The following is a 72,089-nucleotide window of genomic DNA, read 5'->3' as shown; positions in this document are numbered from 1 at the left end:
CATTCAGAGGCATTAAAGATATATATGCTCAATTAAGTGCTCTTTTCTAATCTGTGTAATTAAGTCTCGGCATTTATGTTAAATTAATAGTATCGCACTTGATTTAAGTAAATTAATACTTCTACCTAGGCATATGTAGTAATTACATATGAGGTTTAATTAGTAAATTAATGCTCATACTTCTAACTATATTCGTCTTTTTTTTCCGTAACTAAATTAATATTACTCGATAATTATTATTATATATATAGTCATTAATTTTAACTTAAATATTTATCTTCTTTTTCTTTGCAAACACGATAAATAACGCTATGCAAATTAAAGTAATCATCGATCTTGTAGCATATGCACTATATATATATATATACAAGAACATGGTGCAACCAGGCTTCCTGCAACAGAAATGGGTCACTGTATATTTTGACATAGTTGCATGTATAGAAAAGAGTTTCGATTATATATTAATTTTTTGTGTGATCTCCATTGAAACCATACGAGTTCTTTTCAGGCTTCATATGAATCTTGAATTGTACTACTACTGTACAGAAGTTAAGGAAGGAAAGATCATGGTTGACTCGTTGAGTATATATGAGCTCTATCATGTTCAAATTAATTCGTTACTGGTTTAAAAAACAAATGACGTATTGCCTATAATTAGTTCTAATCATAAGAATATTTTAATTTTTTACTTCAATATAGATGCATGGAAGATCCATGCATCATGGACGAAAGACTTCACCACAGCACCATTTATGCGAAATATGAAAAGGTGAAGGGAAGAAGGCGGCGTCCACCATTGATGTTTTTGAAGATCTAGCTAGTGTTCTTGCATCTGAGTCAAATACAATCTCCTTGGTTCATATGATGACGAAAGAATGTGGCCAGCAAATTTGGACAGAATAATTTAGGCCCACATTTTCTAATAAAGTGGCCAGGCTGATGTCTAGCTAGTTAGGTTAAAATGGAGTTTTAAATTTTCAAGTGGGTATCATGTATATTGAAGAAGAAGGTGGAAGCGACTTTAGCTAAGAACAGGTTAATTAGTTCTTAATATGTTGTATTAATTTAGTCAATGTCTTGTGATAGACAGTATAAATACAAAAAAAAAAAGATAGAAATATATTTAATTGAAGAAATAATGATGTATATAAAATAAATCTATTTCTAAAATAAAAAAAAATATAAGAAGATGATATATATATATATATATATATATATATATCCCTTGCTTTATCCATAACTAAACACTATTCGGATGAATTTATAGGATTAGCCATTAATTACATATAATTACTAGAAATTTAATAATTTAAACGATGATCATGTGGAAACCACTAAAAAATATATATTCAAAGTTGGTTAATTAATTATATATATGTTGTGTTCGAAATGTAATGCTAGAATAAAGCGGTATTAATTACCATGTCACTATGCAGGATTCCCTTTGACTATTGGGTCATAATATTTATTTTTTAATCATCATTCATGCTCTTAATTAATAATTAACTACAAGAACTCCACAAAATTATAGCTTTCTCTCGGAGGAAATTAAACTTTTTTTATTTTTTTCTTCATGGCTTGGAGTTGTAATTGGCTCTACATACATGGAATTGCATAAAATCTTCATCTCCATAGTGATGCCATTACTATATATTATATCAATAAATATACACATCAATTTTGGTGGTTGCGTCTAGTTTTCTGATTAATTATGCAATTGCAACTCGATTATGTATTTTATTGTTGAAAATGGAACAAAAATCCAAAATGACTTCCCAATAAATAAATAAAAAAATTCCACAATATCTTTATCATGTTGTTCTTGAAAGCATCACCATGCACCTAGAATCAAAAACTAAAGAAAGCATCTAGTAGAATATAGAGATGCCATGGATGTACACATAACCCACCAAAGGATTAAAAAAGCTTAGCATTTTGTTATATATATATATATATATATATATATATATATATATTAAAAAAAGTTACTCTCTCTTCTAAGATCATTGCACATCATAAAGAGGGAAACAAATGCTATGCTATTTTTTACACAACACAATTTCTTCAACTATCGTAGCAAAGACTTTTTGTACAATATTATACTTTGCAAAGTTTATTTTTTAAAAAAAAAATAGAGCATTTTAAATCATTCAAGGATTGAGTGTGCAATCGTTAAGATCCACTCTGTTATACTTTAGCCTATCCACCTTTCCATTTATATATATATATATATATATATATATATATATATATAAACATTTCAAAGACAATTCTTAAAAGATTTCCAAACCCAAAGCTACTTATGGTATGGTATATGATATTTTCTAAAAGTATTTTTTATTTAAAAATATATTAAAATAATTTTTATTGTTTTTATTTTTACTTTTTATATCATTACATCAAAATAGTAAATTAATTTGTTTTTAGGATAGGTAATTTTTTATTTATTTGCGAGAAAAATACTAAATTAATTATTTTAAAATTTAACTGTTTGTTTGTATCAAAGCTCACAGCTTTTTACTATTAAAAAAAAAACTAAAGCTTTAATTACAAATTATAATAATATAATTTCATAAAAAAAATTATAATGAGATGAATTACTGGGTTATTTAAACTTCAAGCATTTTACTATTGCTGTATCAAAGACAATTTTTCTTTTTAATTTAATAATCAAGAATATTTTTTAAAATTATGTTTTTCATATTCGGACTTGAGCTCTTCCTACCCGAGTCTTGGATGAGACATTTATTAGAAAATTATTTTTCTACAATATTTTCTAAATTCGAACTGAGACAATTCAATAGGATTAGATCCTAACCCTTCATTAGGTCAGGCCCATTAATGTGATGTAGCAACACTCCTAGCCCATACTTTGACAGGGATAAACCTTCTCTTAATGGGCCTACAAGTTAACTCTTGTAGCCCAAACAACAACAAAAAAAAAGTTGGGATAATTTCATTTGACCCCTTTAAGTATATGGGCCTTATCAGTTTCTTCCCAAAACTTTATTCTATGACAATTACGCCCTTGACATTTCATCCATTTATCAATAAGGTTCTTCTGTATATCTTCATTAAGGGGTCAATTGAATGAGTTTTCTTTCAAAATTAAATTATATATAAATTTCTTAAATGTTTGAATTTAATTTTTTAAAATATTTATTGATAAACTATGTATATATTTGAAAATAATTAAAATTAATAAAATAAAAAAGTAAAATTTTTGTTAATCCCTGGATGGAAGGACCTTACTAACAAATGATGAAACGTCAAGGGGTCAATTGAAGTGAACAAAGTTTTTAAAAGAAATGGTGCCATGAAATTGACCCTTAAAACTCCCCGTTTAATTTTAAACACATGCCCTTCACTGTGACATAAACAAAATTAAAAAACCCTAATGTCTCTCAAAAACCCCAAAAAATGGAGATTCACATGGGAAACCCAATCCCAATCACCAAATCTAAAGCTCTTTCTCTTCAATTCACAATCAAAACCTTCAGTTCACCACCTTCAAGCTCAATTAAACCTCTCAAAATCCCACCTTTTAGTTACCTTCACCGAGAATGAAGAAACCAGTGAAGTTTCAATTAGGGTTCCGATTGTTTACCGTTAGAAAAGCCGACGGAATCACAAACGGAATAGGTCCGTCGGTGAAGCCGTCGGAAAAAGTTAATATATCCCCTCTCTGCCGACCCTCTCCTCCCCAATTTCTCCTTCTTCTTCCCCATCTCAACTCTCCCCAACTGCAAACAACCAGCCCCCCCCAAAAAAAAATCTCTTTCTTCTCAGTACAACAAGTCATATTTCTTGAAGTCTTCTTGTCACAGCATCCGTGTTCTGATTTACCGACGGATTTTTATTAGTTTTTGTAAGTAATTCCATCTTTTTAAATTTTAACATTTAAATGTGAATTTTATTGTTTTTTTAGTATATGTATTTTGTTAGTACATGTACATGTTTTATTGTTATCTCTCAAACAAATTTGTAGTATATGAATGTATAATTTTATACTTGTTATGGTTTGTTTTAGATATTGTAAGATTGTATTTGTTTGTAAATTGTTGAAACTTTATTGAATTACCGAATTACATGTGTTGTTTTGAAATAATTAATAGCTTATTTAATGGGTTCGTTTTAATTTTTATCATCAATGGTATTGCGGAGTTGTAATTTCCCTAAATTGATATATATGTCTTAATTTGTATGGATGTTGATAATTGATAATGAATATTTAATATTTATGAGAAGTTGTAATTGGTTTGTTGGATAATCTCGAGGTAAACCAATATTTTTGCAAATTTATTTACCTAACATAGTTAATTAATACATGTCATCATAATTTTATAGAGGTTCGATAAAAGTAATGGATGATCGTTCATGGATGTATCAAGATTCACCCCAAGGATTGCGGAGGATGGATTATTGTAACGAGGTTCAGGGTTTTATTAATTTCGCAACATCTATTCCCAGAAATTTTACTGGAGGCGGTATTAGGTGTCCATGTAGGAAGTGTCAAAATAAAAAGTATCTGCATCCAGATGTTGTAACGATGCATCTTCTACACAAAGAGTTTATGGAGAATTACCAGTGTTGGTATGCACACAGAGAAGTATTTGTTAGTAAGAGGAGAATGGGAGAAAGGGTGGTTGGGTCAACTTCTAGTGCTAGCAACGTGCATGAAGCAGCAAATGACAACACTAATCCTTACAGAAATATGATTATGGATGCAATGAGAATGAATCAAGGTAATGTCAGTCAATGTTCAATTGTAGAAGAAGAACCTAATGCAGATGCAGCTAGGTTTTTTGATTTGTTGAAAGATTCGACGAACCATTATAGGATGGCTGCACGAACCACAGTAAATTATCGATCGTAGCACAGGTGTTCACCATCAAGTCAGATCACGGGTTGAGTGAGGTCGGGTATGAAAAGATTATAGAATGGATGAGAAGCATTTTACCTGAAGGGAACAGGCTGAAAGAGAACTTCTATGCTGCGAAGTCCATGATGAAACCCCTCGGTTTAGGATATAAAAAAATTGACATGTGCCCTAACTTCTGCATGTTATACTACCTTGAAAATGCTAAGATGACCGAGTGCATGACATGCGGGCATTCCCGTTACAAACCCAGAACTGATAGGGGAAAAACTCTAGTGGCATATAAAAAACTAAGATACTTCCCAATCACATCTAGACTGCAGAGGTTATTCATGTCACCAAGGACTGCTGAGCACATGACATGGCACCAATCACATGATGTGGTTGATGGAGTGATGGTGCATCCTTCTGACGGCGAAGCGTGGAAACACTTTAATAGTGTGCATCCTCACTTTTCAGCTGAACCAAGGAACATGCGTCTTGGGTTGTGTACAGATGGATTCAACCCATTCGGGTCATTTGCTACTCCTTATTCTTGTTGGCCGGTCATACTGACGGTTTATAAATTGCCACCAGGGATGTATATGAGACTGGAGTTCATGTTTTTATCTATGGTCATACCAGGTCCGAGCAGCCCGGTCTGAAATATAGATGTTTGACTTCAACCATTGATTGGTTGTGGTCCTCTAGAGCTTTGACTTATGATATATCGAGGAAACAAAATTTCCTTATGAGGGCGGCTTTGATGTGGACTATCAATGATTTTCTAGCTTATGGAATGCTTTCTCGTTGGAGCACGCATGGGAAACTAGCATGTCCATACTGCATGGAAAACAACAAGGCATTCACGCTAACAAACGAAGGTAAAGCTCTTTTTTTTACTGTCATTATTGTTTCTTGTCACATAATCACAGGTACAGAAAGAACAAAAAAGATTTCTTTGTTGGCAGAGTTGAAAAGGATGTTGCACCCCCGCGTCTTTCTAATGAAGAATTGCATGATGTTGTATCAGAGTACGGTGACATTGTGTTTGGTCTCCAATCAGGTAAGCAGAAGTTCCCTGGTTTTGGTTTGACCCATAATTGGGTAAAGCGAAGTATCTTTTGGGAGCTTTCTTATTGGAAGACCAATCTTTTCCGCCATAACCTTGACATGATGCACATTAAAAAGAACGTGTTTGAGAACATTTTCAACATCGTCATGGATGTGAAGGGGAAGACAAAGGACAACATCAAGGCTAGATTGGATGTAGCTTTGTTCTGTAACCGTCAAAATATGGAGTTGGTTTGTGATGAGCCACAGGTCGCAAAACCAAGAGCAAGCTTCGTGTTAGAGAAAAACGCACAACTACTAGTCTATAAATAGCTTAAGAGTCTGCGTTTTCCGGATGGACATGCCTCGAACGTATCAAGGCTGGTTAATATGGAGAAATACAGATTGTCTGGAATGAAGAGTCATGACTGCCACGTGTTTATGCAAACACTCATCCCATTAGCTTTTCATGATTTATTGCCAAAGGGGATATGAGATGCACTCACGGAGATCAGTTATTTCTTTAGAGATTTATGCTCCAACAAGTTGAATGTTGATCACATTGAGAGGCTTGAAACGAATATCATCGAGACACTATGCAAACTTGAGATGATATTCCCTCCATTATTTTTTGACTCAATGGAGCATCTCCTCATATATCTACCGTTTGACGCAAAAGTTGGAGGACCAATCCAGTATAGATGGATGTACCCATTCGAACGGTTAGATATTACAGTTGCAATATAATTCATATATAAAAGTATTTTCTTTGTTTTTCTTCATTGAAAATATTTGATTAATTCAATGCAGGTACTTGTTCAATCTCAAGAAAAAGGTTAAGAACAAGGCACATGTTAAGGCTTCGATATGTGAGGCCTATATTGTTGAGAAAATCTCAACATTTATCTTGTACTATTTCGAACCTCGTCTAAGAACGAGAATCAATCACGTTCCACAGCATGATGATGGCGGTGAAGTGTCTTCCAGTGGGAACTTGTCAATATCCTCCAATCCTGGATGACCCACACCTAAAAATACCGTAAGAGGAAGATATTTGTCAGAAATAGAGTTCAAACAAGCACACAATTATGTTCTATTTAACTGTGATGAGCTGAGACCTTTTATTCAGTAAGTGTATATATGTGTAATACTAATTAAACTTTGACAATAATATACTGTTAATTATATATTGTAATATAATACACTCATTACCACTTGCAGGGAACATCAACAATATTTGCTGTCTAATAACTCACAGCTGACCGAATCCCAGATCTTTCAATTACAAGATGAATAATTTGCCACATGGTTCAGAACACATGTAAGCACTATCACAAACTCATTCTCACTTGCAAAATTATTGTATGCATGTCATTACGTGATTCTCATTTACTGTTCATTGATGTACATTATATACAAGGTTTATCAAATGAGAAGAAGTGCTACTAAGTCATTGTCTTCACTAAGCCTAGGCCCTTAAAGAAAAGTTAAGTGCTACAACGGGTATTTTGTCAATGGATATGTTTTCCATACTGAAGAATACGGGCATGGAAGAAAGACATACAACAACGGTGTTTGTGTTAAGGGATCGACTAGTAGTGAGTTAGAAGTTGACTACTATGGTAGATTAGAAGAGGTCGTCGAACTGCAATATCATAGCGAGCATGATAGAGTGCTTTTATTCAAATGCTATTGATATGACACGACTGACAGAGGAATCAGAGTTGATCGGCACTATGGTCTGGTCGAAATCAATTCAAAAGCCAGACTCCGCAACGTAAACGATGTCTTTGTTTTCGCAAAGCAATGTCAACAAGTTTATTACACATACACCCCTTGTTTTAGAAAGGATCGATCAAGAATGGATTGGTTGTTCGTTTTAAAAACAAAACCCAGGGGTCGTGTCGAGCTTGTTCAGGATGAGAACGAAGACACAGGTGTGCGAGATGAAGTCTTTCAAGTTAGTGAGTTGGTTGAACCATATCGAGTTACTCCTTCGATTGACTTGGAAGAAAATTCAAATTTTTGTGTTTTCGATGATAGTCTTGTTGATGTTGACGCAGAGGAGTTGAATGTTGTTTTGAGCTCTAGCGGACAAGCAAATGTCGATGAATAAGATGATATCCATATTGAAGATTGTGATGAAGGTAATGACTATTCAATTGACAACGAAGAAGAAGAAAATTCGGACTAACTATCAAAGTGAAGCCCTGTGTAAAACATTTTTTTTTCATGTAATATATATTATGGATGATATATTTTGTAACATGAAATATTTATTTTATAAGTTTATGTATTGTTTAAGCACTGTTGTTATTGTTTTGTGCGATGAACAGTTTAACAATCAAAATAATTACTTGAAATGCCACTATCACCGATGGCCATACCGACAGACTCACTTCCGTCGGCATTTTATAGAGAGTTGAAAAATAATTACTTGAAATGCCACTGTCACCGACGACCATACCAACGGACAAACTTCCGTCGGCATTTCACAGAGAGTTGAAAAATAATTACCTGAAATGCCACTATCGCCGACGTCCATACCGACGGACAACGTCCGTCGGCATTTCACAGAGAGTTGAAAAATAATTACTTGAAATGCCACTATCATCGACGTCCATACCGACGGATTCCAGGCCGTCAATATGTTGTCGGCGAGTCACTATTACCAACAACATCACCGACGGACTGTGCGAATTCCAAAGAGCGGTGCATTAAATGCATCTCTGACCACGTCATGTTGCCGATGGAATTACCGACGGACGGCAAAAAATATGAAGGGTAATTAAAAATGTTGGTGTGAAATTCAAAATTTACCGACGGATTTTCGAAGCTTCACCGACGAAATAAATTAAAATAATAGTTTTTTTTATTTCCATCGGTGAATCTGTCGGTAAAACTGCCCTATAAATCCCAGCGACCGACCCTTCAGTTCATTTTTTCATCTCCTTCGTTCTTAAGTTCCCCTCTTCTTTGATTTTTTTCCTCTCATTTCCTTCAAGATTTCTGCAAAGGTTACTAGTTTTATTTTTGAATCTTCATCAAATTAAAAGGTATGGGTTTCCTCTATTTCATTTTACTTTAAGGATTTTTTTTTTATTTTAGATATTTTTATTTTTGTTATGTTTTTTGTTTTGGTGTATTTTTATAATGTAGATAAAGTCTTGAAATAAACACATTATTAAGGTAAGCATATTTCATTCCTAAAGTCTATAGTTTTTTTTTGAATTTTTTGAATATAATTTATCGTTGTATTGGCATAATTATTGAATAATTTGTTGAATTGTAATTGTTAATTTTGAATTTACTTTAGAATTAGTAATTGAATATGTTGGAATAGTTAGTAATTTTACTCTATTATTGCATGATTTGTGTTTAATTATTTCCATTGATTTTAATTGTTAGTCTATATTTTTTTTTTAATTTATTGAATATATTTTATTGTTGTATTGGCATAATAATTGAATAATTTGTTGAATTATAATTGTTAACGTTGAATTTACCTTAGAATAAGTAATTCAATATGTTGGAATAATTAGTAATTTTACTATATTATTGCATGATTTGTGTTTAATTATTTACATTAATTTTAATTGTTACTCTAGAGTTTATTTTTATTTATTGAATATTTTTTATTGTTTGTATTTATATAATGATTGAATAACTTGTTGAATTGTAATTGTTAATGTTGAATTTACCTTAGAATAAGTAATTGAATATGTTGGAATAATTAGTAATTTTACTACATTATTGCATGATTTGTGTTTAATTATTTGCATTAATTTTAATTGTTAGTCTAGCGTTTTTTTTTTAATTTATTGAATATTTTTTATTGTTTGTATTTATATAATGATTGAATATGTTGTTAATGTTGAATTTACCTTGTAATTAGTATGAATGTTATATGTATAGATGTTATGTTATATACAATATTAGTATAGATGGAGTCAATTGGTTGTGGTTTTTGTCAATATTTGCAGGTTTGTGGATTTGGGTAGTATCCAGTATAGGGGAGGTGCTGTCGAATTTTTTTTTAACATTCGAATTTAATTATATAATTATTCGTATACAATTGTGTAGATGCGTAGAACGAAAACCATAGCTCATTGCTCACGTATAGTCCTAGCTAGTTCTTCTAGCAGCGAGGATGACGTATCCTTAGGTGCTCCTTAAGAAGAGGCACCTACGCCACCTACGCTGTCAACCGATGCTGCCTCTTCCAGCGTGGGTTCACAGCGCAGAGGTGGCCTGCCTTTGCAGCGGAATCAATTCACCCCCAAGTACGAGGCATAGTGGAAGAATGACCTTTCAATGTAAGTTTGTTAAGGTTTTATTTATTGTTTTAAATTATAACATAATATATGAACAACTAATCATTATTTCATTAATTTAATTTATTTTCAGGTTCACAAACATTGAGGCCGCCCGAGTAATATCATCGGCGTTTAAATCGTCAATGGAGATTCCATTATTTCAATGGAGTCAGGTATCCAGACATCCTGAATGGATACCTCAAATCGATGCATGGTTTAACATATTTAAGGTTGGTGGTAATTTCTAATTTTCAGCTTATTTCTAATAATTTATTAATTTAATTGTAAATAAATTATCATTTTCATTTATCTAATTATTTATACACAACACAAATTCGCCTGGGACAGGGCGCATGACAAAATTGTGAGGAGGGTGTGGGAAAATCACGCGGCAACTAGGTAACATCGAAAACAATACAAGATTTTTTTAGAAAACAATTATGTTTCAACGTCTAATTTCTCGCTATAGAAGTAGGTTGCGTGATTTTTTGTATGAATCACAAAAAAAGGCCAAAAAAACCGCGAGAGATAGGGGTCTCCAAGGCTGGAACGACGTGGCGGTTTGGAGGGATTTCAAACCAATATACATCCCGGAAGATATATGGCCGCGCTAACTTGAGCACATGACGTCTGAGCGGTTCACACGACGCTCACAGTTCGGTGCTGGCAACCAGAATCGGCCAATTCATGGCTCGGTGACAACGCACACCGGCAACCCCATTCCGTTTGCTGTACATGCGAAACGGATAGTAAGATTAATTTAAATGAAATATATCGTTAAATTAATTTGTTGTTAATTAATCTTTTTTCATTATAGGCTACGTCTCTTGGACGTGAGCCGAGCCCAATGGAGCTGTTTGTGGAGACGTACGTGCGGAGTCAAGACCGCCAAAAGAGGGCGCAATAGTTCGTTGACAACCGTGCTCAACACTTCGTGGTATGTTTGTTCAACCATTTTATTTTGTAAGTTATTATTTTTATTGAATTGAATATGATGATTACTTTTTTTATTTTCAGGAGACCTATAATAGCCGGTTGAGGGAGAGATATGGGGACGATCTTTTGACCAATCCGGAATTCGATCCGGATTTGTGGATGGAGGTTAGATTGTCTGATGGACCCGATAAAAATCAGGTTTACGAGCTCTCCAACACTACAACCGAGAACTTGCAGGCGGCCCGTAGTGTTTCAATCGTTGGAAGCTCCCAATCAGTATTGAGCACCCAATCTAAGGAGTTCGTGGCCTTGCAGCAACACACAGCTCAGCTCACCGAAAAATACGACCACCTATTAGCGGATACGCACAACTCAAAGCGGAGCATGCACAACAAAAAGCAGAGTATGCACAACAAAAAACGGATCATGAACAGCTTCGCGAAATGGTCATGAACATGGCATCATAGGGTGGTGATACATATGTGCCTCATTCTTTTTGGCCATATAACCACCAGCCTCCTCCTCCTCCTCCAGCTCCACTTTTATATTAATTTGTAATAAATATTATTTACCTTTAATAGTTCATTTAATATTTTTTTTAAACACATTCAATTTGTAATGAATATTATTTAACTTTATTTTTTTTTGTTTTTGATGCTTAATAAAAATTTTATTTGCATAATTGGTTTTTATTACCATTAATTTATATAATTTTATATTATGTATTCTAAATAATTTTTTAAAAACATATTTAAAAATAATCACAGAGGGTTTTACCGACGGAATATATCCGTCGGCATTTGACAGTAGCTGCCATAGTCACTGACGACTTTACAGACGAATATATTGGGTTGGTATTTCACACTCACCGATAACTTTACCGATGGTATGTATCCGTCGGTATGTCACACTATCACCAATGGGATAAATTCGTCGGTATATTTCAAGCGGGAAACTTTTTTTTTGTGCGCAATTTCCGTCTGTAAAACCATCGGCAAATGGTTTTTTTGTTTTGCCGACCGATATAGCGATGGACGGTGGTATTACCGACGGACGTATTCCGTCGGTGAAGACGTCGGTAAATAAATTACCGACGAACTCTTAATCACATACCGACGGAATATTTCCATCGGTAAAATTGTGAAATCTTGTAGTGTATCCTTTTGGATTTTCAAAGGCTAACATAACGCATCCTTTAACCGGTGAGTTTATTGACATTGATCTTTCTACAAAAAACCATCAGGGGTGTGAAACTTGTGAGGAGAGAAGATTACTCTCTGGCGCTCCTGTTGTTTTTAAGCCTAATACTGACATGTTGAAAGTGTTTTCTCACTGTTAAAACCCACAGTCAATTTGGAACTCTTATTATGGACTTAAATACTTGTTTCTGTTTTGCATTGGGTTATTAAGCTATTTGTTTATCTTGTATTGTTTAGTGTTTCACACAAGGTGTTTTCCCATTTGTTTTACGGAGATGCATAGTTTGGCTTCTAGCTTACATGATGCTAAACATTCTAGTTGTTGATTGTTAGGTTTCTCAATAGGTTAAGATGTCTTAACTTTGTGTTTTCTACAGGGTTTAAAAGAGCTTGAACCCTAATATTTACCATATTGTTTAATAAGCTATATATATTTGAGGTTTGAGTTTGGGTAATGGGATTTCTATTAGTTTAAGAAGATGTTCAAGTTGTGTACTTGCTTAGAACTTAAACCTCAACCTATATGATATACTCTCTAACATGTTATATTGTTGTTTTGATGGACAGTTTGTATGATAGTATTTTTAATGCATTTTATCATTGCATATTATAACTCTTAACCCAATATTGATGTTGGAATGAACATGTCGGTGGGGTGCATATTTTGATGTTAGTGATTGTGGTTCAGGGATGGAAGTGAAAACTTGTAAAGATATTGTTTTCATTATGGTTTCACAGTTTTATCGACGAAAATATTCCATCGGTCTGTGATTCAGTGTTCGTCGATAATTTTGTTACCGATGACATCCCCGACAGAAAACGTCCGTCGACTTTCCCTTCATCGGTAATATCTAATTTCGTCGCTAAATCAGTTGGTAAAAAAAAATATTTGCCGTTGATTTTATAGACGGAAATTGCGAGCCAAAAAAAAGTTTCCCGCTTGAAATATACCGACAGATTTATTCCATCGGTGATTGTGTGAAATACCGACAGAATAAGCCGTCGGTAACGTTGTCGGTGAGTGCGTGAAATACCGACCGAAGATATCCGTCTGTATATTCGTCGGTAATTGTGGCAGCTACTGTGAAATGCCGACAGATTAATTTCGTCTGTAAATTCGTTGGTATGATTGACATTTCCCGCTCTCTATCAAATGCCAACGGATACAGTCCGTCGGTAAAACCCTCTGTGATTATTTTTAAATATGTTTTTAAAAACTTATTTAGAATACATAATATAAAATTATATAAATTAATGGTAATAAAAACCAATTATGCAAATAAAATTTTTATTAAACATTAAAAACAAAAAAATAAAGTTAAATAATATTCATTATAAATTGAATGTGTTTCAAAAAAAATATTAAATTAACTATTAAAGTTAAATAATATTCATTACAAATTAACATAATGGTGGAGCTGGAGGAGGAGGAGAAGGAGGAGGCTGGTTGTTATACGGCCAAAAAGAAGGAGGCGCATATGCATCACCACTATGTGATGCCATGTTCATGACCATTTGACGAAGCTGTTCATGATTCGCTTTGAGTTGTGTATACTCCGCCGATAGGTGGTCGTATTTTTCGGTGAGCTGAGTTATGTGTTGCTACAAGGCCACAAACTCCTTAGATTGGGTGCTTGATACTGATTGACAGCTCCCAACGGTTGAGACACTACAGGTCGCCCGCAAGTTCTCGGCCATAGTGATGGAGAGCCCGTACACCTGATTTTTACCGGGTCCACCGGACGATCCAACCTCCATCCATAAATCCGAATCGAAATCCGTATGGGTCAAAGGATCGTCCCCATATCTCTCCCTCAACCGGCTATTATAGGTCTCCTAAAAATTTTAAAAAAAAAGTAATCATCATATTCAATTCAATAAAAATAATAACTTACAAAATAAAATGGTTGAACAAACATACCACGAAGTGTTGAGCACGGTTGTCAACGAACTGTTGCGCCCCCTTTTAGCGGTCTTGACTCCACACATGCGTCTCAACAAACAACTCCATATTTTTACCGAGCAGATGAAAAAATGAACTGAAGGGGCAATCGCTGGGATTTATAGCGTAGTTTTACCGACGATAATAAAAAAAATATTATTTTAAATTATTCCGTAGGTGAAGTTTTGAAAATCCGTGAGTAAATTTTGAATTTTGCACCATCGTTTTTAATTACCCTCCATATTTTTTGCCGTCCGTCAGTAATTCCGTCGGCAACTTGACGGGGTCAGAAATACATTTAATGCACTGCCCTTTGGAATTCGCACAGGCTGTTGGTGATTTTGTCAGTAATATTGACCTGCCAACAACATACCGACGGACTGGAATCCGTTTACAAATTTTTACAGTAATTATTTTTCAACTCTCTATGAAATGCTGACGGACGGTAGTTCGTTTGCAAAGTCGTCGGTAATTGTGGCATTTCTAGTAATTATTTTCCAACTCTCTATGAAATGCCGACGGACCTTAGTCCGTCGATATGGACGTTGGTGATAGTGCATTGTACAAGAAAGATTATATTTGTATTTCCTATTTACCTTCCAGCAAACACTTAAATGATAAACTGTCCATCGCACAAAACAATAACAACAGTGCTTAAACAATACATAAACTTATAAAATAAATATTTCATGTTACAAAATATATTATCCATAATATATATTACATGAAAAAAATGTTTTACACAGGGCTTCATTCTGATAGTTAGTCAGAATTTTCTTCTTCGTCGTCGTCAATTGAATAGTAATCACCTTAATCATAATCTTCAATATGGATATCATCATCTCCATCGACATTTACTTACTCGCTAGAGCTCAAAACAACATTCAACTCCTCTGCGTCAACATTAACAAGACTATCATCGAAAACATGAAAATTTGAATTTTCTTCTAAGTCAATTGAAGGAGCAACTCAATATGGTTCAACCAACTCAATAACTTGAAGGACTTCATCTCGCACACTTGTGTTTTCTTTCTCATCCTGAACAAGCTCGACACGACCCCTGGGTTTTGTTTTTAAAATGGACAACCGATCATCTCTTGATCGATCATTTCTAAAGGAAGGGGTGTATGTGTAATAAACTTGTTGACATTGCTTTGCGAAAACAAAGACATCGTTTACGTTGTGGAGTCTAGCTTTTGAGTTGATTTCGACGAGACCATAACGGATCAACTCTGATTCCTCTGTCAGTCATGTCATACCAATAGCATTTGTTGCTTCATGCATGTTGCTAGCACTAAAAGTTGACCCAACCACCCTTTCTCTCATTCTCTTCTTACTAACAAATACTTCTCTGTGTGCATACCAACACTGGTAATTTTCCATAAACTCTTTGTGTAGAAGATGCATTATTACAACATCTGGATGCAAATACTTTTTATTTTGACACTTCCTGCATGGACACCTAATACCGCCTCCAGTAAAATTTCTAGGATAGATGTTGCGAAATTAATAAAACCCCGAACTCCGTTACAATAATCCATCCTCCGCAATCTTTGGGGTGAATCTCAATACATCCATGAACGATCATATATGACTTGTATCGAACTTCTATAAAATTATGATGACAACATGTATTAATAAACTATGTTAGGTAAATAAATTTGCAAAAATTTTGATTTACCTCGAGATTATCCAACAAACCAATTACAACTTTTCGTAAATATTAAATATTCATTATCAATTATCAACGTCCATATAAATTAATACATATAAATTTATGAAAATTACAACTCCGCAATACCATTGATAAAAATTAAAACGGACCCGTTAAACAAGCTATTAATTATTTCAAAACAACACATGTAATTCGGTAATTCAATAAAGTTTCAACAATTTACAAACAAATACAATTTTACAAAATCTAAAACAAACCATAACAAGTATAAAATTATACATTCATATCCTACAAGTTTGTTTGAGAAATAACAATAAAACATGTACATATACTAACAAAATGCATATACTAAAAAAACAATAAAATTGACATTTAAATGTTAAAATTTAAAAAGATAGAATTACTTACAAAAACTGATAAAATCCGTCGGTAAATCAGAATACGGATGCTGTGACCACAAAACTTTAAGAAATATGACTTGTTGTGCTGAGAAGAGAGAGATTTTTTTTTGAAGTAAGGGAGGAGAGAATCGGCAGAGTGGGCACATATTAACTTTTGCCGACGGATTCACTGACGAAATTATTCCATCTGTGAGTCCGTCGGCTATTCTGACGGTAAACAGGGCACATCACTGTACAAAGATTTCGATTTGAATCCCTCAGTGATTCTGTCGGCATTTCAAATGGTGAATTGATCACGTCACCGTACGGAGCTACCTTTTTGAATCTCTCAGTGATTCCGTCGGTAAAATCACCCGCAAAAACCTCCACGTCAGCGAACCACCTTTTTTTAATTTTGAATATTTCATCCGTCATTCTGTCAGTAAATACCGACCGAATGTGTTCGTCGGTATATATTGGCGGAATGACGAACGAAAAAAATTCCATCGGTAATTTTGACCTCAAATTACCGACAGAAGTATTCCGTCAGTAATGCCGTTGGTATTAAATGAATTTCTGGTAATGAATTATTTGTGTGTCTTTGATGTTAAAATAAAAATATAAGTGCATGTTTTTTTTTTTCTTTTATGTTTGTGACTTTGGAAGGTTTGAAAGTTTGGAAAGATAATGTTTTTGTTATGGTAGTTTTAGGATTCCTTGTTTTCTTCATTCCTTCTGTTTATAGAGTTAAAAACTCAAAACCAAAACAAGTTTTCTAAAAAAAATATGTCTATGTTTTGATCAAGGTCTTAGTTCTAACTTGTCAATGACTTTATATATTTTCAAAAGAAAATGTTTTTTTAAATCTATGCATATTGGCCAAAACTCACATGTTTGCATCTTAACCAAAAATATGTCATTCCATTTCATTATAATTTCCCTTTTATTATGTATTCAACATATTACCTTTTAAGTTAGATAATGAGAATTGTATCTTTATTTTTCCATACATGATTATGATAAGTCTTGTATTGTGGTTATAAGGTTCATCGCCCAAGAGATTCTACTCATACTAAAAGGCCTTGTTTAGCAAAGATAGACATTCAAACCCTTTTATAAACCTTTTGGTTTTTTGAAAAATCATCAAAATCTCCTTTTTAAACTATAAAATATCTTTGTTTTAATATATTATTTATCAATGGTATAAAAAAGTAAATCAACCATCATAAGTAATTCCTTTTGGTATCAATTTAGGGTAGCAATTTCGTCTTACTTTGATTTTTAATGTAAAATTTCTCATTTTGGATGCATGACTTATTTGATTCGTTATTTATCAATGATATCAAAAGTAATTGAGTGGTCATATGTCATTATTTTTGTATTGATTAGGAGTAACACTTCCATTTTATTTAGATTTCCAAAGATAAAAACTATGTTTCAAAATGCATGAGTTTTTTTGGTAAGTTATTCATCAACAACGTCGAAAGTAAAGAAATCATTATAGGCAACATTTGGTGTTTATAGGGGTAATAATTTAGTCAATCCATTTTTATGTAAATTTCTCTCTTTTTTTTTTTAATAATGATGATTAATAATAATGATAGTAATTTTTTACAAACAATGATTATGTATAGATAAGTCTTCATGGATCAATAATATGCATTGGTAATGACATGGGCAACATTATAAAAAGAAAATTAAAAAAAATATGGTTATTAATAGAATAATATAATCCATTGATCTATTTTTATTGTAAAAACAATTATTTAATATGAACTTCTCTCATCAAATGAAACCATTTGACATAAATATCAACTATTTTTGTGACCAAAATCAATTTAAGAGAGGAGAGAGAGGGTCACCAGACTCTAATGTTGAGAAAGAAAAATATTGTTGATGCCTTCAGCTAAAATAAATGCATTCACAAAAAAAAAATTGAAGATGAAATTAAAAAAAAAAATAATTGATCCATAATAAAATATGAGAGAATGAAGAATGAATTTATGCTACAGGAAATACATACGTGTTTTAGTATTTTTTACTTCATGTTAGTTTTAAAGAAAATAATATTAACTTGGGTTAGTCTAATGGTTAAAAAGGTTTGTTGTATTTTTTATTTTCTAAGTTCAAATATTGAAATCAATATTTAGAAGAATTTATTAATTTTTTAACACATATCTACTTAGAATCGTTGGAGAAGGGAATTAGTTTTATTGAATACACAAGTTGGTTCAATGATACAAAATAATACTAACTCGCATCTATGTAGTTACCAAGAACGAAGAAAATTAAATAAACCGCAAATGTCAAGAGTTCCACTATTTTCTGTATCATATATATATATATATATATATATTGAACAAATGAGCAACAATACAAGACTACAATGATGGGGTGAACTAAAATTAGAAACATTATCAGCAAAATGTTGGGCAAGACAAGCTGGCCAGGCCATCAGCTCCTGGCATTTTCTCTATTTAAAAAAAAAAAACAATTTTGTTTTTATTTTTTAAAATTAATGTTTTTTATATGTTTTGTTTTTTAAAATTATTTTTTATTTATATTTAGATTAATATCATTTTTCTCTTTGATTTTGTTTAGAAATACTCTTTTAAATGATAATTATTTTTTGTTATTTTGTATTTATTTGATTTTTGAAGATATTTTTCTGATTTATCTATAATTGTTTTTAATTTTTTGTATAAATGAATTTTATTTTTAAAATAAAAAATATTTATTTTCAAATAATATTTCTAATATATGTAGTTTTGCATAATTTGTTTTTCTTTTATTTGTTTTCAATCAATTTAATGTGTGTATCTGTTTCTATTATTATTTGATTGAATAAAAAATATTTTAATAAACAAATTTAGCAAACACAACAATGTAAATGTATCATCTTGCAAGATTAAATATCTTGATCTACACTTGTCTCTTAATTTTTCCAGTTTTATTTTTAGTTATTTATGCTTTTTTTCCATTTATTAACACACATGATTCTCGATTTATTTGATTACATGTATGCATAAAGTTATTGATTTTTGCTTAGATTTTTTTTAACTATGAAAACATGTTAAAAAACCTATGTATATAATTTTTTTATTAGAAAACAATATTTAATACATGGAGAAATATGGAGGCAAAGTTTTTTTAAAATGGCGCATGATGAATAGTTTAAACAAAAAGCTTGCATTAATCCAATATAGAAATATTTTTTTGATTCTACAATAACCTCATAGAAAATAAATCAAAATGAATTATCAAGTATAATTCTCAACCAACACAATATTTAAAGATAAAATTAAAAAAAAATTAATAAGTGGAGAAAAAACACTTCAAGGATTAACTAAAAGAAAAATCATCACTCCAATTCATAAAGATACATGAGAAAAGATCAGCAATGTTTTTGAAAACTTTATTTAAATCTCTTTGTAATTAACTCTTTATTTTGTCAATCAATCAATACATCAAGAAAAGCCATCCATAGGTAAGGCAATTCTAACCATAACCATAGTTATTAAATCCACAACAGCTTGATGGGTCAATTTGATGGCTGGACCGGTCTGGGTAAAGTAAAAGATTAGAATGGGCAAAATCCCAACAAAACCCGGTTGATTCGCCAAGTTGACCCAAGATCCGGTTGACCCGACAAAACCTAGTTGAGATCCCTTTTTTTTTTTTTTTACAAATGTGTTTTTTCTCCTAGCAAGAAATCCTCTTTTTCCATATTTTTTTAATTGGTTGTTAACTCTTTTCAAAATTCCCTATATAAATACTAGAAAAATATTTTATTTTTTTAATGTGAAATTTGAAACCCTATAATATATACACTCTATATTCACAAGAAAAAAATATTTTTTCAATGTGAAATTTGAAGTTTTTTAGTATATATATTCTATATTCACAAGAAAAAAATTATATTTTTTTATTGTCGGATAAAAAAATATTTTTAGTTTAGATACTTCAACTTAAAATGACATACTAACATAATATTTTTTCAATGTATGATAAAAAAATCTTTTGAAATAATCTTTTAATCTTTATTATTTATAATATGTATAGTCTATATACATATGGATTGTTTTTAAAATTTTTTATATAAAATATTAAAATTTTAAATTTTTTTTATTTTTCTGAATTAATTCAAAATAACTAAAGTTAATTTAAAAACCCAAAACCTAACTTCCTAGAAGCCTAATAATGCCAAATCCTTGGAAAGGGCCCTCACCAAATTCGTACTTTTCCTTTTTGTCCTTTTGTCTGCAAAGAATAATTATCAAACCAGGAAATAAACCGTTATATAAAAACTTTGGACCTCGGACCCGCTTGACTCTGCAATTAAAATCAAGATTTCAACAACTCTTTTTCTGTTTTAAGAATATTTTTTTAAAAATTTAAATTATTTATTTTAAATTAACTTTTTTAAGGTTTTTTATATGTTCGTATTAAAAATATTTTTTTAAAATAAAAAATATTTTAATACATTTTGAAATAAAAAAACATTTTAAAAAACAATATCATCACATTTTTGAGACCCTTTGAAAAAACAAATGGATGACATGTCCTTAATTTATTGTATGAATTTTAATTCGGTCCTTCTACTCCTAATCACACCAATACTATAACAGGATTGTTCGGGTCTCTCATCTATTTTCCGCAAGTCAATTTGATAGGTATTATTATTACATGCTTTTACTTCTATCATAAAGAAAAGGGATTTTAGCAAACTTTGATAAACTGATGAAATAGGTCTTATACTTTTTGATAACTTGGAAATTTAATACTCAATCTTTTATAACTAATTTGGTATGTTATACAGATAAATGGTATCATGGGAACATTTAAAAAAATAAAGGACCAAATTGAAATATACTCAATAGATAGAGAGTAAATTAGCAGTTTGCCCTTAAAATGAAGAAATAAGAATCCTAGAAAAGAAACAACGAACTAGCCGTTAGAAATCAAATTCAAAATGTAATGACCGCACAGCTTTTCATTTCATCATAAAGAAGGCAAACAAAGCAATCACTCTCTTTCTTGCAACCCTGCAAGAAATACCTCTCTTTCTCTCTCAAAAAAACCCCAGTTTTTCATCACCTCTTCGCTGGATCTCCTATCTCGGCTTGAGATTTATGTAAGTGTTCGTTTCATTTACTTTTTGTCCTCTTATTTTGCCTGTTTTGCTGTTTTTTCTCGATTATCTGTAGATTCCTAAGGTTTATTAAAGGTAAATATTAGAACTTAGAGCTTAAATTAGTTACCATTTGGAGGGTTTTGATTAACTGTCCTTGTATGATTTAGTTTACATTGATTATGAAAACTCATTTTAAAAATAGCAAGTTACCTTCTTTTTTTGTGATTGATCTGTGTTCATTTACAGGATAATGCATAAATTTGGAAAGGATGTTATTAGTTTTATTTAGGAAATTTTAAAATTTGACAGCGCAATCAAAGCATTTCATTTCATTTGATCAATCCATTTGGATCTTTTTTTTTCTTTGATGAACAATCAATTTTTTTCTAACAGAAAGTGAACAGATAATGGAAAAAAGTTGACACCTTTTTGTTTCCTTTTTCAATTTCTGCTGTTTCATTTTTAGAGAAAATTGATTTTCTGAAAAAAATTGACCAGGAGAAGAAGAAATGGGTCTTTTTCATGCAACCTCTGATCTTGTTTTCATATTGGATTTTGCAGCTACTTATTTGTATAAACAACTTTTGCATCCAAGAAAGAGTGGTCCCTCTTTTTTAGTCTCTCCAGTGAGAGAAGCTGAGGCTGGTGATTCCATTTTTGGGTCTCTTGTGAGTGGGATTCTAAAGAGAGAGTAGGTTTTGATCCAAAAAAAGAGATGACAATAAGAACCCCAGGAACACCAGCTTCTAAGATTGATAGGACACCAGCAACAACCCCAGGAGGGGCTAAAGCAAAAGAAGAGAAGATTGTAGTTACTGTAAGATTAAGGCCTTTAAACAAGAAGGAACAGTTAGCTAAGGACCAAGTTGCTTGGGACTGTGTTGATGACCATACTATTGTCTTTAAGCCACCCTCTCAAGAACGAGCAGCTCAACCGGCTTCTTTCGTGTTTGGTAATTTAATTGCAGCTTTCTTTCTTTGTGCTTTTGCTGTTTGAATTATAATAGCTGGTTGTGATTTCATGTCATAATTAAGTTGTTGAGGTTTTTCTTCTTTCAGATAAAGTTTTTGATCCTTCTAGTATAACTGAAGCTGTGTATGAAGATGGAGTGAAAAATGTTGCTTTGTCTGCTTTGATGGGCATAAACGGTGATATTATCTATTCCCTTATTGGTGAATCTGGCTATGTGTTCTGGTAGTGCATCTGAACTAAGTAAATAATTCTTTCATATTTACATTACAGCAACCATATTTGCATATGGGCAAACTAGCAGTGGGAAGACATACACGATGAGAGGGATAACTGAGAAAGCTGTTAATGACATATATAAGCATATAATCAATGTAAGCTTCATCAAAATCTGACCATATTCACTTCTTCTTTCTTTTCTTTTTTTAATTTTATTGATAGATTTTGAAAATGCAAAGTCGGATTCTGATTCCTGGTGTAGTTTATTGAGTTTATAGAAAAATATTCCTTACAAATTTGTCCTTATTTTTTGGATTAACTGCAGACTCCGGAAAGAGATTTTACAATTAGGATTTCTGGACTAGAAATCTATAATGAAAATGTCAGGGACCTATTAAATTCCGAATCTGGTCGCAATCTCAAGCTTCTAGATGACCCGGAGGTATTGCATTTATGATTTTCTTTCTACAGTAAAAAATGACTTCATATACTTTTCTGAATGATTCTCTCATTTACTGTATTTCCTGTGATTCCCAATTGCAGAAAGGTACTGTGGTTGAGAAGTTGGTAGAAGAGACAGCAAGTAATGATAAGCATTTAAGGCATTTAATCAGTATTTGTGAAGGTAATTTGGTGAAGCTTCTTCCTTTGCAAATACATTGCTGATTGGCAGTTGATTAACTCATTTCTGTTTGTGTTGTAGCGCAAAGGCAAGTTGGGGAAACTGCCCTTAATGATACTAGTTCACGGTCACACCAAATTATAAGGCTGGTAAGATTCATGAATCATATTATGTATTGATTCTTCAAGTTATAACAGTTTTTCTGTGAAAGCTAACATGGGAGTTGTTTTTGGTATTGGATGTAGTCAATAGAGAGTACACTTCGAGAAAATTCAGATTGTGTGAGATCTTTCGTTGCAAGCCTGGTAAAAATCAGAAACTCCTGCCTTATTTCGCTCATCCATCTTTCCATCCCAATGAGTCGCCATATAAAGTGCAGTAATTCTTATGTATTCTAACTCTTGGATTACAATGACTTGCAGAATTTTGTAGATCTAGCTGGAAGTGAAAGAGCTTCACAGACACATGCAGATGGTGCCAGACTCAGGGAAGGTTGTCATATTAATCTTAGTTTGATGACTCTGACAACTGTGATTAGAAAGCTCAGGTCAGATTCTTATTCTTAGCATGCTTTCTCAGTTATAGCAGTACATGGACTCACATTCGTCAAGATTTTTCTAAAGTCATCTATTAAACTTGATGTACCTTAAATCTATCATTTTCTCATAGAAATATAGAACTGATTTCCATTTTTGAATTGGTTAACTGTATTTTTGTTTTTATCTATATAGTGTTGGAAAACGAAGTGGACATATACCATACAGAGACTCGAAGCTTACTCGCATATTGCAGCACTCACTTGGTGGTAATGCACGCACAGCCATCATATGCACTCTAAGCCCAGCTCTGAGCCATGTTGAACAATCCCGAAATACCCTTTACTTTGCCACACGAGCTAAGGAAGTCACTAACAATGCCCACGTTAACATGGTATTGATCTTTTGTTTCTCAACCTGTTTAATTGAATTTGCTTCTGAGTTCAAATGACAAAGCATGAAAATACTGATACTTTTTATTTTTTTTAATGTAAAACTATATTAGGTAGTTTCAGATAAGCAGCTTGTGAAACATCTGCAGAAGGAAGTAGCCAGGCTGGAAGCAGTGCTGCGCACTCCTGAACCTTCAAGGGAAAAGGACTTGAAAATTCAGGAGGTGAGCTTCCATACAACTTTCATTTGACTTCAAAATTATAACCATGCAAATGAATCCATTGCCTTTGTATCTTATTATCTCAACGTGTCTAGATGGAGATGGAAATGGAGGAGCTGAAACGCCAAAGAGATCTTGCACAATTTGAGGTGGATGAATTGCGCAGAAAACTTCAAGAGGATAGACAGGCTTCGAGCACATTGGAATCACCCTGCCCATCGGTGAAGAAGTGTCTCTCTTATTCTGATGCATCCTTGCCAAATCTCGACAGCAAGGAGCCAAGCCGCTGTGATAGAACCAGGAAGACGATGCTAAGGCAGTCAATGAGGCAATCATCAACTGCACCTTTCACGTTGATGCATGAAATTCGCAAACTTGAACACCTTCAGGAGCAACTTGGAGAAGAAGCAAATCGAGCTCTGGAAGTACTACAGAAGGAGGTGGCTTGTCATAGACTGGGTAACCAAGATGCAGCTGAGACAATTGCTAAACTGCAAGCAGAAATCAGGGAAATGCGCACTATCCAACCAGTTCCAAAAGAAGTTGAAGCTGGAAGTGTCGTAGCTCCTAACAAGAGTGTCAGTGCTAATCTCAAGGATGAAATAACAAGGCTTCATTCACAGGGCAGCACTATAGCAGATCTTGAAGAGCAGCTCGAAAATGTTCAGAAGTCTATAGACAAATTAGTAATGTCTCTCCCAAACAATAATCCACAATCAAACTGTGAAGTAACTCCCAAGGCTAAGAATCAACAGAAGAAGAAAAAGATACTTCCTTTGGCTTCAAGTAACGGCTCTAACAGACAGAATTTTATAAGGTCTCCTTGCTCTCCTCTATCAACTTCTCGGCAAATTTTGGAAAAAGGGATTGAGAATAGAGATCCGTACAATGATGACATTGTAGCCAGTGAGACCCTGCCAGAGTCTGAGAAAGAGACTCATAAAAAGAATGAAGAAGGTGGGGATGTCTCATCAAGAGAAGGGATACCTGGCTATCGGCGCTCAAGTTCAGTGAACATGAAGAAAATGCAGAAGATGTTTCAGAATGCAGCAGAGGAGAATGTCAGAAACATAAGAGCCTATGTGACTGAACTTAAAGAACGTGTGGCGAAATTGCAATACCAAAAGCAGCTACTTGTTTGCCAGGTACAACAGTTATTACATTCCTATTCTATCATCTGCTTCCAATTTATTTTCACTGCACCAACCAATTCTTTTCATTTACATATACGTTGAAATTATATTGCGGCCACTTCTTTTCCGATTTCCTTCAATATATTGAAACACAAATCATCCGTATTTATGATTCCTTTAGGTGCTTGAGCTGGAAGCAAATGAAGCAGCTGGATATAACATAGAGGAGGAGGAGGAGAATATAAATGAGCAAGAGGAGCCCCAAGTTTCGTGGCATGTAACTTTTAGGGAGCAAAGACAGTTGATCATTGAGTTGTGGGATGTGTGCTATGTGTCCATCATCCATAGGACACAGTTTTATTTGTTATTCAGTGGTGACCCTGCTGATCAAATATACATTGAGGTGGAGCTAAGACGCTTGACTTGGTTGCAGAAGCATTTGGCAGAACTTGGCAATGCAAGCCCAGCTCATTTTGGAGATGAGTCTACAATATCTCTGTCATCAAGGTTCTTTCTATCTCTCTTGCTCTTGCCGAGTTTATTAGAACAGGCATTTCCCCTCATTTAAAATTCTTGTCTCATATTGGCTTGCAGTATTAGAGCATTGAAACGTGAAAAGGAGTTCCTTGCAAAAAGGTTGGCCTCACGTCTGACTACGGAAGAGAGAGATGCATTATACATCAAATGGAATGTCCCACTTGATGGGAAGCAGAGAAGGCTGCAGTTTGTTAACAAACTGTGGACAGATCCTCATGATGTCAAGCATATACAGGAGAGTGCTGATATAGTGGCAAAACTTGTAGGGTTCTGTGAAGGAGGAAACATGTCAAAGGAGATGTTTGAACTCAATTTTGCACTGCCTACAGATAAGAGACCATGGATTATGGGCTGGAACCCAATTTCAAACTTTCTACATTTGTGAGAAACACTTCTCTGATTTGCAAGTATTTTCCCTTTCTGTAAATTGTAAAGGAATTTTGGAGTTTCTCTCCAAGCATTCAAGATTCTTTTCTATTATGGAGTGTGATCAATTGAACGCACTGTGGATGATGATGGTTTGGGATATTTATTTCATCTTCATATTTCAATAAAAAAGAATCATCAATTCGTTACTGTTGTTCTCTACTTGGTGTTGATGTCACCTCCACTTTCGACTCCTACCCAATAAAAAAATGACTCCTTTTTCCACTTGCCATGTTTGATAACTCAGTATGACTACTCTGGGTTTCAGCTGTCACTAAAGCCAGAACCAGATTATATAATCTAGCTGCTTCTTGAAACTTTGTTTTTGCTACACTTTGTGATAACTTTCTACTGAATCTTCGAACACCCGGTTTACATTTTGAAACCATATATCATTTGGTAATGATTTTATTTTCTCGCTTACTTCCCTTGAATTGTAAAGAATTCTAGGGAAAGAAGAATGAGTGGTACCTTCGTTATTTGTGAATTTGGGAGGCCTTGGTCATCTTGTCTTGGATTACTCAGCTGAAGTAGCTCCCCTTTCCTAATTTCTCCCAAGTTCCATCCCAAGTGTGAGTGTTGGAATAGCCATTTACAAAAAATTTCTGTGAATATGCGTGTGTGCTTGTGCTCAGAGAGAGAGAGAGAGAGAGAGAGTCGGGAGTCTTTGGACATGTTGTGATGAACTAATGATCCATTATAGATTCCAAATTTCAAAATATTGCAGCAAATGCCTTCCAAATCTCCAACTAGTATACAATAAACCACACCAGAGACAGAAATTGGTGAAATGAGACCATGACCCCAACATTATTTCCATTAACTAGTGCTCCACTACTAGTAGCATACACAATATTATACCACACCAGGTTTTAAGGCAAAGCACCGACTCGACTCTCATAATCTCCGCCACCCTTCTATCATGCAGTAACCCACATGATTCATTCAGGATACAGAAGAACAGAGAGACGAAAATCTATATCATATACTTAAGGTTCTACTAGATCATCTAGCATTTGGGGAAGGGAGTTCCACAGGTGCTAGCAACTTTCCTGGCATTTGGTGTGTTGATAAACTTCTGAAGGTTCGGGTTCTTGAGGTATTGGCAAAGGCAGGGCTTCTGTTCCTTGATCTTGCTGCAGCATAGTTTAGATGGTGGGGTGGAAGATGTGATTGCACTCACACATGAGCTCAGCTGTGCTGGGCTGCACGTCACAGCAGACACTTTGACATGTTCTTGAGCCAGAAGAAGCACCAATAGAGTGTAAGCTACCATGTAGGATGTCTTCATTTTCACTTGAACCTAAAAAGAATGCTCAAATCTGAGAACTTCGTATGTGAGTGTGAATGACTGAATGGGAGAGAGTTGTGGGGTTGGCAGTGCATTACGCTTGGGCACACTCTCAATTTATAGAGTAACAAATGAGAGAGGAGAGCTGAGTTGGTGAAGAGGTGGGGCCAAGAGGGATCTGTGGTCTCTAGTTTGAATACCTGTGCAGCACTAATGGCCATGTACAGCATGGCATAGGTGTTTTTTTTTTTAAAAATCATGGCTAAACTTCTCAAGTTTTGGACTTCCTCTCCAAAAATGGTTAATTCAATTAATATAAATTTTAGAGTTATTCTCATTATTAATTTTAGGATCTAGAGGAATTAATTAAGTTGTGTGTAAACTAATCCAAATACTTAAAATTACAAAAAAAATAGAATATAAAAATTTAATCTGGTACATGCTAGTTATCGTAAAATATCTTATATAATAATAATAATAATAATAATAATAAAAAGGGTGAAAGGGGAAGCTTAAAATGAATAAGCAATGGAGTGCAAGAGGTATTTTGCTACCTACCTCTTGAACCATATGAAGAGAAGAGAACTCAAGTCAAGGGTCCACCATGACCATTCTCATCTGCCTACCATTCCTTCAATAAATCCCCATTCTAATTCACAACTGTTATAGCTCTGTTGTATGGATTTGAGATGTTGGTAACGTCTTTTCCTGCAAGTTTTTTTCAGTAAACAGCAGTCGTCAAAATGAGTACATATAAATTTAGCTGCCAAAAATCTGAAACCACATTGTTTTCTTGTAAAAAAGTAGAGCAAGTCGTGGGGGACTCTACTTCGTGTCACCAGTCTTTGCTTTGGAACCATTAGACTTGATTGTTTGCATATACCGACTTTCAAACTAGTTGCATGGAAGTTCATCTATTTGATTTGATTCTGATGAGATTAAAAGCAATCCGGTTAATGTGAATGGTTTTTTTTAAAAAAAGTTTAGTTTCTTGTTTTAATTTTGAGGCGGTCACCAAGCAAATCATTCATAATCAACCCAACTTAAAACACTGAAAAACCTACAAACAATAGTGCGCAAAGCTCTTAAAAACAAATTATCAAAGACAATCATGAACAGAATAAACGAAGAAGTATCCTATTAAGAAAAAAAGCTCAAGAAAAAAAAATGCACTGTGTGAATTCACATTTACAATTGAATATGAAGCAACAGACGATGCAATAGTGAATTGCCTGGTTAATTTTGCAGTTCGCTACCTCTTTAGTTACGAATTAGACATGGAAATGCTTGGATATTCGTGGAAGGTCAACCTCCTCATTTACCAGTATTTTTAATTTTTCTTTTCATTAGAGCCGATGATGAAGAACATTTCTTTGCGCCTTGGTGAATGATAATATTAGGTATCCTTAAGATTATTTAAAAAGAAAACAACAAGAAGAAAGGGGGATAGATCCAATACAATATACTATCCTGTATTTTTTTTGTTCCTATCCGGGTATCTTCACATCCTTTTAAAAAATAAGATTAGTCCCGTTCGGAGTTCGTGGATATCTTTTTAAATAAGTGCGTTTCCTGAGAATTGAACTTGTATTGTCATCCTTATAGAAATATAACAGTGTCTTAATCGTTAAACCAACACTTTATTGATAATACAATATCCAGTATAAGCTGCTATATACTAGATGCATTGATTCCATGGCTAAAATTAAGTAAATTAAAGAGGGGGGGAAAAGTTTGCAGCTGGCTCCATATTGTTGAATCTTGAAACAGGAATTTTCTTTGGATGAAAGAAAAACAAGTTTTTTTTTTCTTTTTTCATATTTATCTATCTATCGAGCTTCCCTTTTGAAACAGGAATTCCATGAAGTCCTTGTGGCCAGATTTATATGAAATAATTAATTAAGAAAACACGTTCTGTCATTTCAATAAAAAGCATTAATGACAAAGAAGGAAGAAGGATTTGTCCATCAAAACTTTCCCATTTCTCTGTACTTCCATTGTGAAGATTTGAATTGGGTATCCAAGATGCTTTTCGTCACACTTGTTGTCAATGTCTGTGTTTTAAATCATTGAGTATTTTATCATAATGTTTTTTTTTCAATAATTAGAGACAGAGCATGGTATCTAATAAAAGATTAGTAATTTATCATAATGTTGGTCTTGTGGTGGGGCAGCGCACCGATGCAGGATTTATCAATAATGATTCTAAATTGATAAACACCATTCAAATTTCTAGTTTCTCTGTAGACGTGATGTCAAAACGAAGGAAATTTTACACCGTCTAAATTGATAACCGATGCATGGTATGTTAATGTATGTGACCTATTAGATTTCTAATATGTTGGCTCAAATATGAATTATAATTTTAAATAAATAGAATTAAATAAATCAAATAATTTAATTTATTATCAATTCAATAATTGATTAATTTATATTTGAAGATCAAGTGCACCGTCTAGCAATGTGTCATGATCTTCCAAATATTAGGAAAATCATAAATGGTTTGACTTAACCTTTGATAAATGACTGGTTTCTAAGTGTAATTATTATCCATTCATCAATAATATTTCGATTTAGATATTTTAATATGGAGTGCGTCTCTCATGTCAAATCATATTTAGTTGCAGCATTATAGTCATTGATCCTTTGAATAAGAGTTAAAACTCTTTTCAAATCTCATTCCACCTCGCGCAAGGATTTAACAATCAATACTGTTTAATAACATATGGAACATTTTTCTTATTTCACCCAGAGTGACAAATCATCTCTTAATCACTTAAATAACTTCATATAGTTTATGTTATATTCAATGTCTGTCCATTTGTTACCTTTACCAAGATAACGTGTAACATGATAAAAATATATCACTCTTTATATAAGATAACTTAGTGTTCTTAAATTTAAAGATCACTTACACAACCGTCACGTGAGCTTTTTCATATACACAAGTGATATCTCCATATAAAATTCTCATTCAGGTCAGTTCATTTTACATGTCTTATAATAAGCATCTACATATTAATTCTAGGTATCCCTTATACCTCAACTTATGAGAACAATTGCTTCTTTTCATAAGAGAAAAACACATAGCATGCATCAGTCTTTATGACTCTAATAAATGTCTAGTATTTAAGAGAGTATAAAATAAGAATATTTTAGGAACAATGCTTTGATGCAATAAGAATCTCATAATTATAAAAACTTTATCATTTTTTTTAAATATTTTTGTCCCATGGGCTTTATATATACTTTAAATTCATAAATCAAATATTAGATTTATTAATCTAATATTATATGAATACTAAAGATAAATTAAGTCTTTATTAATATTAAATATGTATTTATAAGAATATAATAATATCATGTATAACCAACTGATTGACTACAAGATATATTAATCAATCACCAACAATACCAAATAATTCTCTTTTCAAGTCCAAACCCTATTTTCTTTTCCGTTATTGAGAATAGAGAAATGTTATTATGAGACTAATTAGCTCTTGGTATTGCTTTTGCTTTTGATTTTTAGACCAAAATGCATTGACAGAAACAATAGTACCAAACGAAGACTAAATTAATTCATTTATTAGCTGGATTACTTCAAAGTTCATGTACTAATAAAGTTCATATATATAGATGGTGGTCTAGATTACTTCAAGATTCATGTAGTAATAAAGTTCATGTACTTCAAAGTTCAATATCTTTTCAACAAGAGATCATCATGAACACCAATGGATCAGCCGCTTAAACCAAAGACTTTTACAAATGTCATTTCTTGTGCTTATTATGCTGTCTGCAATATATTAATGGGTTTTCCTCCATTTACACCAAGGATGAGAAAGAATGACCCTATGAAAGGAGGTTTTTTGGCATGAGATCACACGCAAGGGCATGTACTTGATCGGTGGTGGTGCATGTATCTGATTCTCAAAAACATGGAGGGATTCATGCAACACAAATACTATAAACATGGCTGCCTTCTATTTAAAGAAGTCGGAGGAGAGGATGGCATAAGTTTTCCATTTGTTTTTTTTTTGTTTTGGTAACCGTGGATGTCCAAACCAGCTTACACCCATATTAATTAATCCCTCGAAATTTTAAAATTTACAATCATATAAGATTGGTGGCATTTAAAACGAGTGATCTTCAAAGAACAAACCAAAAACCTAATCAGTTAAATTATACTTCTAATATTTATTTATTTATTTAATCTGAGATGGGTTGCCCATCGGTGCTGAGAAAATCTAATCATTTAAGCGTGATTGTGGAGGACCTATCCAATTAAACCTAATCATTTAATTCTGCCTTTCGGCTTTCGGTGGTTTTTGGTGTTCAAGTCATGGCACTTGGGCACTGAGCTAAGCATGTCCTTGCTAGTAGTTAAAGAAATCTTCAGCTTCATTTCAATTATTGTAAATGTAATTCATGATTTTCTTCTCTTGTGATGATCGAGAATTTTTGTCCCTCTTCACATCTATCCTTGCGCTGCCACATGCTCTCATCATTTATTTGACTTGGATTTTAGAATTCCACGTCTAAGTAACCATTGTTTTTAATTATCTCTAACAATCATTGTTATCACACATCATGATGTATGCTTGCTATAGCATAAAGTTTCCTTCTTCTTCTTCTTTTTTTTTTGTGGTACCATGGCAGAAAGTTGCTTCGTGCTCATGCCCTTTTCTTTTCTTTTTAGAGCATGCCTCTTGTTTATATGCATGGATTATTTCAAAAAGCTTGTCTAACTTGATTCCTTCCAAAAACAACATTCAAAATGCGCATTTTGCCACCTGCTTTCATAATCCATGCTGCTTTCATTAGACCCGAGAGGGATATTCTAGCTGAACTTAAAAGGAGGTGAATTACACATGCATGGTAAAGTTACAAATTAATTTTATTTTTTTATCTAATAACATACAATTCTAAAGATTCAAGCACGTACACAAGCAATTAACAATATAAATACTATAATTAAAAAATTAAAATTCATAGAGACTATAGCAAGTTTTATAGAGATTTAACAAATCACATACTTCTCTCCTTGAACTTCAATTCAAGAGTTTCACACACCGGTCTTCTTAACGAGTAAGACCAAACCTTTACACAATTTTCTTGCAACTAGAAGGTCAACTCCAATTCTTTTCCGAGTAAAGAGGCAAACCCAATCCTTTTTATTTTCAAATGTGACTTTTAATAATTAAACTAATTCAAAATGTAATTCATATTATGTTCTACTAGTAAAGAAATCACTTGTCTAATGAACTTTTAAAAAAAATATTCCATTACAAACATAGACTAGAATAGCCCCTTATCTTTGCAGAATTAAACAATTCAATCTATCTTGATAAGTAGAAGTGACAATTTAATCTGAACCCGATGGATACCGATTCAACCCAAATGGATAAGTATTTTTGAGATATTTACCTTACCCGATAGATAATAGATATGATATAAATATTGTCAAACCTGACCTGAAACCCGCCCGACTTAACCCAAAATATATATTTATATTATATAGATATATTTGCAGAACATTTAGATTTTTTTATATATATAATATGATATATACATGTCTCCATATTGACATAAAACACATTATATATGTATACTATTATCATACTATTACAGACGAGAAGCATAGATAGAACTGAAGTAGCCACGGTGAAATATTGTCAACAATAAGAATCTCGAGGCTTTGTAAAAGGAGTGCAAATCAGTAAGCGTAAAGCATGCACCCTTTGGCGTTTGTAGGCGCCTGCTTTTGCCACTGGGCTTTCCTTTTAGCTGAGGTACACAGGATTTATCTCAGATTTCTTGAAATGAATAAAGGGTTTTCTATGTTTCGGTGGAAGACAAAGCAAATCTTTAAAACTACTAAAGAAAATGATTCACCAATCCCCTTTCATAATATATTGTAATCAACCTTATAGCTGATTGCAATCACTTACAAACCCTTAAATGTTGGAGGGCGAGTACTTTGTTAAGGTTCACAATTCAATCAAACCCATTTGTAGAAAAGGATGTCAGCAAGCAATGCCAATTAAAAATTTGTTTACACCAAATAAGATCACCAATTGAAAGGGGGGCTGTATTCAGAAATTCAAACATCTGAACAAATACAGTACTAATAATAGTTGGATAATTCCTTAGGTGTCTCGCTTACACATCTACCTTTCTTTTGGAAATCATTGAATATTTCGGTTAAATGCAGTGGTTCAACAAAAATTCACTGCACCAATCACTTATCACCTCATTACCAGGCTTATCAGCTATCGCACCGAGATGAGCAACATATTGGCATGGCCAATGCAGTCATGACCTCTCTCTCTTTTTTTGGCCCCTTTTGTTAAGCATGCTTAATCTTTTTACCAGAGAAAAAAAGAGAGTACCTCAACGCATGGAGTCAAGCCCACTAGTAGAAAAAGATGTTCCTGAGCAAATCCTAACTCAAGAGTTCTTACTAAACAAAATCATGACAGGAAGATGTCAGATAGCCATCTGAAAAAAACACGACAGTAAAAAACAGTTAGACAAATCATTAATCAACCCTTAGTTGCATCTGCAACTATTTTTGCCATGATTATACTTTAGGTTAATGCACAGTCGTTAAACTAAACATGATGAATCCTGCAAATGTAGTAATTTATCCTTCTCTGTAGAATGATCACATAAGTGTAGTTTAAAGAAGACGAAACGCATTAACAATAACCAACAAGGACCCTGTGCTCAATCATTTCTAAGCGTGCCAAAATATGTTCATAATCCCTTTCAATTCTATAGTGAAGTATGATACTATTACCATGTTTAAGAGTACGAGAGTGACAGATTGGTGTTAATGAATCCTCGCTGGTCCTACTAGGATTACAAGGTCCCCTCCGAGTCAAGGATCAAAGTGCTTGAAATCATTACGTGGGTCCTTAAAAATCATAACGCACTCCCCTTTCAATCTTCATGCTTGCTTGTTCACTGTTCACTAAAGCTCTTTACATCATTTCTAACTCCAGTCAAAAATTTCTACTGAATAAGGATAAGGATTTAACAATGATTAGCTTACTTTAACAAATTCCACGGATTTTACAGTTGTCTACCACAAAAACCATGGAATTTCCTATTCTCTGGACCTTGGCCAAGGGTCCAAGCAAGGTTCTGTGTGGTCACAAGTTTTTCAGTCACCAATCACCACATGTTAGTCAAGTGTTTGGCAAAAAACCAAAATTTCAGGAAGAAGTATCCTTTTCATCTCACAAAAACAACATTAGGAGAATTCACAGAGAGCACATTTCTAATATTTATAGTTTCAGGTCCCCAACACAACAACGTCTACACCAACACCAAAAGCAATAGGTGACAGAAACCAAATCATGTGGGTAACATGCAAGCGTAGAATAGCATACACTTTTATCCTTGCACGTCATTTGATTTTTAGTTCGTCATTTGATTTTTAGTTCGTCATATGTGCACCAGAGTAATATAGTTCTTCTAGCCTAAGTTTATCTTGATTTAAAATCAGGTATACAAACAGGAGAGACATCAGTTGACTACAGCAATGCAAGAGTAAATACACATGACAATAGACTAGAAATAAAACAAAAACAAAAACAACACCCATGAAAAAAGACGAGTCTTTTGTAATTGTATAGAGGCGGCATGTAATGGGGATCAGTTGAAGTGAAGTATTCATGTGCTGACTGCTGAAAGCTAATCACCAGCCCATCTTTACACGCTCTAGATAGGATTTCTTACGCATGTTTGGTTTGTTAAAGAATTAAAAATGCATTATGATGTGAAAGGAAATTTTACCAGTTATCCATAAGACTTTTGCACGCGTCACCAACATATAGATAACTAGTGTTTTAGTAAGCACAAGAACTTGCAAGTATGATAGCAAAGGAAGCAGAAACTCTTGTCCTGCCAAAGCGTGCCCCATCAAGAGAGGGAAAAGATTTTGTACCAAAAAAGCTAAGAAAATTTGTGAATTTGATTAGATATGGCTTTGGAATTCTGAGAAAGAACCTCTTTTGTATTTGTACTTCAACCTTTTTCATTTAGTGAAATTATTTGTTCCATCTTCATCCTTGAAGGTAGATTTAAGTTGAATGAAATTACACTACGTGTGCAGTTTCCTCGTATTTTCTTCAATTCCCTTTGATTAGCACTCAAAGAATCTAGTCTAGCTTCGGTCTGTTCAGATAGAAAGAGCAGAGAATTTCATTCCATCTCTCATGTTATATGGTTTGATGTGCATGAGAGCAATCTTGGAAGAAATGGATATTCTATTTTTAAGTCTGACATTAGGAAAATTTCTATTTCAAAGCAGTGCACAATTTGTTCCTTGCATTTGATAATTAGTAATGTCATATTTAGATGAAGTCCTCAGTAATAACAATATCAGAATAATAATTACACACATTTAAACCCCAAACCCGGAAAGGAAGAAATATAGCAAAAGAAATTAGGCATATATCGTGATCTGAAGGTGTAAATCAGGTTTTATCGTTTTCTTTATGAGATGTAATTTTCTCTGCAATTTGTCCACTAAAGCAACATAGTAAAACATTTGCAAAGAGTATTGTGGAGGTGACTCATTACATTCAAGGGCAGATGTGAGATTCCAAATATTCAACTAACTTTTTGTTCTTTTAAGAGAAACTGAACACCAAACTGCTTCGATCAATTCTGTTCTCTTTCCCAGTGTTTGGTCCAGTTCTGTAAATGAGCAATGCTGAGATTTTCAAAATGAACCAAATAAATCAAAGCTGAAATGAATTAACAGAATGCGTGCCCTTACATACAGCTAACTAGTATTATGATCCAAGAAAGCTTGTGATGCTTCCCAAAGCACACATACACGCATCATGCAACTTATGAGAGGGCAACGCTAGATGCCAAAGAGATCAAGAAAAAAAGAAGTGATTCTTCGCAACCGTTAAGAGAATCTAGTTTGCAATAACATGCTGTTGTTGTTTTATTTAAGATTTCTTTATTTTTAGGAGAAACAGATTAAGTGATTTTTCAGTAATCAAGCTCTTTGATAATGGGTGATGTTGGAATCTAAGTCATACAACTGCACTTGCTTCTAAGCAAAAGTAGTTGATGGAACTAAAACTATCCATATTCCAATAGATTTAGCAAAATGCTCATATGTAACTCATGAATATCAGAGACAATGGTAAACTTGAAGACAAGGATAAGCGATCATCATCCTTTTAACATGATTCACTGATATGACAATGCATCTGCAGCTAAATAAAAAGCAGGAAATGACTTAATCTAGATGGTCTCTAAACTAAATATGTAAATTTTTTCAACAAAGGACCATAACATCACAATTCTTACTTGAAACAGCCAAATCCAGCAGCAAGATGACCAGTAAAGCCCATGGCTAGTCTGGTCTCAACCATTCCAGCAATCATCGGATCCAATCCTGATGTCCTTGCCTCCTCAATAATTTCAAGTCCCCCAACAATGCCAACTTTGGCAAGCTTAATGTTAATGACATCTGCAAGATTTCCTGTTATTATTCTCTTCGCATCAACTAAACTATGACAACTCTCATCTGCTGCAACAGATACCCCATATTTGCCTTTCGCAATATGGGTAACATGACCAAGTCCTTCCCAATCATCTCTATGAACTGGTTATTCAACAAAAAAATTGGAGTTACACCCATTTCTGAAAGACACAAGTCAATTTAAATTAGTTTCAGTGATCAGAAAAGCCTAAATTCTTGAAATTGAATGCAATTTTATTGGAAAGAGGGGTGGGCTGGGGGTGTTAGGGATTCAGATACAATCCATGAATCCCCTCTTCATATCAAGTCAGTTGATAAGCTGAAGCCAACATCATTGAGTAATTACTGTGCAATTTTTCAAAAACTTCAATAGCTTCCTCAGGTTTATAACCCTCATTAGCATCCAAGATAAATAAGCAATCAGGATGAACCGAATAGCTTGAAGAACCTCTACGTCCTCCCTCAGTTTCTTTCCCACCTTCAACTTTAAAGTTTTGAATCCTTGTTTTGGGTACTTTGAAGCCAATTCTCAATTCAGCAGCTTCTGCTGGAGATACGATTGGAATCTGCATATGTAAGCAAGTAGTATGAATGAGGCCACATTTCATAGCCAATGCATTAAGTATGCCAAAACCACAAATTGCAGTTCGAATCTATTTGGCATGTGCTCCAAAACAGACATAATGCAGCAAAATGCTGTGTTGCACACACAGGGAAACAACAAAAACCACTTTTTTTCACACCAAACCTGGTAAAACAGAGAATGTGGAGAAAGAGACAAAACACACCCTTCCCCACTTTTTAGATAGCCCCGAGTTGCTTTTGCAGGACAAATGTATAATAAAACACAGAAAGAAAAAGGATACAATTATCAATAACCAAAATAATAAGAGAATCACCAAGAATGCACTGAACTGTTATTTCAGTTGTTATGCTATCAGAAGCTGCACCAAAGAATCCCCACAACGGTACACCATTGCTTTTAGCCACTGCATCAGTTAATGTCATCTCAACTCCTTCCCTAATCTTTAAATGCAGAAAAAAGTTCAATGAGCACTAGAAATCCCTTTTATTTGAAAGGTGAAAATTCTAACAGAAAAAAAGCAGATTAAGAATGGCACGTTTCCACCATTGTTACCACATGTAGTTTGCACACGAGTATCACATATCCAATGGATGTTGAATCAAACTTAATACCAGTAAACAGCTATTTTTATATGTTTTATCAGAATTATAATTAAACATCAGGAACTAAAGGCTATCAGCAGAAGCAGGTTTACCAGATCATATTGCAACGCTTCTTATGTGCGACAGTTCGATCCTCTACTACTTTTCACAAATGTTAAATATTTCCAGTTCAAGATAATACATAAAAATACTCATGAAGTTACACCAAAAACCTTAGCATCATTTCAGTCCCAAAATCAATAAACCAAATAGTCCACTTCCTAATTAAAAGACTCAATAAAACAAGTAATCACCAAATTAACTAAACCATAAATAACCAATAACAAAAACCACAAGTAATTCAAATCCCGAATACCCAAAAAACAACTAAAACCCTCAGTTCTACGCACCGAAGCAAACTTGTGTCCGGGAAGAATGTCCAAAACCAAGCCCAGCGTCATCGATGGACTGTCCTTCAGCAACTCACAAGCCTCGCTAGCCTTAACCATAGCAGTGGACTGATCCTCTGCAGTAACAAATGGCAATATCGGTGCCTCACCCCACCCCACACAACCATCGCTCAAATCAATCCTAATTGCCACATTTTCTACTTTATCAAGCCTCGATTAAGCTATTGTAAAAGGGTGCAATCAATGGTCTATTCTCTGCCCTCTTAACATCAATGGCAAAACTCTCCGTCAAGTCCCTAAAATGAAAGCTTGAAACTTTTGCGGGTTTTGATCCAGCCATTTCTTTTGTTACATAAATCTTGCAAATGGGATCTGGAGGTTTCGAGGGTTTTGGAGGGGTTTTAAGGGAGAGATGGAGAGACCCCATTGAAAGCATTTAGTACTGATTTGGGGTTTTGAGAATTGGGGTTTTAGCGTGGTTGGTTTTTTTTTATTATTATTATAATAAAGTGTTTTTTTAAAAACAAAATAAGGTTGATTTTTGTATTTAGTATTTTTAAATTGTTTTAATGGATTTATATTAAAAATAAATTTCAAAAAATAAAAAATATTATTTTAATAAATTTTTTAAAATATATATTTTAAAAATTAAACTCTTAATTGGAATATGAAATCGAAGTGGGAGGATGAAATTTATTTTAACTTTAAAGTGTTTTTAATACAAGATAATTTTTTATTTTTTATTTTGTTGTTTCTTCATGTGTTTTTGTTTCATCTGTTTGTTTTCATTTCCTGTTGGATAAAATTCTTTTTAAGTCCTCGTAGTTAAGTAAGTGATTCACTTTAATCCTTCTAATTTATAATTCATAAATTAACTCTCTAAATTTAATAAATTATAAACTTATTTTATAAAAATCAATAATCAAATCACTATGTCTTGAAGATATGCTCTATTTCTTATGCATCTTAGATTTAAACTTTGCGCCTAAATAATAATAATAAATTGAAACTTGTTAAAAAATTATTTTAACCTAATAATTTAAGCTGATAGATTAAATTTTAATATATAATTTATATTATTATCTAACCGATCCTTTCAAGTTAAAGCTTTTTGGACTTGAAATTTACACAGACTCACATTACTGTATACTTAATTTTTATTAAATAAATAGGGATAATGAGATTTGAACTCGTGATCGCTTGATTATTAAAACTCTAATATCATGTCAAATAATTATCTTAAGCTATCTCAAAAAAATAATTTATAATATTCTCTCACAAAATCAGTTATTTTGCAAATAGGTGCGTGCATATGTGGTCTATTTTGAGTTCCATCATGCAGAATATGGCTGGCAGATGCTTATCAGTTCTTGAAATTTGGGTAGAAAATGATGTGGCTCGTAGTTGAATGCCCTCGCAGCCAGGAACTGGTATTCTTCTTTGTAAGGTAAAGCAGAATCAAATAACATGATAAGATTAAAAACAAATTTCTTGTTAATATATAGCAGTAGCGGCCATGCAAAGCAACCTTCAAGGCCAAGCCCCAAGCCATGCCTTGCTTGTTTACGTCCATACCTTACTTTACCACAAAGCTTAGAACCCTTTCGATCATGCATGCGCATCTATATATAAGCAGCTGGTGCAAATCTTACCAGCACAGATTCATTAATCATCTTACCTGTTTATAGAAACAAAAAGGGGAGTTCTTCTATTCAGTCCTAAGGATCGTAATCATGCCGATTATTTATTCATCGGATTCGGAAAATGAAACAACGCCGCGGGCAAAGCTTTTTGGGAGGCAAAGACCGATACGTTCTGTTCTAGGAGGAGGACAAGGTACAGCATGTTTTTATGTGTCCAATCTAGCTATAGTACGTAGTAAGACAAACATACTCATGTTAGATTATATTCTCAGCTTCATTGTTTCATTGCAAAATCGGCATATATATATATATATATATATCATGTTTCTTAAACTTTGCTCTTGGAATTTGCAGTTGCTGATGTATTATTATGGGAAAACAAAAAAGTATCAGCGGCACTTTCTGTTGGAATGACTGTATTGTGGCTTCTTTTCGAGGTTGCGGAGTACAATCTTGTGACTCTCTTCAGTCACATCTCCATCGCTGCAATGCTCATTGTATTCATATGGTTTACCACCGCAGATTTCTTCAATTGGTAAATAATTAATCGCCCGTTTATATGATTTTGCTTATATTTACCAGCAGAATTATATTATTTTCTTGATCACAAAGTTGCAGTCCTAAATCCCAGTCAATAATATCTTTACATGTTCTTACTTAATTGCTAGCCACTGCATTAACTGGATATTGAATCATAAACTATTTTTCAGGAATCATCCCGAACTCCCAACAAGTATTTTAGACAAATCTACATTCCAGGAATTCGCTTTCACCCTCCATGAAAGATCCAATCAGGCCTTGTCAAAGTTCATGGACATCGCACGTGGAAAAGAACCAGCACTCTTCTTCATGGTATACTTGCCATTCATTAACAACAATCATTCTAATTTGAAACAAATTCTTGATCAATTACTGGCACATGACTAACATTAATCTTTGCTTTTTTTGTTCTTTCGTGTATCTGTTATCAGGCGATATTCTTTCTCTATATATTATCTGTGATTGGAAACTATTTCACCTTCTTGAATTTCCTGTATCTATGTGAGTAAGAAATTGCTGGCAACTGCCTTCTTAATCAAACATATACTTGCCCCATCCATGCAAATTGTAGGACTAACGAGTTGATTTCTTGTGTGTCAAGGTTTTGTTTGCTTGCAAACTCTGCCATTTCTCTATAATAAATATGAGGATGAGGTTGACAGGTATGCTGGGAAATTGATTCGACGAGCTAAGAAAATGTTTAAGAGGTTTGATTCCAGTGTTCTTAACAAGATACCAAGAGGGCCTGCGAAAGAGAAGAAAACCAGATGAAATGCCATTTCTTTCCACCGAAGATGAAAATGTGTAAATAAAAAGGTGCTTGGTTTAATTTATATGTATGCTTGTGGAAGTTTGTTGTCATAGATTTGCAAAGTTGGTTCCTTGTGTAATGCAAATATGAACAGCAATAAAAAGTTGGGATTTCTCTTTTTTTCTTTTAATTGTTCATTCTCATAAGTATTTGTATATTCGTATTTTTTTTTCCAGAAGTAAAGTTTATTGCTCTTGTGAAAAAGATTGCTAGACCAAAAAACAATTAATTTTTAAAATAATAAAAATTAAAAAAATAATTTGAAGAACTAATTAACAAAAACTTGAAAAACCAGCAAGTTGAAAAACTCAGAAAATCATCCTGCAAAACTAACCTATTTCATTGGCATGAGCATATTTCTATTTACAAGGCTTGGTTTTATAAATACAATTTGTTTTTCCTGGTTTTCTATTTTTTTTTTATTTCCATGTTTTTATGTTTTCTGATTTTTTTCTTGGATTTTTCACGATATTTTCATTCAAAAGGGACAAAAGGTATGTATCAAAATGCTAAAACAAAAACGTTTGAACTCAAAAATCCCAACTAATTAACAAGATGCATGCTAATGCTTGAAAAATGCATTAATCAACATAATAGTAGCTAGGAAATGATCCAAATTAATTAATGCTTGATAACCAACTAATATTTGTAAAGATTAAGGGTGATTATTTTTTGTTCGGTTCGATTTTTATCAAAAAAAATAACCAGACTGAAATTAAAAAAAAAAAACAAACCGAAACCAGTTCAAACTGACTAGTTTCGGTTCAGTTCAGTTTTTTAGGACAAAAACCGGTTCAAACCGGTTTGGCTCGGTTTTAGCTCAGTTTTTTTCTGGTTTTTTTCGGTTTGGGTTCGGTGCGGTTTTTTCGGTTTCAGGCTTATAAAACCGAAATCGAACCGGTTGGTTTTTTCAAAATTTTAATCGGTTTAATCGGGTTTTTTTTTACGGTTCAGTTTTTTCTGTTATTTTTTTCTGGTTTTCTCAGTTTAATTAGTTTTTCAGTTTTTTTACTCACCCCCGGTAAATATCCAACACTTTTTTGGAGTTTTCCAATGATGAAGGAACTTAACCCATCATCCCCTAACCCATCATCCCCAAATCCTAATCGGCTTCCACAAGCTCTATAATACTCAAAAGTATTGTTTATTAATAAATACTTTAAATAGTAATAAACAAGATATGAATAGGGTTTCCACTACTTAGGCCAGTAGTTGCAGCCTTCCCAAGTCAACATCACTAGAAAATAAAATTATTAAGAGTAGCTAGTGAAAGTTGATATGCCCAATTTGAAGGAGGGCAAGTGGAGGCCACATGACCTCACTATGACTGCACGATCAGGATTCAGCTGTCACAAATTATGTGGCAAATTGGCTGTGATGTTATAGTTCTTCAGCAAAATCATCGATCTTAATGAGAACAAAGAGTGGGGAGCATGTGCAACACAAAGTATTCCTCTTGGCGCTGTGCTTGATTCCCACTTCCCACTCCAAAAGACATATATACAGTACCCCATATAGCTAGGAATTGAGAGATCGACGGCGAGGCCTTTGACAGAGGTGCTCACAGAGGATGGAAGTGGTGGCATTGATGGTTCATGTCTAGCTAGTAGTGCTCTTGCGAGCAGTTTTGCTAACCCTTTGTCTACTTTCAGCCATAGTCTTCTCTTGTGCAGATGGTGCATCAAAGAACAAATCATCTGAAGCTGATTCGGCCATTTATGGTGGAGGGTGTGCTGCTGGATGTGGTGCAGCCGCCTGTGGTGGATGACAGTTCTTACTTCTGTCTTCTCATACCGCAATTAAACCTAGAAAACCTTGCAGCTTTTGTACACTGTAGTGGTCAATTGATCGACTGGGCTATAGTTCAGAAATTCAAAGCAACAGTTATTCGTTGTCTTGGCGATGTTACAGAGATATCCCACCAATCATGGAAAAGAATGTTGAAGTCCATTTATGGTAGCTTTAATCAATAATTGTTACTTTTGAATTTTTCTGCTCAGAGGTGAAAGTTATACCCTCTTTGCTATAGCGTTTCCAACACATATTGGGTAAATTTTTAATTTTTTTATTTAAAATTATTTTTTTATATATTTTTAAATTATTTATATGTACTAATATTAAAAATAATTTTTAAATAATAATAATAATAAATATTTTAATATATTTTCAAACAAAAATTAATCACTACTTCACTTTCAAACATGCAAAACCTTAACCAACAAAATTATCTATGTAGTGTTAAATAAAAAAAAAAAAGTTGTGTATTGATTTTGAACACAATTCATGAGAATGGAGGCTTATTTTTCATCCAAACTCGGCCGTAGCTTTATGTTAATTAACAATTATATATGTATATATATAAAATTATAATCCAACCATAAACAATAATGTCAAGATGGCCGAGTTGGTCTAAGGCGCCAGTTTCAGGTACTGGTCCGAAAGGGCATGGGTTCGAATCCCATTCTTGACAATGTATTTTTCCTATTTTTCCCCTTCACCTGAATTTCTTAGGCTAGTCGACTAAAGTTTAGAATTTCTCCTTCTTCTTCTTTTTGTCCCTTACGGAAAGATCAATTATTCTTACCACACAACCTTTTAATTACACCTACAAAAATTTTATATTTATAACATTGGATCTATGTAACCACGTCACTTCTTATTATTGTTTTACCAAAATTGGCAAACATTTTGTTCTATCATGAATTATTGTAAGAAAAAAACGAAAGAAAAGTATAATAATAATAATAATAATAATAATAATAATAATAATAATAATAAATCCAACAACCTTGTCATCAATCTGCATCCTTCTAAGAGTTCATTTGGCTTAGTGTTTGCTGCAGCGTTTTTATTTAATAGTTGCAACATATCATTTGGTTACAAAACAAGTAGCAATTTTCATGCATAGGCCCTATTATTATCTGTGTTCAAAACTCAGTTTTGTTGAAGCAAAAATTGCATGCTTTTCGCAATGCTATGTTTCCTATTTATTGCAACTGTGTTTAAAACACTGTATTTTACAGAGGTGCCGAAGAAGAAGAAGAAGAAGGCGGCGGCTAGAACATAAACAAAGCATAGTGGAGAGCAGCTCCCTCAGCTCACCGCCAGCCATTACTCTTCCCCGTTCCTTCTCCTTCTCCTTCGTCTTTTGCATTCTCCACTGTTCACATGAAATGTGAACAGTGGAGAGCAGCTCACCACTGGTCTCCGCTGTTTTCACTGCCAGCCACTGCTCTTTCTCTTCCCCTTCTCCTTCTCCTTCGTATTCTGCATTCACCATTGTCTGAAGAAGAAGACCAGAAATAGAGCATAGTGGACAACAACTCCTTTAGCTCACCATTGGCCTCCGTCGTTTCCACCGCCAGCCACTCCTCTTTCTCTTCCCCTTCTCCTTCTCCTTGTCCTTCTCCTTCACCTTCACCTTCACCTTCACCTTCGTCTTCTGCATGCTCCACTGTTCATGGCCGGATCAGGTCCGGCCCAAATCTAAATGCCTGGTGTCTGGGTCCGACCTAGTAAAATAAAAAAAATCCAAAACAAATTCTCAGATATTGTATTTTATTTGAAAAACTAGTGTTTACCATTATTTAATGACACTACATAATTATATTAGAAGGAGATTGCATGATGACGTAGCATTTGCAGAATTTGATCGCAATCCCAATTTTGTTTCTGATGATATTTTACCTGATGTTGTTGCACGCTCAAGAAGCCATTGAAATTGTTGTTCTTGTTGGATGGATTTCGTACGTGATGGAATTGCAAATAATTTAATGGAACAATAAAAAAAATACTTTATATAAAGTATTTTTTATTTCATGATGTAATAACAGTAGTTAAATGTACAACATTTCAATTAAAAACTATCAATATTAATATGTCTTTTTTAGTTATTTTATAACCTCAATTTGAAAAGTATTCTTAATCAAACACATTAAACTATTTTTTGTTCAACCTCAATTTCAACCAAACATATATTTTTCCAAACCAATCTCAACTAAAAATACTTTTATAAAACAATTTTTTTCAAACCACAACCACGACAACTACCATAATACCAAATACACGTAGTAATATTGATGCTTGGACATATTAGGGTGAATAAGAAATTGCTTGTGTTAAAAAAAATTGTTTTAAAATAGAGGTATATCTTTTTAAAACAAAAAAATGTGTTTGTTAAATAAAAAAATAAAATGAATGTTAAATTAATTTTCACAAATTTATATATAAATAGACAAATACAAAATATTTTTAATATTCACATCAATTCTTGGCTATTAAAACCTTTTTTATTTTACTCTTTCTCTTGTCAAATTAAGTAACTCGTAATTTTATTGATTTTTTATTTTGTCTTTATATTTTTTAAAAATATACTTTACATCTATAAAAAAAAGCATCGAAGTTTATATAACTTCCATTTTATTTCAATTAATGACAAAAAAAATCTTTGATTTGTTAATTTTGTTTTAAAAAGATATACCTCTATTTTGTTTTAAAAAGATATACCTCTATTTCGGACATAGATGATTCAGATGTGTCAATTTTATTGTAACACTCTTACATATTCATTTGATAAATGATTCTTGTAGTTAAAACCAAAATAAACTAAGCTTTTAATTATTCTTATGTCTTGAGAAATTCAAATGGAGTATTGTAGGATATTATTAATAAGAAATCACCTAAATGAGTGTCAAATGAGACCACTTTTATGAGAATTAAAAAAAATATTAAATTCTCTAGAACACTTATAAAATCCAAGATGTGTTTGAGGTCAAAATAGTCACAATCATGAGAATTAAAATTATAAAAAGAGAAATTGTATGATCTCTATTTTCTAGATACACATAAAAAGTTAAATAGCTTATTGAATCATGTTCCCTTTTAAATCGAGTGAATTTGATAGTTTTTACTAAAGAATATTTAAAATCAGAGGTTACATCACCCAATATATACTTAGAAATTTCATTCTTGCTGACTTTTCTTTTCCTATGTCTACTTTGTAATTTATTTTAATCAAATAATTTCCATTTATGTAAGTGATTCTTAGGATGAATGAGAAATAATGTCTATTAAAAAACATGTTTCAAAATAGAGTTGTCTTTTAAAAATATAGATAGATGTTTTTATAAAATGAAAAATAATTTATTTTTAAATGAAAGGAATATTAATTTAATTGTCAAAATTGTTTATATAATAGACAATTCAAAAAGATTTATTCTCATTTATGTTACCGGAGATTAAGTAGATATGAAAAAATAATATTTCAATTAACTGTAGTACCAGAGGATAAACAATAAATTATTTTAAGACATGAGAATTGATTCTTACCACAATTTAATTTTTACTTGAAGTTCATAATTTGTCAATAAATTTATAAGTTGGTTTTTTTATATATAAAAACCAAATCATTATAGGTAATAATAGGGCAAACATGAACTTTGGTACACCATTTTCCACGAGAATAATGCAACTTAATTTGAAATAAATAATTCCTTTTTTTTTCTCCTTGAAGAAAATTTAAAAGTATCCTATTACCTTTAAGTTTGTTCCAGATTAAAAATAAAAACAAATTTTATATTTAATTTACCAAGAAAAAATCAGAGGAAAGAAGTAAATTAAGAGGAAAAAAATGCGATGATCATTTAAAAAATTGCTGGATAGGATGCTGATCCCTCAGAAGACATACAAATCAGCCACAAGATGTCAATCAATAAGCAAAGCATTCGACAGAACCAGATTCTAAACAATACTAACACTCAATAAGCAGAAAATAACCATCAAAGTTTGAGAGAAAGCAACTTAATTTGAAGTAGAGATCAGCAAGATGCAGGCCGAGGTAACATAAACAAAAATTTCAGGTTTTTCTCAGACCTTCTAGATTGCAAATCATTAGCCTTGCCCTTGTGTGACATTCTACTTCTTGATGGCCCAAAAGAGTGTTTGTGATGACTTAGCCGACAATCTGAATCATCTATGTCCGAAAATGATGAGTAGATTTTCTTCCCTGATCCACAATGACGACAACAGGTAAACCGCTTCCTTGCTTGCCCAGCAGCTTTACATCCAATCTTGCAAGGCAACATGATGCAACACCAAGCAATAGAAAGTGGGCAAGAAACACAGAATAAACATGTACTGCAAGCAAACTCTATAGCTTCATGATGACATTTTGAATCTTTTCTCCCAGGGAAAAAGCAAGAAGAAGAAGTGGAAGTACAAGACCTTGCCTCCATTTCGTTTGCTTTTTGTATTTGCTTCTTCTTGAAGGAGATCAGAAAGAAAACCTAGCTTTCGATGATATTATACTGCTTTGAATCGGAAAATAGTACAACTCAATAAAGAGATACCTAAGCCAATTGATCTTTTGCAAACCTTATCATCAACCTGCTTTCTTTGGTAGTTTACTTTCTTCTTTTTTCCGTCCTTTAGACCTTCATTTCTTTCTTTTCTTCTTTTTATCCTTTGTTGGAATATGCCTTGGAATACTTTTCACATGCTATATAGGATGGTTTAAAATGCTCTATAGCCAATCGATTGTTTACATGTTACCACTAGATTTAATAATTTTACCGATAAAAATTCTATCGGTATTTACAATAATAGTCCATCTGTAATTATTTTACCAACGAACATCTTTCGACAAAACGGTTATTAGTAATTTCTGGTCTGTCGGTAGGTTCATCATTAATAAATTTACTGGTGGTTTTACAGATGGAACATGCACGCCAAAAACAATTATTCGCTTCATTCTGTCGGTAATTTTCTCGGTACGATTTAGCATATCACCAACAGGAGAACCGTATGTAATTATGCCAGTGAGTTAATAATTGCAGTGGCATTTACAGTAATTTTTTTCCAACTCTCTAGAATAAATAGACTAATTTTGTCAGTGAGTTAACAGTAGTATTGACATTTGTTGTAATTCTTTTCCAACTCTCTAGAATATTCAAATATTTAAAAATAGATTATCTTAATATTAATCAAATATTTATTACAAATTTAAATATTTGTACGTTCAAATACAATAAAAGTAGAATAGAGGTAACGCTGGAGGAGGAGGAGGCTAGTCGTCCCCGGAACTGTGGGCCAATAAGAGGGTGCACATATACCACTCATCTGTGATCTCATCTCCATTGACACTAGGCGGAGTTCTTCATTATTCGCAAAGAGTGGTTCATATTTTTCATTAAGATGGGGCGTACACTCATGAACTCCTTGATCTAACAAGGCCACAAACTCTAGAGATTGAGTGCTCGAGACTGATTGCGAGCATCCAACAGTCAAAACACTATGAGTCATCTACAAGTTCTCGGTTATAGTGTTAGAGAGTTTGTACACCTGATTTCTATCGGGTCCACTAGATGATCCTACCTCCAACCACAAATCCAAATCAATATTCGGATGGGTAAAGGATCATCTGTGTATCTCTCCTTCAATCGACTGTTATATGTCTCCAGGAAATAAAAAAAATAAATTAATCAAATTCAAGTAAATAATAACTTACGAAAAAATGGTTGAAAACTAACACACCACAAACTATTGAGCTCGGCTATCCATGAATTGTTGCAATCCTTTTTGGTGGTCATCACACTGCATGTGCATTTCCACAAAAAGCTTCATTGGGCTTGGCTCACGTCCAAGAACCGCATCCTTCAAGATAAAAATATTGTCAGTTAAATATATTTATAAGAAACAACAAATTAAAAAAATAGATGTAATTAAAAAAAATCTTACAATCCGCTTCACATGCGAAACAAATAAAACGGAGCCACTAGTGTGTGTGGTAACGGAACCGTGAATTTTCCGGCTCCAGTTCCTCACACCGGACTGTGAACGTTGCGTGAAACGTGTAGACGTCACGTGATGATAGTATTCCACTTATATAGTCTCTAAGATGTATAGCGGTCTGAAATTCTTCCAAACTGTCATGTCATTTCAGCTTGGTAAATCATTTTCTTTCACATATTTTTTGGATTTGTTTTGTGTCTCGTATAAAAAGTCACGCAACCTATATGTTACAAACAAATTATCTATAAGTAAATGACAAATGAAATTTTAATATTTGAAAAAAAAATTATCTTGATTTTGATGTTACCTAGTTACGTTGCAGCATGATTCTCCCAAACCCTTCTCACAACATTATCACTAACTCTATCCCATTCAAATTTTCTCTTACAATAAAAATTTATAAAAAAAAATTCAGTAATTTCAATAAAGTAAATGAATTATAATAATAAAAAAAAATAAGTTAATACTAACCTTAAACCTTGAAAACCATGCATCAACATGCGGTTTTCATTCAGGATGTTTAAAAACCTGGCTCCATTGAAATAATAGAATTTTCATCGATGATTTAAATGTTAATTTTATTGTTTGGGTAACCTCAATATTTGTAAACTTGAAATTGAATAAATTTAATGAAATATTATTTTATTTTTTCAAAAATTATTAAACATGTCATTGTAAACCAAAACAAACTTACATTGAAAGGTCATCGTTCCACTACATCTCATACTTACAGGTGAATGGATCCTGTTGTGAAGGGACCCTTCCTCTCTATTGTGGCATCGCACTCAATGAGGCAGTGTCGTGAGTCAATGCTTGTACCTCAGGTGCCTTTTTTTCGTCAACACCTAATGACTTGTGCTTGTCATTATCACTACTAGAAAAACTAGCAACGATCTTGTCCTCACGACGTGCAATTGATTTTTTCTTAGGCATCTACACAACTTCACGGAAAAAAATAAACAATTTATATTAAAAAAAAAAACAAATCAGCAACACCTCCCCTAAATGGGAAGCTACCTAAAATTTTTCATCTTGTAAATAGACAACATATATGTTACAAATCAGTATATTTTATTCAATTTCTACCAATAATTTTGAATAATTCAATTTCATAGAAAATTCCCATTTTATATGTGATAATATTTTTAATCCTAAATTTACAAGAATTTATTTTAAATGGAATACATACAATATAATAATTAACATTAATTCTACACATTTAATTAAATACTAAAAAAAATAAACAAAGAAAATAACTAAAAATCGACAAAATAATAATAAAATATTTCAATAACAACTACAATTCAACACAATTATTTCTAAGTGGTAATACTTGTGATCCTAAATTCACAGAAAAATTATTCTAAATGGAATAAAATACAAAATAATAATTAAATTTAATCATATACATTTAATTGAAATTGAACAATAAATTTGAAAAAATAACTAAAATTCAAAAAAATAATGAAAATTATTTCAATAACAACTAAAATTCATTACAACTATTAATTCATAAAATTATTAAGAGCAAATAATTGAACAAAAACAAAGACAAAAAAAGAAAAAATAATGTAAAAACAAATAATGGGTAAGGAATGAAAAATTCTTACCTTAATGACATACTTAATTTCAGAGTTGAACTTGTTGTAATACAAAAAAATCAAAATAAACAAAAATAAATTGTTAAAAAACCCAAAAAATAAGAAAAAAAAAAAGAAAATACTTAAAAAAAAATTAACCCACAAATACATGTTGACTGCATTTAGAGAAAGAAAGCTTGATTTCTAGCCTTGATGTTTAAGAGACAGAGGAGAAGAGAAGACCAAAGAGAATAAGAGAGAAGAACTAAGTTTTCAAGACGAAAGAAGAAGAGAGAACAAATTGAAGGTCTGTTGTGCCCGTGTAGCTTTTATATTAGGTTTTATAAATGGAATTCCTAACGGATAATTAAATATTATTATTTTTAAATTTTTTATCGGTGTTTTCTCTGTAAAGTCAAATTGAAATTTTCAATTCACACTAAATATTTCAAAAACCCCTCCAATTTTTTAAATTCTCTCGACAATAAAGAACACAGTCAACGATCAGAAATGCATTAATTACCAGCATGTTGGAATTCTCATTCCATCGGTGATTTTATTAGAAAACCAGTAAAAAACATGTATCTCAGTCAATAAGTGCATTAATTGTCAGTGTATTCCGTCGGTAATTTCATTGGAAAAAATAAAATCATTAATTAGAATCAACATCTTAGTTAGGAATGGTTTTCATCGCCTCGGGAATATACCGACAGACACAGTGCATTAATATATCTGCATGTAATGAACACAATGAAAGTGCTAGAGAGAAAGGGAACAGTTCTCATCGCCTCTGAAATATATCAACGGACATAACTTGTATGTATACCAGTGTGTAATGAACATCATGAACAGTGCTAAAGGGAAGGAAATAGTTTCAAGAATGAACTAGAATGCACTAAGATGTCATCAATGAATACAACAACAAACATGTCCAAATAGGCTTGAAATACCATGTTCATCAAATCCATGAACATTGCCAGAGCATTAGTCGGTCGAAATAGCATCACTAAAAACTTGTAGTGCTCATAATAAGTTCTAAATGTGGTCTTTTAGGTGTTTTGCTCCTTTATCCTTAACTGGTAGTACATTGTCCTTAAGTCTATCTTCGAAAACATTTTTTTCTCTCCTTTTAATTGATCAAACAAGTCATCTAGGTAATGGATACTTGTTTTTTACCGTCACCTTATTTAACTATCTGCAATTGATACAAAGTCTAAGGGTGTTGTCCTTCTTTACAATAGTAGCAATGCTCCCTAGGATGAATTGTTCAAGCATACAAACCCCTTACCAAATAATGTTTGTAGATAAATCTTCAATTCAACCAACTCTATAGGAGTCATCTTATATGGTGATTGAGCTATAGGAGTTGTACCGGGCAATAAATCGATGAAAACCTCAACTTCTCTTTCTAGAGATAAGCACGGTAGCTCATTTGAAAACATCTCTGGAAATTTTTTTACTATCAAAAGTTTGGACAGCTCAATATTATCTCTTATGGAATCTATTATATAAGCAAGATAAGTTCCACACCCCTTTCCCATTAATTTCCTAGCAGTCATCACTGAAATTATATAATCTAATATAATATTTCTCTCTCCCCTAAAAATTATTTTTTTTTGTCACACAATACTCGAAAAGGTATCATTTTTGTAAAACAATCTATTTGGTCCATATATTTTCCCAACTAGTCCATACCCACTATTACATTGAAATCATGTAATTCCAATGGTATTAAGTCTACTCTTGTATCAACCCCTTTTATATACATAATCAATATTTATTGATTCTAAAGAAATACTTATTGTAAATCCCTTTTCTACATTACTAGGAGCTCTCCCAAGTTTCTTTATTATTTCATTTGCTACAATCGTGTGGCATAGGGGTCAATTAATGCATAAACCATATGTGAATTTAATTGTAGCATACCTGCCACTATGTTTGGGGTAGCTCTGGCATTCTCCTGGATCATATGAAATACCCTAGTCCTATCTTCGTGAGTCCTGGGTCATCCCTGGTAGCCATTAGCTCTAAGACTAAGTTGACCTGGTAGGTCTGTCCACAGTGACAAATTGCTACTGACTCTGTGTTTGTTGTCACTGTTCTTGAGTGTAATCAACAGCTCTCCAAGGGCATTCTCTCTTTACATGTCCTCTCTCCATAATAATGGCGTCACGACTCAAATAAAACACTCTCTCCACCTGTGCCTTTCCTGTCTGCACACATAGCATCAAATTGGCGATACAGAACAATCTTCAGAGTGTCTCTGCTCATAGCAAGCACGCTAGGGTACACATGAGTTTTCGGCTCCAAAGTTCCTCCAGTAAAACTAACTTTCTAACTTAACTATCCCCAGTCAATCCCCCAACTGTACTCTGAAATGATCCCGCAGAAGATCCTCCCCGACTAAAATTCCCTTTCTTCTTAAACTAACTAAATTTACCTCCTTTACTCTTATTTCATCATGGGGAAGAGTTGCAATGAATTGTCTAAATTCAGCATTGGCGTCTAAGACAGCCTTCCACAACAGAGATATTCTTATTCAAATTAAAATTAAGGTTACAAGAGAGAAGTAGATTTTGAAAGGAGGACAGGACCAATCAACATAACTATCCTCTAATAACTTGTTTTGAAAGGATGCAAGATAACTGAACGTTTAAGAACATTTCATGAGAAATATGGAAGAACTTCAGACGAGAATCATCACTTTTTAACAGAAGTGGAATAGAATTCCAAACCGTTTCAAGCAGCAAAGTAGCAAAATATAAATGTTGAAAGAGTTTGCATGCGACATCGTCTATCCATTCATCTAATAGGATATTGCATCATGAACAACAAAAAAATTTATTAACTCTGTTCAAAAAGTAACAAAAATCATAGAACCGCTGGCAATAAATTAAAAAGACAACTAAAATAACATTGGTGAATTTTCTCAGTAATATGGCGTTTTGTCGATTTGTGGAATCAATCAACAATTAACATGCGCAGGCATGTTTTCCCCTAAATTTGTGATGACCTGCAAGTCCTATGCTCGTATGGATACCCAAGATTTGTTTTCCTAACCCCAAATTTCATTCTTGTGTAAGCCTGGGGTTGGTATTGAATTCTCAAGCTGAAATGGTGTTAGATCCTTGCCCCGTGATCTTGGAATGTAACCTCACCATGAAAGCTGGATTGGCTCTAAGTCTGTCCTTGCAATATGAAACTCGAGCTTCTTCTGCCAATTTGGTAGCTTTCCCAGCTTCTTCGATGAGTGCAAAGAGAGTCCTAAGGCAATCTTTTCTGTTTTCCTCTCGGTGTTCAAACCTGTAAAAGGGAAATCATTTATATTTTGAGTCACAAGGAGTGCATCCGGTGCATAGTTAATGAAAAGAGGAAGCAAAATCAGAAGTGAGCCTGCATCCAGAGCCTTGAAAGCACCAAAAAACAACCACAGAATTAAATATAATTCTGGTTGTTTACATAATAACGGACCTCTCAGCGAGTGCACATATTTTCACAAAGTGTAAAGTTCTATTCTATAGGACAGGGGAGCTGGAAGATGGAAAGGAAGAAGACTTTTAACACAGGCATATTAATACCTCAAGAGGAAAGGAAATTACATGAGAAAATCATAATCAGCTGATTATTGGACCGAAAAAAGCTTAAAAGTGTAAAGCCTCTCCTCTTTAATTCTCTCTCTCTCTCTCTCTCTGTTTTTTTTCCCCCCAAGATTGAAAGAAGATTCAAGAAAAATAAGTCAAAGCAATATAAAAACAAGCACTTGACAGAATACAAGGGACCCTATAAAATCTATATATTGAAAATCTAGCAATCAATAAAATATAGAAAATCAAAATATGTAATTGTTTGTTGGCTTTACCTCTCACTAGTGATTGTAAGTTCATCTCTTCCAGGATGGTACCTTTTTCCAACCAGTTCCCTCAACCGTCTAAATTGAGGTTTTGAAAGCCCAAGTTCTTTGACAGTAACAGACATTTTCACTTTTCGGTTTTTGGGATGCCACGCATCACCACCTGGAGCAAAGACTACCCGTGTTTGCCACCTAATAATTGGCCCCACACCTGGTGGGTCATCTAAGTGCTTTTTCTTGTCTGGAACAGTTGCCTCATCAAACTGTGGTGGGCCTTCAGCTTCCATTTTCTTTACATATTCCATGACCAACTCATCCTCAAATTTCTTGAACAGCTCGTAAGCTTCTTCAGCCTCAACCTCTCCTCTTTCACACATATCCCCCAGTTCATTGAATTTCTTTTCCACCTTCTCTTTTATGTCATCTAATAAAAACAGCAAGAATTCAAAGAGAGCAACAGATGGCAGGAAAATTTGAACTGAGTGACTACAATATCATGGATGTTTTGAAAAAAAAAATGCTGTAAACACCCATAGACATCAACCACTGAGATTTGGAAAATGACACCATGACAATTTCCAAATTATATAGCTCATATAGACATTGCAAATCTTTGGGCAGAGACAGCAACAGTTCAACAAGTAAAACTCCTAGCTTTCTTGATAGGCTTTTTTCCTAAAATATGATTGAAGTTGCAAATATTCACCACCATTTAAATTATAGCTAACATATGGTAATGGAAGAGGGATCATAGTGAAAGTGGACTCTGGTAGTGGAGGAGATAGTAGATAGGATGGGTGGACCTCCATGAGTCTTCTGTGTTTGCAAGGGTGGGGAGTCAAGTTGATTGATTTGCAAATAGGTGGCTCTTCCAATTAGGGGAGGTGTAAAAGAGGGTTCTGAATAGAAGGAGACTTTGAGGACATGGGAACTTGATTACACAATCCACCAACATCTGATCAGGGGGTTTTCTTAACCTATTTAGGGAAAACTTGCTTAGAAGAAGTAGGCTTGGATTTAATGGGCTTTTTCCATGCTGATGCAAGAAATTGCTATCAGAACACCATACTCTTACTCTGAATCACAAGAGTAAGGTATTTTCCAGAAAATAGATATATTTGTAGCAAAATAGTCCATATCAAAACCACATCATATGAGAGTGAGAATTCAATCATGCTTATAAAGTTGATCATCAACATGTGCAATAAAACTTTCACTCATTTCGTCTCATTGGCAAAATGGTCACGACACAAAGAAGAAAGGTTCCATAAATTTAAAAACTTTCATTAGTTTCCACTGTTGCTATTAAATCATAAGTCCAGATAGCATCCTCTTATTTCATCTCATTGGCAACTGGTCACGACCCAAAGTACTGCTCCTATGCTCAGCAACAGTTGTAGCTGCTCATCTGAATGTAAAGTTTATGGTGTAACTCTCATGACAATACCATCCCAGCACAGAATTATATGAGGCTAGAGAGATCATTCGTATCAAAATAAAATTCTGGCTTCTTACAAATTTTCTGCAGGTATACTACAAATGTTCCAAAATAACTCAAATATACTAGTTTCAGCAACCAAGCAGAAGAAACTCGACAGCAAAACCATTAATAAAAAAACCACCATAAGGTTATTGCAAATTTATAACATGTACATGGGAAATGTTCATTAACCCTGCTGAAAGTGTGCATCGCCTTTGTGTTAGTCCCTACATTCTTATCAACTACAGGCTTCAGAAATCACAGATATTTTATTTTTTAATTTTGAGTTATCAAAGAAATAAACGATACTATGAATTCTAGGTCACTTCTCCATGCCTTCCATTTGATGAAAGTCTAAATAGACTTTTGAGCTACACTATGGGATGAGAAAAAACACTCAGTAGTCGCAGAATGAAGGAAGATAACTCTAACTCTAATTGCTGAAGTCTTGGATCAGCTTTGGGGGAAGATTACGGAAGTAGATGGGCAAGGGGTCTGAAAGTAGGCAAAGGTGAAAAGGCTAGGGGAGCAAAAACAAGGAAACCCATTAAAAGAAAGAGCTCTTAACAGCATCAACCTGTAACCTTCCAATGACAGAGGTTTTTTAACAAAAAATGACAATCCAACAGCATCTAATCCTTTTTTTCCAAAATACGTAGTAGATCCTCATTAGTTCTATTGTTCTGATAATTTTGTCCAACAGCAAATTTAGCAAACTCTAAGGAGCTTGTAGTTACTGAAAAAAAAATACTCAATATCCATAGTGCTAGCAAAGGAAAATCCCAATCCCAAAACAGTCCAAATAATATGATTCCATAAGTTTTCATCAGATATTTCTCAACTCGACTTACCTAAGACCTGCTCCAAATGACTAAGTTGAGCTGAGCAGAGCAAAACAGATCCGCCCAAATGCTATTCTCATTTTTCTTCTTCCAAAGCAAGGATAATTATAATAAAAAACTTATTCACAGATACAGATACATAACTTAACTAGTCCATAAGCAAACCAATGACTATTGCCAACAAATATGTCATCAGGTAATGTCCATGGCTATTGATTGTATCAATTAACTTATGATTGCACAAGCATGATTAACAAATAATAGCAGCATGGAACCATAAGCAGTTGCAAATTAATGCATAAAATACTTAAAAGATTGTCGGTATAACCATTCTTAGTAATAATTTTGAAACAGTAAGAATCTAATTTCAAAATTCTAATCAACTAAACAGAGAGAAATTATGATCGAATCTAGAAAGCATCATGCAGCTGATGACAATTGAAAACCCAAAAAGAAAAAATACAATGGCTGCAGTTTGCTGCGCATAATAAAACAAATAAATTACTACCAGAATGAAATAACAAACAAACTCCATAACAAAATTCACAAGATGTAGAAAAAAGAAAGAAGCAAATTGTAAAACCATCATACCTGGAAGAAGCTTATCCCAGCTAAGCATGTCCTCCAGAATTTCCTCACACTCCTTTGTATCCTTTATAAATCCATGGTCCATCGCCTCCTTTACCATCTCATCCCACTTCTTGTCATCCATATTGAAGTATTGATCCTGCATCATTTTCTTCACCACATATTCTTTAGCATCACACAAATCATTGAGCTCCTTATCAGTCTCGTACAGTTCATCGAAATCCGATTGAAACTCTTCAGCATCCACATCACTCAATGGCTTCATTCGAAGTTCTTCCATCAACTCATCATCAGTCTCCTCATGCTTCTGCGATAACTTTCTCTGTAAAACTGCTTCCATTATCGAAGGCAGCACTTCCCCGTCGCCCTTGAAGTACTTATCCATCATCTCTCTTAGCTCTGCCATAAAGAAACCAGCCAAGTAAATAACATGTAATTGAATGAACATAACAAAAAACAAAAATCTGATCTTGAAAAAAATTCACTAATTAATATATCTCCCAACAATTTATCAAAATCATGCAAAATCATTATGATTTATCTCTAAAAGCCCCCAATTAGGATGCTATGTTATCCCATCATTCACACATTAACAAGCAAAAAAAAAAAACTTTTGATTTCTGAGAAAACATGGGTAAGGAATCTAAATTATTCTACAACATTTGAATTTTTTTAAACTGAGGTCCCTAACTAATTCAAACCCAAAAAAAAAAACCCAAAACACCAATACAAGAACAAAAACTTCCATTTTCCATTCATTTTCTCAGTAACCAAGCGCCCAAACAGACAACAACAAAATTCACTAAAAAAATCATTTTTTTCGCGTTTACCTTTATTACTCACATCCTTAACTTCATCAGAATCATCTTTCTTTTTCAGTTCCGCTAGAGCTGAAGATTCAGGGAGGGGGTCAGGAGGGGTATTGTTGGACGAGTCGGAGTAGAACCTGAGTCTGGGGTGTGTTGAAGCAGCGAGGGAGGGGTTGGGGATTGTAGGATTGGGGTGGGGAGAAGACTGAAGGAGATGGCGAGTGTAGAGAGTGACATTTCTTGGTAGAAATCTTCTCATCATTTTTCCCTCTTCTCTTCTTGCTTTAGGGTTTTAGATTTCAGGGTTTCTCATCTCTGTTGTTATTAGTTTACTGCAGCGGCAACCCTACACTGTCTGCGGCTTTGCGCCCAGCTTGGCTTCGCCTCTTCCAAATTCCCTTTCCTCTTCTTTTTTTCCCCTTAGATATTTTAAAATAGTCTATGAATAATATTTATATTTATTTAATAAAAGAGAAAATAACATCCAAATCTATTAAAAATAATAAAGATATCAATTTTATTAATAATATTTATATTATTTTATTAAAAATAATAAAGATATCAAAATATATTGAAAGATATGTTGATATATATATATATATATATATATATATATATATATATATATATATATATATATATATATATATATATATATATATATATATATATAGTAATTAGTAATTTTTTTATTTTTATTAATATTAATGTTCGAGTCAATTTATATATATTTTAATTAATTTCATAAATTTTAAAATTAATGGCTATGTAAATTTTTAATGGATCTGAGGAAATTCAAATTCATAACCATTAAAAATTAAATTTAAAATTTAACTAATTAAATTATTTTTAAGATTTAATACTAACTAATAATTAATAATATTTCATATTACCATGTTTTGTTGATAGATAGTATGTGATGTACTAACCATCGTATCAATAAATATAAATATTAAGATGCAAGCACGGCTCTATTCCATATCGTGATATTGGAGGCTTGTGGTATACGATGATGCTTTTTTTAATTTTTTTAAATAAATGGCATATAGAATTTATTATTTATGTTAATTTAGTTTTAATATACAAAAATTGCCTCAAAGATAACTTACTGTTAAAACAAAACTAAAAACTGTGTTTTCATGAAAATAAATTGTATTATTGTAAATTTTTCACTACTATAATGGTGACAAATCTATAATTATTTTAAAAAATTACTTGGATTCTTTCTCTATATAGTTAGCGTATTTTTCACTTTATATTTAGTCTATTTATCACCATTTATTTTGTTGTTATCTTTATTATTTTGAAATTTTTGTAGTCTTTTTTTCTCTTTATATTTTTTTTAAAAATTATTATTTTTTATTCTTTATACTTGGAATATGTATCACTTTATATTTAGTCTATTTATATCATTCTTTTTGTTCTTGTCTTCATTCTTTTATAATTTCTTTTTTTTTCTTTACACTTTTTTTTTAAAAAAAATAGTATACAAAAAATAAAACAAAATGGTGTTTTACTAAAGCAATTGTAATATAATTTCCTTTTTCTACTATGTTAAAAATTAATTTGAAATCGTACATGTTTGTATTAATACATATAATCTTTACTTTATTTTATTATAAATAAATATCGACTTTTTGATTCATAATTATATATTTTACTTAATGTTAAAAAATATTTTATTAACACCTACATATTTATTTTTTTGCATTAAAAAAAAATTATTTGACCCATAATGAGACAAGTCGAACAAACAGATTAATATTTTTTTTGCATTTATAGGCATAGATGATTCTCTATTTATGTATAGGTTTCTTGATTTATTATCAGGATTTTTTTTTATAAAAAAACATTAAAAAAGCTTGTATCTTTATTTTTTTTACCAAAAAAAATCTAACATGCTTCGAATCACAGGTCAATGCAAATTTATTATGAATCCATTGTACTACCATTGACATTTTTCTCCATTTTTCTTCTATCAAGGTCACCTCTACCTTTAAATGTTTCATTATCATTATTAACAAAACTTAAAAGAGATGAAAGACTATATATAACTAATCCTCTTCTAGAATTAAATTCAATTATAGTATTTTATTTAAATTTAATTGATAAATAAATTAAATTTATATATTTAAAAGAGATAGAATTCAATTCATTTTATTTTTTATATTACCCTCTTCACTTTCATCTTATTTATTTAAAGATCTTTTAAAAAAGAGATGAGTATTTTGAGGAAGCTAGTTTTAACATTAATTTCATCTCTTAGTGTAGTAGATCAGAGGGGTCGATCTTTGATTTATTTTTGTACCATTTTTAGAGATTGAATTCATTTGAAATTCTATTCTTGACATACAAAATAGTTTAAATTTGTGATTTCATTAAAACCTCTTAATTAAATTCAATTCAGAGGGTTCTAGATAAAAACAAATATAATAAAACAATATAAAAATCGTTCTTAATAACTTATCAATCCCAAAACACTTCAAAATCACTCAAAAAAACAAATCAACTACATTAAAAAATTTGAATGAAACCTAATTAGCTTTTTTAGGCATGTTTATACAAAAAAAATAAAAAAACCATCGTAGTCAAACTACACTTGTTGAATGAAACCAAAAATGACGAATTTTATAGTTGAAAATTTGTTATTTTTCAAATTTCTCTCTCCTTGTTATTTTCAAGCAACTTTTTGTCTCATCTCTCATGTTTAAAGATCAAAATGTTAAGAAAATAAGCTTTAAAACCAAAATTAGAATTGCAAAAATTAAAGGGACTCTAGAGTAAGAAAAAGAAAAATAGATGAACTAATCATAATTGTTTTTAGCAAATTTGAGATTGGCCATAGAATTTCTCTTTGTTTTGCTCTTTCGTTTTTGAATTTTTTCTTTCCTTGATAATTTTTAATAAATTGGACATTAATTTATACATAGAAGGTTGTACTTGAAAAAAAAAACATGTTAAATGATGAAAATAAAAATGAATCAGGTTATTGTGGATGGGTACAATTTTTTGTCTATGTGTTTTAGTATATTTTACTAGTTATGTGACTTGCACTATGCCACAGGTCAAATATTTTTATTCTCTATAAAAAATGATATTTGCATTTTTTTTTTACGCATTTCTATAGTTTAAGAAATTAAAGTTCACATAAAAACATTTATGCATACATGTAATCCAATAAATTAAGAACTATGTATGTTAATAAATAAATAAAACGTCATTAGCAATACCTAAAAATAAAACTTGAAAAATCAAGAGACAAGTGTAAATCAAGATATTTAATCTTGAAAAACAGGACAAATAAAGTTCATTCATACAAAAGATTAAAAAAAAAACAACTCTTTAAATTTAAATGCATAACTAAAAAAAATAATTGATATTTAAAAAAAGTTCTCTAAACAAAATGTAAAAGAGAATGTGTACTAATGTAAATATAAATTAAAAGAATTTAGAAAAAAAATTATATTAAAAAATAGAGAAAAAAAAAAGCGATGTTGGGCCTAGCAAGCCAAGTCATCCCGCTTGGTCCATTTTGTCAGGGCATGTGCGATCTGGCCCTTTTTTTTTTGTTCCGCCTAAATTGTTTTTGAAAAAAAAAGTCAGGCAACACATTATCTGATTTGCCCATATTATGGTGGCTAAAAAATCAAGGTTAAGTTTTTTTCACCCCAAAACTCGTTTTTTAACCCAATTTTAACCTAAACACCTATAAAACACCTTAGAAATCATGATAAATCTATCTATGATCTCAGAAAACCGTGCCAAAAACCAAAATCAACCCAAGCTTATATTTTTTTTTATGAACTTTAAAGGTAAAAAAAACAGCTAATATGAACTTTCCTCTTCAAATGAAACTATTTGACATAAATATCGTCTGTTTTGATGGTATATATCAATGTCAACTACATGTCTCTCTCTTTACCATTGAAATTCGGCAACCCCCCCTCCCTCCCTCTCTCCCTCTCTCTTTCCTTTCTCAACCAGGGACTAAGAAAAAATAAAAATGAATTTTTGTGTCAAAATTGAATTTGAGAAATATTGAGGCACCGAAATTTTATAATCGCGCATTATTTTTTAAGTTTGAGGATCAAAGTGTATCTTTTACGAAACATATGGTATGCCACTCATATTTGATAACTTTTTTATTTTGGTTCTTCTACTTTTAAACCCGTATCTTTTAGTTTTATACTTGATAATTTCTTAAACATTGAACTCTAGATAAAATGAATAAATTGAGTAAAATATTTTACTTATTAGATCAAAGATTTCAGCAATTGAAAAAAGAAGAAGAAAATTTCATGGAATCATGAACGAACCTGGTTAAAAATATTGTTTTGTATAGTAATATTTCGTTTCAACTATCATTAATTTTGTATAGCTGCAAGAAAATGATTGAGACAACGCTAAGACAAACCTCAATTTGGTAGCTGTATTTATGTTGCGGTTATACATAGTTCTCAATCCAACAAGCCAGCTTGTTAATTAATTGCTCTGTGACCAGTTTTTTCAAAGTGAAAGAACCTCAACACAAGCCCAAAAGAGACCCTCTAGACCATTTCTTATATAGGAACCAAGCATCGAACACGAGTGCTCGGAGATTAACGACATGTCTACATCTAAACATGTAAGCTTTTTAATATTTCTGTTTTTTTTTTTTTTTTGTCTTTGTTGAACATGTACATGTCTACTTATGCGGGAAAGATTTTTTTTTTTAGTTTAACGTAGGTGTCCGGGTTAGCTTGCGCGTATCTCGACTAATCCCATAGGCCTTGAAGTTAACGACCATGTAAGCCTCCAGTGGCCATCATATGAGCAACCACAGGGCTCGAACCTGAGATTACAGAGGGAGCAAACCTCTTGATCCCAATCTCTTACCATTGGGCCACCATCTAGATGGTTGATTTTTTTTTAATTAGGTAAGCAATGCCTTGCTCGTTTATTATAAAGTAGTGTTTTTTTAAAATAAATTATTAGAAAGTGATTATTTTTTTATATTTTATAGTGTTATGAAAATAGTTTGATTTTTTTTTCCTTATAAAAAGATTTTGTCATCATTCATCGAGCTTTTTGTTTTTTTTTTACTTGATAAGTTATCTTAAACCAATTAAAATCTATTCTGGTAATTATAAAATGATTAATGAACAATCATTTTTAAATTTATTATTCAAGTTATTATAACCTAATTTTGAATTTTTAAAAATAAAAAAAATAAATGAAAAATAATTTGAGATTTGGGTCAAGACAACACAAATTAAAAGTTTAAGTACTAATAAGGATGAAATTATAAAGTTGGAAGTCAATTTGGCCAAAAATTAAAAGAATTGATAAGTTTAGGAACTTAATTAAATTTTGAATTAGTTTAATTAATGCAAATAATGGCTTAATTAAAGAAATATCAAAGTTCAGGGTTGATTTGGGTCAAAATTACAAGAAAATAAATTTCAAGGAATGAAATGAATAGGCGTTGAAGCTATAGGGGGTTAATTAATTTTTTCAAGGGTAATTTTGAAAGGATTAAAAGTTTGAGGAGTCAATTAAGGATTGAATTGGTTAAATTTGAAACCAAGAACTATTTTTGTAAATGACGCATAAATCTAGGGGTCCAATTGCATTAATCCAGGGGCGAAATTAAAAAAGAAGAAGAAGATTTCCAAGAATAAGAGCCCGATTGCAAAATATCAAAACTTCAGGGGGTAAATTAAAGAGTCATTTCAGTTGGAAAAAAACGACGTTGTTTCTAAACCAATTGTTCATCCTCTTCTTCCTCATCCTAGAGAAGACCGATTCAATCAAATTTGCACCAAATCTGATCCAAAACGTGGATCACATTTATCTTCTACCAAACCTGCTAGTGGCCTCATTTTCTCTCACCCACACGGTGCTTCTCCAATGCAAAGATGGGTTGTCTCCAATTGAGGACTGGATTGGTTAAATTTAAAACCAATGACTATTTTGTAAATGATGTATAAATTTAGGGTTCAATTGCATTAATCCGAGGGTGAAATAAAAAGGAAGAAGAAGATTTCCAAGAATAAGGCCCCGATTGCTAAATGTCAGAACTTTAATAGGCAAATTGAAGATAGTCATTTCAATCAGAAAAAAACAACGTCGTTTCTAAACCAACTATTCATCCCCTTCTTCCTCATCCTAGGGAAGACCGGCTCAACCAAAACTGCACCAAATCTAATCTAAAACATGGATTAGATTTATCTTCTACCAAACTTGCTAGTGGCTTCATTTTCTCTCGCCTACACGGTGCTTCTCTAATGCAAGGATGGGTCGTCTTCAATAGTCATGCAATGGCAGAACTATTGGTGCTCTGTTTTCTTCAAACACGAACGAATAAGTCGTGCTTATCCTCATTCCCAAGATCGTTATCCTAGAAGAGATAAGACGATTCACTAGGGAATTCTCTCGCCCTATAAAAACCACAGAAAAGCCACACCCAAGAGAGACAGAAAAGAAAAAGAAAAAGAAAACAGAGAACACAGAGGAAAACCAAAGAGCTAAATAAGGCAGAGCATAAAAAAGACAAGAATAGGAGAACCAAAGAGCATAGCAGAGGGGAAACCATAATCAGAAGAGCAAACTTTAGCTTTCCTTCAGAATTCGAGCAACAAATGTCCCACACTAGGTAAGCTTCTCTTCCCCCTCATCTTTGCAATTTTAATTACCTTGTTACCGTTGCAAACATGCATGAATAAATTCATGCATGCCTACTTCTATGGCCAGCTTGATTACTAGGTTGGACCAATGATCAGGTTGGGTAGGATGGATCAAGCCCACCCTGTAAGGCAGGCTAGATCCAGCAAAAAAAAACAAGAAGAAGAAGAATTGTTGAGACCAGGTTGGGCCTGAGCCTCGAGCCCAACCAACCCATTTTCTTTAAGTTAAAGGTGTGTTTGGAAAAACACACCCTTATACCTCTTTTTTTTAACTCTTTTTTATTTTGATATCTAGCCAAACAAGCATTTTAAGATATCATAAAATTTTAAAAAAATTCAGGGATCTTTTTGGATTTATTTGTGGGTCCCTCACATTTTTTTACGACTTTACTTAGTATTGAGTTTAAACTTATACTATAAAATGTGAATCTAGTATGCAATACATATCTGTATTTTTTTCTCTAAAAACATAATAAAAATATGTGTTTTGCTTTCAATTCATATTTTACTGGTTTATTCAATGGTGCCAAAGTCCAAAATATTTGTATTCAGTAACGTAAGAATTAGGAATACCCTCGATATTCACTAAAGTTAGAGTTAAGAATATTAACAATAAGATTAAGAATTATTTTGAATTTCTAATATTCACTAACGCCGAAGTTAGCAATACCATACTCTTTTGTTACGTAATATTTATCAACTCCAGAGTTAAAAATATTCGTAGTTGAATATTCATTAGCACTAGAATCAGGAATATTATAGGAAGACCATAAAAAACAAAATAAAACAAACCCTTAACAATTTAAGACAAAATCAACAATGCAGCCTACCTCAGGTAAAATGCTTAAGAAGTGATAATATCTTCTTTTTCACGTAATCAGGTCCGTACGATAGAATATATGTTGACTAGTTAGGGTTTCTAGTGACCATAATACTAGGTGGCGACTCCTTAAACCAGATCTTTTTCCTCTCTAAGAAACTTGTAAATTCGCTGCGATGTCGAGTGCGACACAAGTAATTTTTTTTACTTTTTTTTCAAACAAAAAATGTAAAATCACATTAATTTGGTTCTATTAAATTCTAAAAGTAATTTAGTAGGTTTTTTAAAATATTTATAGATATAACAATCTTAATTTATCCATTATATGTTGTTTATCCATTAATATAATAATTGACGATCACATAAATAAGATATTAATTGATTATATAAGGAAGATTAGTTAATACCTAATCGAGTTTTAAAATTATGATATTAATTATTTTTATTTTTACGTTGACTTAGATCTATGATAAACCTGACCCGTAATTGGGTTGATCCTAAGTTGGATTTTAAATTTATGATAATAATTTTTTTTATCCTTACATTGACTTACGTCAATGGTCAACTTGAACTATGACCCGAGCTTTACTCTCGGTCAACCTCTAAGTTGAGTTTTAAAAATATGATAATAACCACTTTTATTCTTATGATGATCGGGATCAATGGTCAACTCGATACATGGCCCAGACTTTGCCCCAAATTGACCCCCTAGTTGAGTTTTAAAACTATGATAATAATTATTTTTATCTTTACGTTGATCTGGATTAACCTAAATTAATTATTTATAGAGAATTGGACAAGCTTGTTTTACTCTTTTTAATGGAACAAAAATTTATCTATTAGAACATCTTTGGATAGGATAAAAATTAATTTTTGTACCATCTAAATGTGCACCAAACAACTTCATAAAAACAATTATATTGTTCCGTCCATCTTTGTCCAGTATACTAAACACTACCTAATAGTCTTTACTAGATGAGTTCTTGCATTTCGTTATGGACAATCTTCTAGTTCTTTTAGCAATTAGTTTGTCAACAATGGCTAACCACATAAAAAATCAACCCAAAAAAACTTGGAAACGAATGTTAAGAAGGCAAAGAAATCAATGCAACATGTAAGCATTGCAACATAAAGTTAAAAGAAATAGTAATGTGCATTGTTAAAACCCATTTTTTACCTTTAAAGTTTTTTAAAAAGTCCAATAAAAATGTTGTTTTTAGAAAAAACACTTAACAAAAATCTTTTAAAAAAAGGTTCCAAAAATAAAATACAATACGGGTTGTGATCAAGTGAAAATGTAATTAAAGGGTTGAAGGATCAAAATGAAATAAGCGTTGGAAATTAGGAACCCTATTAATTCAATCAGGGGTGTAATTGAAGAAAAATTAAGATTTAGAGTCAACATGATAAAAAATGCACAAATTGAAAATCCAAGGACTGAAGTATAAAAGATACCAATATTAGAGGACTACTTTGAATGTCAACAAGGGCTTAATTGAAATAAATATTGGAAAATTAGTCAAAATTCATAAAAAAAAAGGAAATTAGAATTGAGATGACTGATTTGAAAAACAAAACAAAGAATAAAAAAAAAAGTTAGGAATAAATGAAACAGTGCACAACACCATAGAAAAATATATTAATGACACCTAATATGACAATGTTTTAAAAAGGGTGCATGACTTCTTCTTTCCTAACATGACTTCAGCTTATAATTTCTCTATTTGTTTTACAGGTTTTTAGCTGGACTTTGTATGACCATTTCTTTCTCTCACGTGGAAATTAAATGCCAAGAGATTAGCCATCCTTTTCCCCTATACATGTACTTCATTTTCAGTTAAAGATCCACTTCATTGCCTCCATATGGTGGCAGAAAACACATGCCAAAACATCCAAGAAAAAAGATTGATGGCCAACATTGACCCAAGAAGATCAACAAACAGATTTGTTTCACCTAGAAAGGTTATAAGACCTTCCTTATTGTCGATAAATAAAGCTGCACAGTGAGAAAGTGGGAGGAAAAAGTCTAGAGGTAGTGGGAACTTTAAACATCTTGTTTAGAGAGTAGAAATGAGTGAGGAGAGAAAGAAAAGAAAGAGAAAAAGGAAATAAAAAGAGAGAAAAAACCATACTAAAATCATTAAAATCCAAATATAGTAGAGAGAGAAAGCTTATTTTTAGGGTTAGAAACTAATTCACTTCGAACCAAAAGTATAGAGGGGATAAAGTAGTGAGAGAGGAATAAAATGAAAGAAAAAAGAAGCACAAACCAAAAGAAAGAAGAAACCCTAGTCTAGAAAGAAAGAATAGCCAAAAAACCCTCACCACTATCAACCAACCACCAGAGCTCCTCCCCACTTTATTGAAACCACCTTTGAGGTAAATCACAACTTTTTTCTTTCTTCAGGGTTTCTATACAAAATGTCATAAACAATGTTTTAATAAAAAAAAAATGCATGAACACAAGTTAAAGATAATGTTTTTAGGCTTTAGTTACAATATTAGATGTGCTCAACTATAAAAATTATGAAAAAATATAGATTTAACTATGTGTTTTGGTTTCTTGAAAAACAAAATGCATGGAAATAAAAATGATGTTTTTAGTTTCTTAGTTGGGTTTAATTTAGATAATGTCTTTTATCATAAAAAAAAATTAAGGCTAAATGTATGTTTAGTTTCCTTTAGAAAAATGCAAAGATAGAAACTTAAAGTTTGAGTTTTTTATGGCTTAAGTGTTTTAATTTAGGTTTTGCATGCTTCTTATTTTAAAATATAAAAAAGGGGTTACATGTGTGATTTTTATTTGAAAACAAGTGTATGAAAGAAAAATCAAAACTTTGTGTTTTTAGGTTTACTTGTAACCTAGATTTAGAATAATAAAAATTAAGGTTATGAAATGTGTTTTTTTTTTTTTATGATGGTGCATGATAAAGATATTTTTGTCAATTCAAATGTTACATGCCTCCTTAATTATGAATAATGAGAAAAATTTGAAAGTGTTTTTTTTTTGTTGCTTGCTTGGATGATGCATGTTTAAATAATATGAGATTTGAGATACTTTATTTTTAGGATTAAATTATCTTGAGTTTTTATACTTATGCTTGATATACTTGTTGTAGTTATCCTATCTTCATTCTCATGTCCTTATTTCTAAAGAAAAAAAGAACAAAAAAATATTTATCATATTACATGTTTTCATATTGGATTTTTATTACTTGTTTAAAAAACATATTGAGATTTGACCCATATTAAAAAAAATTATTATAAGCTGAAATTCCAAAATCATTTTTTATTTTAAAAAAAACCTAAGATTAGTCTAATCTGGTGTTTTAGAATAGTCTCATTTGTTGTCAAAATATAATATTTTTTTCTTTAATAAATCAAAGTATTTTTTTTAATTAGTGAAATCTCCTCTTTTTAGGGATTAATATCAATCTTTTCATAAAAATTCTAATTTCTATGAAATATTCTATTTTTAGATATTAATGTCAAAAATTTCATTAGAAGTCCGAATTCAACAAAATCTCTTATTTTTAGGGATCAAAGTTAATTTTTTTGTTAAAATTCATATTTCAATGAAATCTTCTATTTTTAGGATTAAACGTCAATTTTTTTGCAAAAATTTTCATTTCAATGAAATCTCCTTTTTTTTTTTCAGGGATTACCATCAAAGTTTTCTGAAAAATCCCAAATCTATGAAATCTCTTATTTTTAAGGATTAACATCAAATTTCTTTCGACCAGTTTTCAACACCCCTTTTATAAAATGCATATAATACAAGCTTAGAGAATAGAATTATATAGTTAATAGCAAGCATAGGATAAATTTAGAAAAATATACAACAAGTGTAACTTTTTATTTTAAAGATTGCGGTAAAGATGATGTCTATATTTTTTGAAGTATAACTAACTCAATACTCAAATATGCGGAACCAAAGTCTAATTTAGTATTCTTAATTTTCTTTAATAATTTGGTAAAAAATTTATTTATTTTTATTTTCATCCTTTAAACTTCCTCTAGTCTTGTATTTATCATAGTGTGATGTGCGTGCTTAGCCTGTTTGGAATTGTGGTAGCGGTTGCGGTTCAAAGTGCTTTTCGTTTAAAAATACATTAAAATGATATTTTTTTATTTTTTTAAAATTATTTTTGAGATCAGCATATCAAAACGATTTGAAAATATAAAAAAATTAATTTTTAATAAAAAAATATATTTAAAAACACAGGTTGGGTCACATTTCCAAACGGTCTCAAAACTAGATAAGCCTCCTACGAAAGACAAAAAGATTTTGGTGTAAGATTCAAAATGTACAAGAGAGGAGAAAAGACATTAATCCAGCACATGAACAAAAAAAAAAGGGGGACAAAAAACCAACTCCAACCCTTCAGAATGGACAGAAAGTGAAAATATTAATAAAATGGAAAAGCGAAGAACACCAAGCGAGGGAAAGAAACCAAACCCAACACTAAGTTCCCTCGGCAACACGCAAAGGCGAAATTCAACGCATCAACTTAGTCCATGCAAAAAGCTAATGACTTTCAGGCTCATCCATGATTCTTTCTTTATTTAGTTGTTGCACTCGTAAATTTTTTCCACTAATCATACATAGTTATTCATCCAAGGTTCTCAGGTTTATCAAGTTGTTAAGAAAAACAACATAAAAAACATCTTATTTATGTTAATTGCATGATTAGAAGTATGGTTACGGTTGTTTTTCAAATCGTGTTGAAATACATCAAAATGATATTTTTTTATTTTAAAAAAATTATTTTTGAGAGCAGCATATCAAAACGATCCAAAACATTTGAATTTTTGTGGAACGCAATTTGTACCGCGTTTCCAAACGGATTAAGACAGTCCTCGTAAAAAATACAACTCTAGTTAACAAAACAACGCATCAAACAACAATACTTATAAAAAAAACAGGTTAAAAATCAGTGAAATAATGGCATGACAGTCATAGAAACCAAAACAATTCAATATCAAAGCCAAAAAAAAAAAACCCCACGAAATTAGCAGAACAACCAATCCAGAACCCTTTAACAAGCCTGCAAAATGGACCAACAGGAAACACAGCATGCTAGTGATAATAACCTGAGCAGAAAGAAGAAGAATCAAGGCACCCATCTGGTTCCAAAACTCGGAAAAATAGGTTAGTCCAACATCATCACAATGAGAAAAAACAAGTAAAAAAGAAAAATACCATACTGACCTTGATCTCTAACAAGGGTGAAAACCCTTTCTCTCCCCAATTAACACTCCCTAATCAACGCTAAACCTGACACCAACCAAAGAAAGAGTAGTTAATAATGGCAACATCGTAAAAACATAAAGACAAAACCCTTGGGCAGTTGGGCCTATGTTCTGGTGAAGATCAGTAGGGGAGAGAAGCTGTTTCATTGGTTTGGAGAGGAAAGAGAGAGCACAACATAGGGTTCTGGTGGCCATCTCGAAGAGAGAGAGGAGGACAAAAAGGGAAAACAACTATGTAGTGTGTACGCAGTAAAAAGTCCATCTATTTTGTTTTGTTTTGTTTTTTTTTTAATTCTAATATATCTAATATGGGAAAGATTAGGGGTTGTTTATAAAAATAAAAACTATAATTTTCGGTTCAATTTTTTTTATTCAAAAAAGTTTTTTGGTTTTTCAGATTTTTATTAAGTTTAAAAAACATTTTTTTGAGGTTTTTCTTTGCCAGTTTTTTGAACAAGAAGAAAAACTAAAATGATGGATAATACAAAATTC

General features: G+C 32.4%; 5 protein-coding genes and 1 non-coding gene across 9 annotated transcripts; 3 read left to right on the top strand and 3 right to left on the bottom strand.

The window, feature by feature from the left end:
* The first annotated feature begins 21,325 nt into the window (after positions 1 to 21,325).
* On the top strand, positions 21,326 to 26,698 carry LOC133676156 (kinesin-like protein NACK1). Its single transcript, XM_062097763.1, has 14 exons — positions 21,326 to 21,493; positions 22,055 to 22,446; positions 22,553 to 22,642; positions 22,737 to 22,837; positions 23,008 to 23,124; positions 23,226 to 23,307; positions 23,386 to 23,453; positions 23,550 to 23,609; positions 23,727 to 23,851; positions 24,036 to 24,234; positions 24,346 to 24,456; positions 24,549 to 25,598; positions 25,768 to 26,093; positions 26,181 to 26,698. The coding sequence occupies exons 2-14, from the start codon at positions 22,209 to 22,211 to the stop codon at positions 26,506 to 26,508; spliced, it is 2,895 nt and encodes a 964-aa protein (XP_061953747.1). The 5' UTR covers positions 21,326 to 21,493; positions 22,055 to 22,208; the 3' UTR covers positions 26,509 to 26,698.
* Positions 26,699 to 27,225: 527 nt separating this feature from the next.
* Positions 27,226 to 27,942, bottom strand: LOC133676158 (non-specific lipid-transfer protein 2-like). The gene has a single exon (XM_062097764.1). It carries the CDS (start codon positions 27,838 to 27,840, stop codon positions 27,559 to 27,561), a length of 282 nt encoding a protein of 93 aa, XP_061953748.1. The 5' UTR covers positions 27,841 to 27,942; the 3' UTR covers positions 27,226 to 27,558.
* A 5,785-nt stretch (positions 27,943 to 33,727) lies between these two features.
* Positions 33,728 to 39,398, bottom strand: LOC133675542 (L-Ala-D/L-amino acid epimerase-like). Of its 4 annotated transcripts, none has more exons than XM_062096956.1 (5): positions 38,929 to 39,398; positions 38,267 to 38,377; positions 37,698 to 37,917; positions 37,177 to 37,474; positions 33,728 to 34,338 (listed from the first exon to the last, which is right to left on the bottom strand). In XM_062096956.1, exons 1-5 carry the CDS (start codon positions 39,025 to 39,027, stop codon positions 34,311 to 34,313), a joined length of 756 nt encoding a protein of 251 aa, XP_061952940.1. In that variant the 5' UTR covers positions 39,028 to 39,398; the 3' UTR covers positions 33,728 to 34,310. The 4 variants fall into 4 exon arrangements, with proteins under 4 accessions (XP_061952940.1, XP_061952941.1, XP_061952939.1 ...); XM_062096955.1 differs by lacking the exon at positions 33,728 to 34,338 and adding an exon at positions 36,200 to 36,562; XM_062096954.1 differs by lacking the exon at positions 33,728 to 34,338 and adding an exon at positions 36,200 to 36,546.
* A 1,173-nt stretch (positions 39,399 to 40,571) lies between these two features.
* Positions 40,572 to 42,052, top strand: LOC133676233 (reticulon-like protein B9). Its single transcript, XM_062097868.1, has 5 exons — positions 40,572 to 40,764; positions 40,926 to 41,106; positions 41,282 to 41,423; positions 41,543 to 41,612; positions 41,713 to 42,052. The coding sequence occupies exons 1-5, from the start codon at positions 40,662 to 40,664 to the stop codon at positions 41,880 to 41,882; spliced, it is 666 nt and encodes a 221-aa protein (XP_061953852.1). The 5' UTR covers positions 40,572 to 40,661; the 3' UTR covers positions 41,883 to 42,052.
* Positions 42,053 to 44,311: 2,259 nt separating this feature from the next.
* Positions 44,312 to 44,392, top strand: TRNAL-CAG (transfer RNA leucine (anticodon CAG)). The gene has a single exon. It is a non-coding gene; the product is annotated as a tRNA-Leu (tRNA).
* A 9,723-nt stretch (positions 44,393 to 54,115) lies between these two features.
* Positions 54,116 to 59,271, bottom strand: LOC133676192 (uncharacterized). Its single transcript, XM_062097801.1, has 4 exons — positions 58,881 to 59,271; positions 58,054 to 58,449; positions 55,150 to 55,564; positions 54,116 to 54,593 (listed from the first exon to the last, which is right to left on the bottom strand). Exons 1-4 carry the CDS (start codon positions 59,119 to 59,121, stop codon positions 54,395 to 54,397), a joined length of 1,251 nt encoding a protein of 416 aa, XP_061953785.1. The 5' UTR covers positions 59,122 to 59,271; the 3' UTR covers positions 54,116 to 54,394.
* Between the last annotated feature and the right edge of the window lie 12,818 nt (positions 59,272 to 72,089).

This window comes from Populus nigra, chromosome 16 (genome assembly GCF_951802175.1).
Source record: "Populus nigra chromosome 16, ddPopNigr1.1, whole genome shotgun sequence".
Lineage (NCBI taxonomy): Eukaryota > Viridiplantae > Streptophyta > Magnoliopsida > Malpighiales > Salicaceae > Populus > Populus nigra.
This window is presented reverse-complemented; position numbering and strand designations above follow the sequence as displayed.

What these genes read in the sequence shown, in the direction of transcription:
- LOC133676156 (XM_062097763.1), top strand. Translation starts at nt 22,209, where the DNA reads ATGACAATAAGAACCCCAGGAACACCAGCTTCTAAGATTGATAGGACA. An exon ending in TTTAATCAGTATTTGTGAAG is followed by an intron (nt 23,308 to 23,385) that starts GTAATTTGGTGA and finishes TTTGTGTTGTAG; the next exon opens with CGCAAAGGCAAGTTGGGGAA. An exon ending in ACAATATCTCTGTCATCAAG is followed by an intron (nt 26,094 to 26,180) that starts GTTCTTTCTATC and finishes ATTGGCTTGCAG; the next exon opens with TATTAGAGCATTGAAACGTG.
- LOC133676158 (XM_062097764.1), bottom strand. Translation starts at nt 27,840, where the DNA reads ATGAAGACATCCTACATGGTAGCTTACACTCTATTGGTGCTTCTTCTG.
- LOC133675542 (XM_062096954.1), bottom strand. Translation starts at nt 39,027, where the DNA reads ATGGTTAAGGCTAGCGAGGCTTGTGAGTTGCTGAAGGACAGTCCATCG. An exon ending in GCATAACAACTGAAATAACA is followed by an intron (nt 37,918 to 38,266) that starts GTTCAGTGCATT and finishes TTACATATGCAG; the next exon opens with ATTCCAATCGTATCTCCAGC. An exon ending in AGTTTTTGAAAAATTGCACA is followed by an intron (nt 37,475 to 37,697) that starts GTAATTACTCAA and finishes TTGAATAACCAG; the next exon opens with TTCATAGAGATGATTGGGAA.
- LOC133676233 (XM_062097868.1), top strand. Translation starts at nt 40,662, where the DNA reads ATGCCGATTATTTATTCATCGGATTCGGAAAATGAAACAACGCCGCGG. An exon ending in TGTTCTAGGAGGAGGACAAG is followed by an intron (nt 40,765 to 40,925) that starts GTACAGCATGTT and finishes TGGAATTTGCAG; the next exon opens with TTGCTGATGTATTATTATGG. An exon ending in ACCGCAGATTTCTTCAATTG is followed by an intron (nt 41,107 to 41,281) that starts GTAAATAATTAA and finishes ACTATTTTTCAG; the next exon opens with GAATCATCCCGAACTCCCAA.
- LOC133676192 (XM_062097801.1), bottom strand. Translation starts at nt 59,121, where the DNA reads ATGATGAGAAGATTTCTACCAAGAAATGTCACTCTCTACACTCGCCAT. An exon ending in TAAGGATGTGAGTAATAAAG is followed by an intron (nt 58,450 to 58,880) that starts GTAAACGCGAAA and finishes TCTTTATGGCAG; the next exon opens with AGCTAAGAGAGATGATGGAT. An exon ending in CTTACAATCACTAGTGAGAG is followed by an intron (nt 54,594 to 55,149) that starts GTAAAGCCAACA and finishes TCCCTTTTACAG; the next exon opens with GTTTGAACACCGAGAGGAAA.